Raw genomic sequence first — 68805 nt, 5'->3', positions numbered from 1 at the left:
AGCTGCACCTCATCTACTCTTTCTTCCCATCCATCCACTGCCTGTGGGGCAGAGAAGGAGAGCAGTGGATGGAGTAAGCAGTGGGAAAATCCTGCTGGGTTCTCATCAGCTTCCAGAAGGATTTTTTTTCCAGTGGAAATCTTTTGTCTGGGAAATGCCTGCCCATTGTAATGGAAAAGGTCCAGGGGAAGGGGTTTGTTTGGACAAATTTGCTGTTAAGTGTTTCTGGGGGAGGAAAAACTGATTGGAAAAGTTCCAGCCCTTCCCACTCCAGCAACTGCAAAATAACAGCATTTGAACCTGCCTCCAGAGAGAACTGAGAGAGCTTAAAGAGAAGAATAACAAATTCATTAATAAATGAATGAAGGCACAGAGAATGCAACAAGAAAAGGCTCATGTGGGAGAAGGCAGCTGTTAGTTTCCAGCAAGAGCAAGTTCTGAGATAAACTCCTCCTCCTCAGGTGCAGGGAGACATTTAAAGCTCTTCTGCCTTGTTGAAGAGCCCCGAGTTCCCTTCTTCACCTGCCTGTGTGTGTCAGGGATCTGGTGGCACCACTGACCCCTAGCTCTGCCCCCTGCCTGAGCCTGCTGCTTGGAGCTTCTCCCCAAGTCCTGCATCACCTCAGGGATTTTGCTGTGTGATTCCAAATCAAACTAAAGCAGTTTCAGAAGCGTGGGGGCAATGCAAAGGGATGAGGCAGGGGGGAAGGCTGGTGGTTCTGACTGAAGCTGGAGGGGTGCATCTGCAGCAGCAGCAGTGCTGTTATCATCAGCAGTGGCCTCAAGCTGCACCGGGGAGGGTTAGGGTGAGCGTTAGGAAAGAAAAAGAAGTCACTGAGAGGGTTGTCAGGCACTGGAACAGGCTGCCCAGGGAGGTGGTGGAGGCACCATCCCTGGAGGGGTTTACAGGCTGTGGTGCTTTGGGATATGGCTTAGTGGGGGACTTAGCAGAGGAGCAGTGATGACACTGAAGGTCCTTTGCCTTAGGACAAAGGGCAATGAATATAAACTCCAGCACAGGAGGTTCCACCTCAACAGGAGGAGGAACTTCACTGTGAGGGCTCACAGAGCACTGGAGCAGGCTGCCCTGAGAGGTTGTGGAGTCTCCTCCTCTGGAGACTTTCAAGCCCCATCTGGATGTGTTCCTGTGTGACCTGTGCTGGATTCTGTGGCTCTACTCTGGCAGGGGGGTTGGGCTCAATGATCTTTGGATGTCCCTTCCAAGCCCTAACATTCTGTGAGCCTGTGATCGTTTCCAGCCTAAAGGATTCACTGATTCTGTGATCTGTTGGTGCTGGCCTTGCTGGGGTCTGGCACTAGCTGCTGAGCACACAGGCATTGAGAGCAGTCCCTGCCTCGTGGTGTTAAGCAGATGGCAGAGGACAAACTGATGCTCTCAGGAGCAAAGCACAGAGGGTGACCTCTCCTCTGCTTGAAGCTGCAGCAGCTGGCTCCACCTGGGAGGTGGATCTCTGACTACACTGGGCAGGGGCTGGGTCTTGGCATGATGCAGCCGAGCCCGAGAAGGAGCCTGATGACTTCTGTGCCATTCCTGTCCTGTGCAAACCACATCAACTGATTTCAAGAGGGAAAAGTGCATCCTGGGCAGGTGCTGAGGAGAGCCACACTATGGCCAAAGGCCCTCAAAGCCCTTTGCTACCAGGCACAGCTCAGCCCTCTGCTGAAACCACCAGTATGGCCTCTAATGCAGAGAGGAATTTTCCAGCCTGTGTGTTCTCACTTCTCAGAACCACACAGCCACTGTCTGAGCTGCTCTCTGTCTTCCCTGCCTTTTAAAGACCCCTTTATTACCAGTGTGGTGGCTGCAACACCCAGGCAGCCTCTCTGGTTTAATGCTGGAGCTCTGGCTTGGAGAGACACATTTTAGGGGCTCGTCTGTTGGAAGCAGCAGTCTGAAATCCTTTGTGTCTCAGCTCCCAGCTACTGCAGCTCTCAGCAGCACAAGAGGTGCCTGATGGTGCAGGAAAAGACAACCTGTCCCCCTTGAGAGCAGCAAAGGGGTTCCTCCATCCCACACCCTGCCACTCAGGTGGGGAAGGGGAGCTAAAGCAGGGTTCTCACCAAGGAGCAGACTTCTTCCCACAGGGATGAGGTGTGCTCTGCACGAGTCTTGCACATGGGCTTTGTATTTATGGCAGGAGCAGGGAGGTCATTCTGCCCCTGTGCTCAGCACTGCTCAGGCCACACCTTGAGTCCTGTGTCCAGTTCTGGGCTTCTCAATTTTAGAAGGACATTGAGACTCTTGAAGGTGTCCAGAGAAGGGCAACGAGGCTGGGGAGGGGTTTGGAGCACAGCCCTGTGAGGAGAGGCTGAGGGAGCTGGGGTTGCTTAGCCTGGAGAAGAGGAGGCTCAGGGGAGACCTTATTGCTCTCCACAACTACCTGAAGGGAGGTTGTAGCCAGGTGGGGGTTGGTCTCTTCTCCCAGGCAAGCAGCACCAGAACAAGAGGACACAGTCTCAAGCTGCACCAGGAGGAAGTTTAGGCTGGAGGTGAGGAGAAAGTTCTTCACAGAGAGAGTGATTGCCCGTTGGAATGTGCTGCCCAGGGAGGTGGTGGAGTCCCCATCCCTTCAGGTGTTCAAAAAAGGCTTGGAGGTGGCACTTGGTGCCATGGTTTAGTTGTCAGGAGGTGTTAGGTAAAAGGTTGGACTTGATGACTCTGAGGTCTTTTCCAACCTGGTGGATTCTGTGGTTCTATGAAATGAAAATCAGCCAAGGGAAAAAAAAGTTCTCCCTGAGGAAAATAACGTCCTGCACACTGAAATGCCCTGCCTGGAGGCTTGGCAAAAGGCACCTGCTGCAGGACAATTCCTCAGCAGCAGAAACACACCTTGGGTGAACCAGGAAACAACACCTTGGGTGAACCAGGAAACAACACCTTGGGTGAACCAGGAAACAAGTCCTTTTATGCCAGCACTGTCAAACAAACCCTTCCAGCCTGGCAGGGCCACCTTTTCCCCAGCTACCTGCCTCCTGCCACCCCTGAATTTAAAGGCTGAGCTTTCCCATGGCAGCAGCCACACATTCAACCCTCTGGCTGGCTCCCTTTGGTGCTCCCCAGGAAGCCAGGCTCCCCAGATCCCCCTGCCCAGCACGTTCTCCCCTCCCCAGCATGCATGCAGGACCTCTCACCTCGGAGCAGCATGCAGCAGAGAAGCCAGAGGAGGGGATGGAGGGCTGGAGCCAGCATCTCTTCGGTGGTTTGTGGCTCTGCAGCCTCACTAAGGCTCTGTCCATCCCGGGAGGGTGAGGAGCGATTTGCCTGCCTGGGCTGACTCTCCCAGAGCTTCCTGTTAAAGAATAGAAGGAAACGGGCTGAATCCACAGGGGAACTGTGTTTTGTAGCCCATTATGGTCGGGGAGGATGTGAGACATCGCTTGCCGACGGCAAAGGAAACTTCGCCATCAGCCTGTGGGGGGACTCGGCTCTCGCAGCCAGGGAGAGCGGCGCCAGGGCCTGCCCTGCTCTGGGCCTCAGAACCTTCTCTTGTGGTGCTGGGGGTGTGTGTGGGAAGGTGCTTGGTTTGTGGGGAGGATGTCTCCCCCAGGTCCACCCTGCTCCTTGTCAGCCAGGAGGGCTGCAGGATGCACTGTGCCTTCCTGGGCGAGTCACCGTCACTGGAAGTGTTTAGGAAGAGTCTGGATGGGGAGCTTGGTGCCACGGCTTAGTTGGTTAGGTGGTGCTGGGTGCTGGGTTGGACTCATGATCTCGAAGGTCTTTTCCAACCTGGTTAATTCTCTTCTGCCTCCCACCTGAGAGGGGAGTTCTGAGCATCTATGGAGGGAACTGGAAATAGAATGAACCAGGTTGGAAGAGACCTTCAAGATCATCGTGTCCAACCTATCATCCAACACCACCTAATCAACTAACCCATGGCACCAAGCATCCTGTCAAGCCTCATCCTGAACACCCCCAGTGACAGCGACCCCACCACCTCCCCGGGCAGCCCATTCCAATGGGCAATCACTCTCTCTGTGTAGAACTTCCTCCTAACCACCAGCCTGAACCTTCCCTGGTGCAGCCTGAGACTGTGTCCTCTTGTTCTGGTACTGGTTACCTGGGAGAAGAGACCAACCCCTGCCTGACTACAACCTCCCTTCAGGTAGTTGTAGAGAGCAATAAGGTCACCCCTGAGTCTCCTCCTCTCCAGGCTAAGCAACCCCAGCTCCCTCAGCCTCTCCTCATAGGGCTGTGTTCCAAACCCCTCACCAACTTTGTTGCTCTTCTCTGGACTCGTTCCAGCAAGTCAACCTCCTTCCTAAACTGAGGAGCCCAGAACTGGACACAGGACTCGAGGTGCAGCCTAACCAGTGCAGTGTACAGGGGCAGAATGACCTCCCTGCTCCTGCTGGCCACACTGTTCCTGATGCAGGTCAGGATGCCATTGGCCCTCCTGGCTGCCTGGGCACACTGCAGGCTCATGTTCAGCCTACCATCAACCAGCACCCCCAGGTCCCTCTCTGTTTGGCAGCTCTCCAGCCACTCTGACCCCAGCCTGTAGCTCTGCTCCCAGGGCCAGGGTATCTCAGCAACCAGTGCTTCCCTGTGCCCTGGGCCTTCCTGTGCAGCTCCTGCAGGCCTGGGCACCAGGACATGCTGGTTTGGGGGTGCTGGTTTAGGGATGCAGGCTTTCAGGTAGCAGCAGCTTCCTTCCCCGCAGGACGTGCAGCATATGGCAGGCTTGGACTTAGCCTAACCCCAGCTCCTTGGCAAGGGGAAGAGCTGGAAAACAAATGGGCCAGTTCTGCTCCCCACCCAGCCCAAGGGGTTCAGCACATGTGGTTTGTTGGCTGTGACCTTGTCTGTGTGTGTGTGTTCTGTCTGTCTGTCACAGAGACAGACAGACACAGTTTGAACTTCAGAGGTAAGAAGCTGCCCCATGCTGATTGTGAACAGGTAGGTTTCAGGGGAGAAGGGTCTTTGTGTCCCCACATGGGAAAGACTCCTCTGCCCACCCATTTCAGAGGGTCCATGCAGGTGTTCAGGATGCAAATCCCCAGGCTTGGGTCTCCTGGCTTGGGGAACTGCATCCAACCCCCTCCCACACCCCCTAGAAAGCCGCAGAGCCTTGGCTGAGGGCAGTGGAGCTGCTCCTTCACTGCACCGAGCACATCGAGGGGGTACTGCTGCTGCCAGCAAGGGCCTTGCTTCCCTGGCTGGGAGATGTTGGCAGGAACAGAGGGAGTGGGCTCCCATGCACTGTGCAGCTCCTTGGTTTTCAGTGAAACTCTTCAAAGCTGTACAAAGCCCTGAGCAGACCATCAGGCTGGGCATCCACCAGGCATCCTTTGCTTTATCAGGCCCCCTGCAGCAGCCTTTGCTTTATCAAAGCCTCTGCCAGCAGCCTCCCCCGTCGGTTGTCTCTGCCTTGCACAGATGTGGTGCTCAGAGATTATGCTATAGATTAAGGTTTTACTGAATCCTGAGATGAGTGCAAATTCCCAGAAGCTCCAACATGCGGCCAAATCTCTTCTGGATGCTCGGCTGGATGGGGGAAGAGGCAGTTCCCACCCTGTCTGCCCCACGTGTAGGGAAGAAGGAGCCCAAACATTCAACCCAGGTTGTCTGCTGAGAGCCTCCAGGTAAGAGCAGCGCTGTTTGGGGATGGAAAGATAGGGGGATGTGTTTTGTCATGGCTGAAACCCCAGAGGATCCATCTTTCCTGCTCTGAGGTGTGCTCAGGGTCTCAGAATTGTGGCATTATTCAGGCTGGAATAGATCTCTGGTACCATCCAAGTCCGGCCTGGGTGGCAGCGGATCCGACCACACAGCATCCCTGGGCCAGGGGATGGTAGCTGCCTGCGTGTGAGGGTGAAGGTTGCTGGCCCCAAGGGCAGCATCTGCTGCATGAGGGGCGATATGTGAGAGCACTGACCTGGCACTGGCCCCTGCCTGTGACCCCAAGCGGGTGCCAAGGCCCAGAGCTTCACCACGGACTCACACTGCTGCTGCCCATAGCGGAATGGTCCTCCCACAGAGCTCCCCAGCAGAGAAGATCAACCTTGGGGCTGCATGCTCTCTTGGGGTGAGGATCCTTCCAGCCTGGAGCGTTTTGTGGGCACTTTGCTGGGCTGTGCAAAGCCCTCCTGTGCAGCAGGGCAGCTTCTTGCACCCAGCTCTGAACCACATCCCGTTTGAAGGCCGGGCTGTTTGGAAGGGGGGAGGAGGGTTCCTGCAGCTGGGAGGCCAGGGGTGGTTCGTGTGCAGCCAAGGGGAGGTAGATGCCTTCTGCCCGAACAAAAGGCTGCTTGTGCTTGGGCCAGAGGAGGCTTTGGGTTTTTCTTCCCCCAGCGAGGGTGTGTGAGAGCGAGGGAGGGGGCGGCGGCGATGATGTGGCAGCGACTAGGTAAGGAGCACCTCTGCCGTTCCTGGGCTGGGCAGCCGCTTCCTCCTCTGCCCCGGAGAGTCCCGGGGGGAGCTGTGACGTGGCAGCCGCCGAGGTGACTCCGGCTGCACCTACCCTGCAGAGCCATCCCGGAGGCTTTGTCTGCTGGTCCTGCTCTCGGCTCCCCAGCCTCCCCTCTGGAGATGATGGTTCCCACACAACAGGGACATAGAGGTAACCCCCGAGGGGCTCTCCCTGCCTTCTCCCCCCCGTGCTGGCTTCCACGGGGCTTTGTGGCTGTCACAAGGGTTGCCTCGTGGTGTGGTTTTGGGTGGTGTTGGGTCTCGCAGGGAGGTTCCCGTGGGGGCTGGAGTAGCACTGTGGGACCGGGGGTGAGGAGGGAAGGGTGGAAGGCTCCCCATTCCAATTGCTGGCTGCAGCAGGGAGGGAGACCCCCACACTGAAGGCAGTCAGGACAAGGGGGCACAGGGCATCACGGCCAGGGCACCAGCCCTACAGCTCCAGCTACTCCTGCCGAAATGCATCCTGTCTCACGAGCCTGAGGGGGGAAGAACTTACAGGATAGTCCTGCTCTTCATGCAGGCAGGAACTGCTGGCACGAGGGCAGGAGATGAACGACATCAGAGGGCCTGTGCTCGCCGGTCACCCCTTTCCACTCCACGTTTCTCTGTCCCAGGTCAGCCTGCTCAGCCATGAACACCTCCCTGCCCAGCAGCCAGCCCAGACAGCCCGAGCCCCAGGAGGCAGCTGCCCTCACTCCCATCTCCATTGTCAGGAGCGTGACCAAGAAACCCGATGGCCTGCCCATGATCTCCGCCATCGTGGTCATCTTCGTCCTCTTGGCCATCTTCATCATCATCGTGGTGCACTACGGCCCCCAGCTGCGCACCATCCAGATCACCCTCTACCAGGAGCCCATGCCGCAGGACCTGGACCACGGGGTGCTGCTGACGGACTGGAGGCGGCTGGGCTCCCAGAGGAGGCTGCCTGCCCAGCCCTACCAGCTGGAGCCGGGCAGCAGGGATGTGGCTGGTGTGACCTGCCAGTGCTCCTGCAAGCATCACCTGCCCTGCAGGAGCGCTGAGCCCAACGTCATCGAGGTCACCTACCTGTGACCAGGCTGCGGGCCGCCCGGGCCGGACTCTAGGTACCCCTGGCAAGACAGTGACCCCTGGCGAGACAGTGACCCCTGGCGAGACAGTGACCCCTGGCGAGACAGTGACTGGGATGTTAGCTTAGCCTGAGACTCACCGCTTCCCGCAGGTGGAGCTTTTGGCTCCCTGGATTGTGTCTTCTCCCCAAGAGGCTCACACAGAAGGGTTGTGTCGCTGCAGTGACCCAACAGCAGCAGCCCCCAGAAGTCCATCCCAGGAGCACCACTGCCTCCAAGCGAGACCTGGGTCTCCAGCCCAGGCTCTGGGGCTGGGTCAGCCTACGCAGGACAGCGTTTGCATCTCTTCTGGTTTTTCTTGCCCTGGTTTTACCTGTCCCACGCCATCTGGGAGTGCCCAGGAGAGCTGTCTTGGTCCTTGCTGGGGAACTCTGGGTGTATGCTTGGCCCCTTGGCAGGAGCTGGGAGTTACATCACCTGGAGCTGCTTCCCAGATTGAAGATGTTTCCACACACAGGGTGCCCTCATTATGCTCTTTATATGGCTGAAACCCTGTCCTGCCTCCTGCCAGCCCCAGCAGTGGGCTCAGCCCGTCGGGGCAAGCAGCCAGAGCAGAAGGAGGCAGCAGCTGAACCGGTGCTAGTGTTTCAGTGATGGAGCCAGCAGCAGATGACAACGTGCTTAGTCACCCAGTTAAGGTGGGAGAGAGAAGAGAGGTGGCATGGAGAGGTGAGAAGAGTGTGTCCACCACCATCCCCCCCTTGCAGCTGCTTGAACATCTCAAGGTATTGGCACTAGTGAAGAAATGTGCAGCTCTGGCCAGAACCTGCCAGAGCTCCATGCACAATGGCAGGGGTGGAGAGACCTGAAGTCATCTTCATTGTGGTCATCTTTGTTGTCTCCATTGCTGCCTGCTTCCCTGTGCCAAGGGAAGCTCTGCTGGGAGACATTTCAGTGTTGGAAGCAGCAGGGCATGTCCCCACCTGAGGAGGGAGTGATGGTGGAGTTGGCTATGGATGTGTGACTTGGTCACACCTGCCAGAAGCTTGTCGAGGGAGCAGCCAGGAGGGTGAAAAAGTCATCCTGAGCTCTCTGAGGCTTCTGGTGGTGGCAGACCATGGTGACCTCTCAGGCCTGGGAGTCTCTCTTCTGCCAGAGGAGCTGGGCATCTCTTTGGAGAAGAAGCTGGTCCCAGATGGAAGTCTGTCTTCAGCCTGTGGGCTTGGAGAGCAGTCCCTGGGGAAGGAGCACAGCCTCTGGGATCACCCTCAAGGATATACCCTGCTGAATAGGAGACAAAATAAGGTTCCTGACTCTCTGCTTCTCATCCCAGAAGACAGAAGCCAGCTCTGTGTCCATCCCAAGCTGTGTTCCTGGCACAAATCCCTGTGGGCATGAGATGGGATCTTTCACCTGTTCCTCCACGTGCTGGAGGGGTTTCTGGCATGGCAGATGCTCCAGTGTTCTTCCTCTCACTGATTTCCAGCTTCTTTAAAGTGAAGTCTTGGTTGGACTTGCTGGAGCAGTTTAATCTTTGCAATAAACATAATTTATATCACTTTTTTGGGGGTGTGGGGGGTTTTGTTTTCTGGTTTGATTTTTCCCTTCCTTGTTTTCAGGAGGGGCTGGTGCATGATCAGCTTATGTTAGAGGAGGTAAGGGCTGTCACTGCAACTCAGAGTCACCCAGAGTCCCACCACCCTTGGGCAGGTCAGGCCCAGGGCTGGTGTTTGGATGTACACATCCCTGGTCAGAGGTCCAGAATGAGGCCAGTGCTGTTTAATGATGCAGAGAGTGGGACTGAGGCACCCTCACCCTGTGTGAAGTTCAACAAGGCCAAGTGCAAGGCCCTGCACCTGGGGCAGGGCAATCCTCAGTGTCAGTTCAGGCTGGGGGTGAAGGGTTGACGAGCAGCCCTGTGGAGAAGGACTTTTGGGTGCTGGGAGTGCAAAGCTGGACAGGAGCTGGCACTGAGCACTGCCAGCCCAGAGCCAGCCTGTCCTGGGCTGATCCCCAGCAGCGTGGGCAGCAGCTGGAGGGAGGGACATTTAGAGGTCATGTAGTCCAAGTCCTCTGCAGTCAGCAGGGACATCTGCAACTAGAGCAGGTTGATCAGGTCCAACTTGACCTGGAATGGTTCCAGGCATGGGGCTTCTACCACCTCTCTGGGCAACCTGGGACAGTATCTCACCACCCTCAACATAAAACACTTACTCTGTTTATCTAGTCAAGGCTGAGTGTTGAAGTTCTGTCCTCCAGGATTTCCCCACTTGTTTAATTTGCAAACAGATATGAGGCAGAACCTCCTGAAACAGTGTTGGGAAAGAAACAATAACTCACTCTGAGGCTCCTAGCAGCATACAAGCAAGCAAGCACCAAGCCTTTGCCAGCTTTCTCCTCCAGAAGGACACCAAGGCTTATATCCCAGTTCTGCTGCTCATTGTTTCCTCCTACACAGTCAAACATCATTTCTTAACAGGTCCTTCTCTTTTGTGTTGGGCCAGCTCTGCTGCTCTCTGCTCTTTGTAGCAGAAGCCTTTAGGAGGCACATTCAGGTCCTGGAGCAGCAGAGGCTCTGCAGGCACAGCACCATCACTGTCATTGCTACTCTCGGCTCACTCCCATTTAGTCACTTAGTACTTTCTCCCCCTCCACAACAACAATCTGCTTATGAATGCAGAGCAACAATGCTTCCCCCTTATCAGAGCCCCTGCACAGGTTTGCTCCTGGAGCTGGCAGAGCCTTCCCTGCTCTTCTGGAGGCCACAGTGCTGCCTTAGAAGTTTAGAAGCTGCTGCATCACCTGTTCTCACCAGCCTGATTATAGCCTCTTTAGTGACTCTGTCCTTTCATCTGTCTCCTAATTAGGATGTTCACCTGCTGCAGGAGGAAGCACCTATACAAGCTCCCAGAACCTCCTATGTGCTCCTGGGAGCATTTTCACAGGGCTTTTTCAGCTGGAGCTGCAGGAAGGTCTGCTCAGGATGCTGCTGTGCTGCCTAAAATGGGGCAAAACTGAGGGGGGAGCATCAGTAGCAGGGTGAGGATGGAGGGACCTGCAGTATCTCTCACTCCAAGAAAGACATCGAGGTACTGCAGCCTGTCCAGAGAGGGGCAACAAAGCTGGTGAAGGGTCTGGAGAACAGGGCTGGGGAGGAGCAGCTGAGGGAACTGGCAGCGTTCAGCCTGGAGAGGAGAACTTCTGGCTCTCTACAACTCCCTGAAATAAGGCTGGAGCTAGGTGGGGGTTTGCCTCTTCTCCCAAGGAACGAGTGACAGGATAAGAGGAAATGGCCTCAAGTTGCTGCAGGGGAGGTTTAGGTTCGACATTAGAAGAAACTTACTGACTGAAAGGGTTATCAAAGCCTGGCACAGGCTGCCCAGGCAGGTGGTTGAATCCCCATCCCTGGAGGCGTTTCAGAAGTGCAGAGATGTGATGCTGAGGGATGTGGTTTAGCACCAGAGTCAGGTAAGGGCTGGACTTGGTGATCGTAAAGGTCTTTTCCACTCCAAATGACTCTGTGATCTCCTAGTGCCTCCCAGCAGGGCTGGAGCCAGCTCAGCCTGAGCAGGACCACTGCCTTGGGGTGAGGGTGGTCAGCCAGCCAGCCTGGCGCTGGAAGCGTGGTGGTTGCTGGCAGTTCGGCTGGCGCCATGCGGAGGGCGCTGCGGGAGGCTGCGCGGAGCCCAGCGCGGAGCAGCAGTGAGCTCTGGTGGCGCCGACAGCCAACTGCAGGGCTGCGGGGGGACCCTCCTCCTCCTGAGCTCTCCAGCAGCGCACCGCGGGTAAGCCGGGCTTTAGAGGGGCGAGCCTGGTTTGGGGGTCCCCGGAGCACCGAAGGCTTTGCTGGAGAAGGGTCCAAAATGATGCAGAGAAGTCTGTGTGCAGCGTCCTGAGCCGGGCTCAGGGCACTCCCCAGCATCAGTCCAGGCTGGGGGTTCAGGGCTGGAGAGCAGTCCTGTGGAGAAGGACTTGGGGGTGCTGGGGGGTGCAAAGCTGGACAGCAGCTGGCACTGAGCACTGCCAGCCCAGCCCCAGCCTGTCCTGGGCTGATCCCTGTGGTGGGTTGAGAGAGAAGGCACAGCCTCGAACTGTCACAATCCCCAGCAGTGTGGGCAGCAGGGGCAGGGAGGGGATTCTGCCCCTCTGCTGTGCTCTGCTGAGGCTCCACCTGCAGTGCTGGGGCAGCTCTGGAGCCCTCAGCACAGACAGGGACCTGCTGGAGCAGGGCCAGAGGAGGCCACAGCAATGCTGGCAGGGCTGGAAGCCCTCTGCTGTGAGGCCAGGCTGAGAGTTGGGGCTGTGCAGCCTGGGGAAGAGAAGGCTCCAGAGAGATCTTGTGGTGGTCTTTCAGAGCTTCAAGGACTGATCAGAAAGCTGGGGACAGGTTTTTGAGCAGGGACCGTTGTGACAGGACAAGGGGTGATGGTTTGAACTGAATGAGGGAGATTCAGAGTGACGGGAGAAATGTTTGACCCTGAGGGCGGTGAGCCCCTGTCCCAGGTTGTCCAGAGAGGTGGGAGATGCCCCATGGCTGGAACCATTCCAGGTGAGGCTCTTTGTGGCTCTGAGCAACCTGCTCTAGTTGTAGATGTCCCTGCTGACTGCAGGGGGGGGGTTGGACTGGATGACCTCTGAAGGTCCCTTCCCACCCAAACCATTCTGGGATTCTATGACTCTGTCTTTGCTTTGAAGGATCAGGTACAGAGCAACCAAGCCCAAGAAGGACTTGAGGGGGGGGTGGCAGGCTGGACCAGCTGGTGGTGGAGGTCACTTTCAGTTCTTGTCACCTTCTGATTTTACTGTTGAGATCAGCACAGGGAGAGCCAGAGCCTCCTGAGAGAAGATCCATGCACCTCTTGCTGATCTTTGTGCTTGCTGTCTGGTGTGAGAGGTGAATAATTTCCTGCCTCCTGGAGCCCTGCAGGCAGTGGAGGACAGGGCAGGTCCTGGGCCACCTTGCACAGCTGCACCTGGCTCCTAAATCATCTAATGCAATGAGAGGGATTAAGGAACCATTTATTCTGCTGAAAAGGGCAGGAGACTTCTGGAGGAGCAAAGCCTGTCTTTGAAGGGCTGAAAATTGGGACAGCTGAGGGGGGAAAGGATGATCCCTGGTGTAAGGCACCAGCTGGTGAGAAGCATCCAGGCTTTCACTTGCTCCATCAGGATTTGCAGCCACCCTCCTGTTGAGGACAACGCTCTGAGGCATGGAGCTGAGCCTGAAAGAGGGGAGTTCCACCTCAAGGTGTGACCTGTTGTCTATGGCTTCTGTGTCCTGACCCTCAGCAACCATTTTTCACCCCATGGAGTAGTTGTAAGGCAGAGATGAGACCAAGTCTTGCATCCCTGAGTGGTCTACACAATATAGTAAGCCCTGAGCACCTTAATTAGGCCAAATCTTGGTGCACCTTAGTCATGCTCATTCTGATCTCTTCTCCTTTTGAGGTTGTTCTTCCTAATTAGATTTGAAACACATTTATCTTCCTTTTTTGTTGTTGTTACCTGGTGATGTGCAGCACAGCTCGTGGTGGTCCACCAGCCAACACCAAGCCAACCACAAACTGACAGTGGAAATGTGAAGCCCTCCAGCAGTGCAGTGGAGCTCAAAATCAGGTGGTTGGGCTGCTCTCTGCTGTGTGATGGATGGGGGGGGGGGGGAGTGTGCAATGCCTGCAGCACAGCTCTGCACCCCTGGGAGGTTGTGGTGTCCCTGTGCCCGTGCTTGGAGCCTGGAGAGCAGCTGAGCTTCACAGCAGCCAGATTTTTCCCACCAGTAAACAGCATTCAGTCTCCTTTGGGCACTGAGAGAGTCACACAGAAGCTGGAGAACGCTGCTGCAATAACTGAATGGAGCTGATGCTCTTTCTGAGCTTAAATGAAGGTTTGTAGCTGCAGACAGCCTCCTCAGGTGGTCATTTTATGTTCTGTGGAGGCTTCAAAGCACCTGCAGGCTGGAAACCTGCCTCTGTGTGCCCAGGAATTGGGAGGAGATGGCTTCTGTTCTCATCACCAGACCTTGTTTTACTGTCTGTGCTTCAGGCAGGTCTCAGCCCAGCCCCAATTTTCATTCCTCTTTTCTTTGCCCACCTTCCACTGAGACTGGGACCTGAGTGGTTTGCAGCTCAGTGGAGCTTTTGCACCATCCTGCAGCTGTCCTTTCCCCAAACTGGTGGCTCAAGGTCACCAGTCCAGTCTCTAGGGATTGATTCCTGAAGCATCACAATTAATGCATCAGCACCTCCAGATCCTGCTGTCCTGGGCAGATCTGTTACCAGTGTCCAGCTGGTTGTGGAGGTGTGGGGACTGTGCTCAGGAAGGGGTCACAGCCCTCATCTTGGTGACTGACTTCTCCCAGGGCTGGGACTGTCACCTGAGCCTTTCCCTGGGGGGGCTGAGACAACTGCTGCTCGAAATCTCCCCTGCCTCCTGCCTTTGGGGAGAAAATGGAGTGGTTTGGGGCACCAGCAGCCTAAAGGGGCATCCTCCCTCCATCCTCCCACCCAAGAGGGCTCCAGCACACACGGGTGCTGCTGCCAGGGGGAATCTATCTCCTGCCCCATGAGTGCTGAGTTAAGTGTGGGGTTCTGCAGATGGGCTGGGAGGTGATGAGGAGGAGGCTCTGTCCCACAAGGCTCTTGGGGGTCTCCCCTCCCTGGTCTCAGGACAATATTTATCTCCTTTGCTTGGTGATATTTCAGTGAGGTGGTTCTGTTCCTCTCCATCCCTGAAAAGGAAAGGCGTAAGAGATGGGAGGGGGAAGGATGAGACTTCCCCTTCCAGAAGGAAGCAGCCTTCCCACCCTCCCCACCCAGACACAGGGCATGGGCTGGGGGCCATCCACTTCCCCATCCATGGACAGCCAGCGAGCTGGAGAGCATCCGCCTGGGACAGCCCTGGCATGGCCTTGCTCAGCTGAGGGGGAAGTGAGAGCACAAAGCAGGGAAGTGACTTGGCAAAGGTCACCTGGAGGCAGGTCTGGGTCTCCTGCCACCCCCCCCCATGGCCGAGCTGCACTGCTCCTTCCTCCCAGTGTGCTGAGAGGTGGCACTAACCCAGCTGAGGACAAGCAGCTGGTTGGCACTGGGGTGGTTTTTCTTCTGCTGGTCATTGTGGTGTTAGAATGGACCACAAGAGAGAAAAGTGATGAGAGCCAGGAACTGGGAGGGGAGGCAGGTCATGGGGTCCATCAGCTGGGAAAGTCAGAGCTGTGAGGGGAGCAGAGAGGGAAGGGAATAGGAGGGTGCCTGGCAAGGTGGGCACAGAACATGAGTGGCAGCTGGAGGCTGCCTGGTAGGTGTGAGGACCAGGATAAGGATGATCATAAAATTACAGAATGGTTTAGGTTGGAAGGGGTCTTAAAGATCAGCCAGTTCCACCCTCCTGCCATGGGCAGGGGCATCTCCTGCTAGGCCACCTTGCTCAAGCCTCCACCAGCCTGCCTTTGATCACTTCCAGGCTTAGCACCTCCACAACTTCTCTGGGCAACCTGTTCCAGTGTCTCAACACCCCCATGGGGAAGAAAGTCTTCCTGAGGTCTGATCTAAATTGATCTTCTTCCAGTCTGAAGCCATCTCCCCTCTTCACAAAGGCATGGAGTGACAGGGTAAGTCCCTCCCTTGGTCTCCTTGCAGCCTCCTCTTCTCCAGGCTGAACAAGCTCAACCCCATGCTGTGGCTGGTGGAACTCAGCCCACAACATGAGGGGTCTCTGTTCTCCATAACAGCCAAGGAAACTCCTGCAGTGAGCTTCCCTGTGCTGAGTGCCTTCACCTGGAGACCCACAGTACAGCCCAGCCTGGGGTAATAGGGCTCTGCTGGCACCCAAGCTGCCAGGAGGAACACAAGACACAGCTTCAGGCTGTGCTACCTGGGCATGCCCATGTGGCCACCAGCCATGCAGGCTGCCCAGAGGTGGGGGTTTGGGGTGCACAGTCAGTGCTGGGTGAGGAGTGACACTGGGAAATCATAGCAGAGCCAAGCCAGAGAATAGAGCATGTGCCAAGAGGAGGGGAGCTAGCCAGGACAGATGGACACAGGGGTGGGGAGAGGCCTGACAGGACACAGCTTGCTGCGTCAGCCAGAGTCTCCTTTCTTCCTGTGTGCTCTTCTGCCCCTGTCTGATGTGGCAGCTCGCCCAGGGACTCATCAGCTCCTTTTGGTGTGCCCAGCTGCAAGCAAAGCAGCAATGTAACCAACAGCCACATGTTGGGAAAGGTGACCTGGGTGCATCGCCTTCAAGCCTGACAGGAAAAGGCAGAGCAAGCAGCAGGGATTAAAGCAGCACTTGGGCACACCTGGGTCCTTGATCTTCATCCAAGTCAGTCAGGAATCCAGCAGTGTGGAGAAGTCTTTGGGTTAGGACAACAGAAGTCCATCGTTGCTGGCCCTTGCAGATGGCATCTGTGGTGCTGAGGGACAGGACTGAGTGGTGACCTGGCTTAATGGTTGGGCTCCATCCGAAAGGTCTCTTCCAAACAAAACAATTCTGTGAAGATCTTCCTGCAGCACCCCTGAGGCTTTGCGGACGGCTCGGGGGCTGTCTGCAGGACTCACGCCTTTGAGGAGACAAGAGGCAGTGGCGATGGCCCCCGGGTTGTGTGCCCCGGGCATCACCACACCCTCCTACCAGCTGAGAAGCCACCCCACCAGCCTCTACCCCTCCCAGGCATTGTGGCAGCCCGGGCCTCCCTTTTCCTGTAGGTGTGGTTTCCATAGGAAGCACGGCCGGTCCAGCTGCCGGCCCCGCACCGCCCGGACGCCGCTCACACGGCGGTGGTGGTGGCGGTGGTGGCAGTTGTGGTCCCGTCTGCGCCGGGCTGAGCTTGTCAGCCTGGGGAGCAGCTACTTCTCCTGGCTGTCCCCCAGTGATGGCAGGCTGGGGGACACCGGCTGGGCTCGCTCAGCGTTTCTCCTCCTTTCCAACCGGTGGCCTTTGGGGCAGGGAGATGGCAGAGGATGCTGCTGACCGGTGCTCGCCGTGAGGACCGCGTGGGCATGGGGCGGCAGCAGGGCAGGCCGGCGGCGCTGGGCTTCACCTGCAGCATGCTGCTGCTCGGCCGCTCCGCTCTCCAGCTGCCGGCTTTCTGGTGGTACCTCTTCCTCTCCGCCGATGGGCAGGAGGTGGCCACCTTCACGGTGCAGTACCGGGTGTTCGAGGAAGTGCCGCCGGGAACGCTGATCGGGACGCTGGCCGAGCACTTCGAGGGGGGCGAGAGCGGCGACGCGGCTGACGCCTTCCAGCTGATGGAGACCCCCGGCAGGTTCCCGCTGCGAGTGGGGAGCGGGGACGGGACGCTCAGCACGGCCGGCAGGGTGGACAGGGAGCAGCTGTGCCGGCACAGCGAAGCCTGCTGGGTCTCCTTCGACGTGCTGGCCGCCCGAAACCTGGCCCTGATTCACGTGGAGGTTCAGGTGCTGGACATCAACGACAACGCGCCGCGGTTCCCCACCCCCGAGCTGGAGCTGGAGATCTCGGAGAGCGCATCCCTGCGGACGCGCATCCCGCTGGACAGAGCCCTGGACGCCGACGCCGGCCCCAACGCCCGCTGCTCCTATGCCCTCTCCCGCAGCCACCACTTCGCTCTGGAGCTCGTCCCCGGCTCCGACGGGACGCGGCACGCCGAGCTCGTCGTAGTGAAGGAAGTGGACCGGGAGCTGCACTCCTCTTTCGACCTGGTGCTGACGGCCACCGATCAGGGGGAGCCCCCCCGGTCAGGTACCGCTTTAATTAAAGTCATTGTCCTCGACTCCAACGACAACAGCCCCGTCTTCGCGGAGAGCTCTCTGACGGTCAAGGTGCGGGAGGATGCTCTGCCTGGGGCCCTCCTCGTGAGGGTCACGGCCACCGACCCCGACCAGGGCCCCAACGGGGAGATTGAGTACAGCCTGAGCAGGCATGCGCCCCCGGAGGTGCTGGGCACCTTCGGCATCGACGCCCGCACGGGCAGCGTGGTCCTGACGGGCCCGCTGGACTATGAGCAGACCCAGGCATACGAGCTGGACCTGCAAGCCCGGGACCTGGGTGCCAACCCCATCCCAGCGCACTGCAAGGTCCTGGTCCAGGTCCTGGACGTCAACGACAATCCTCCTGACGTCCGTGTCACCTGGGCTGCCCGGGCGCCGGTGCTCTCCGAAGCCCTCCCCAAAGACAGCTTCGTGGCTCTGGTGACGGCCAGCGACCCCGACTCGGGCAGCAACGGGCAGGTGCACTGCTCCCTCGGCCAGGGGGCCGAGCACTTCAGGCTGAAGCGGACCACCAGCCACAGCTACGTGCTGATGACCAGCGCCGTGCTGGACAGGGAGCTGTGCGCCGAGTACAACCTGACGCTGGTGGCGCGGGACCAGGGGGAGCTCCCCTTGGCTGTGCTGAAGCACCTCACCATCGGCATCAGCGATGTCAACGACAACGCCCCCTCCTTCGAGAGGGCCTCCTACGAGGCTGCGGTGGCCGAGAACAGCGAGGCTCCCGCCTTCCTGCTCACTGTCCGTGCCACCGACCCTGACCTGGGTTTTAACGGTGAAGTCACCTATAGCATCCTGGACCCCTCTGCTTCGGGTCTGGTCTCGATCGACCCCACCACTGGGGACGTTTTTGCCCTGCAAGTTTTTGACTACGAGCAGGTGAGGAGCCTGGAGTTCCTGGTGACTGCAGAGGATGGTGGTCAGCCCAAGCTGGCATCCAACGTCTCCCTCAGGCTGGCCGTGCTGGACCGGAACGACAACGCGCCCGTCGTCACCGCGCCGGCGCTGGTGGGAGGGGTGGCCACGCTCGCTGTCCTGGTCCACGCAGAGACTGGGTGCTTCTGGGTGGCCCCCGGGAACGGCAGCACCCAAGGGGCCGCAGCAGTGCCCAACGCCACGCTGGTGTCGTGTGCTGGCACTCCTCTCCTCTTCACCATCGCGGCCAGGGACCTGGACTCTGGCCTCAACGGGGCTCTCCGGTATGAGGTGGTGGGGGGGGATGATGTTGGCCTCTTCATCGTGGACCCTCTCCTGGGGCAGGTCTTCCTCAATGCCAGCAACGGCAGCAGCCTGGCGGGCAGCGAGCGGGAGCTGGTGGTGCGGGTGAGCGACGCTGGGGACGTGCCCCTGCACACCCTGGCCCGGCTCCGCTTGGTCTTCCGGCGCCATGGGTCCTTCTCCAAGATCTTGGCCCAGGATCCCAGCCAGCTGAGCTCCTCTCTGCTGGTCATTATCTGCCTGGTGGCTCTCCTGGGAGGGTGTCTTCTCCTTTTGGCTTTCACCCTGTCTTTGAGGAAGAAGGAGAAGAAGGATGGCATGGCCTACAACTGCAGGGAGGCTGAGGATGCCCGCAGGCAGCAGCAGCTCAAGAAGCCACACAGGCAGATCCAGAAGGCAGACATCCACCTCGTCCCGCTGCTCCGGGGCCGGCCCCGGGAGGAGGAGCCTCCCCGCTCCTGCCAGGAGGATCTGCCCAGCACGCCTGCCCCAGCACCGGGAAGCCCCCCTCAAGCTCCCCTCCACCTCACCCCCACTCTCTACAGGACCCTGAGAAATCAGAGGACCCAAAAAGACTCGGAGGAGGAGCAGGAGACCTTCAGCCTGCCCATCCTGCAGCGCCGGCCCTGCCAGCCCCACAGACCTAAACATTCAGCCAAAGAAGCTGTGAGCTCCCCGGATGCACCGCTGCACTCCAAGAGCTTGGTGAAGCCACCACAAGGGCCCATGGGAGAGCCCCTACTGCCACCCAGCCAGCCTGTGGGTGCTGGGGAACCTGGGCACCCCCAGCCCCACCAGCAGATCCTCAGGAGCCTGGTCCGGCTGTCGCTGGTGGCACTGGCAGAGCAGAGCCCCAGTGGGGAGTTTGCCATGGAGTCACCACCAGTGCAGGTAGGAGCTGCCCAGCATGTTACTGGAGGTGCAGACCCCCCTCAAATCCTTCCTTGCCCGGCTCTTGCATAATGTGGGGTGGTGGCAATGTGCAGCCTCAATGATCTCTGGCTGATTCTCCTAGCCTTGGGTAGAAGTGCCCTGGCAGTAGGGGCTGGGTGGGCTGAACGGCTACCCCACCGCGGACAGGGTCTCCCCACCGCGGACAGGGTCTCCCCACCGCGGACAGGGTCTCCCCACACCCACCAGACCACCCTGGGAGCTGGGGTGGAGGATGGCTGCCACGGGGAGAAGGGGACAACCCCAGGGGAGTGTGTGGGTGGGGACTGGCGGGCAGGGGAAGCAGTGTGGGGCCAGGTGGGCTGCCCAGCCACTTGTTTTCCCTCCTTCATGGGGATGCTGAACCATCTGCAGGAGGAAGCTCTATAAAAAGGCCGGGGAGGGGGTGTCCACAGGGGACATCCTGGCAGGAAGCAGCTTGAGTGGCCACTGCTGGGGCTCAACAGGCTTTTCCTGCCTTACAGCAAATCTCGCAGCTGCTCTCCCTGCTGCACCAGGGCCAGTTCCAGCCCAGGACAAACCACAGGGGGAACAAGTACACGGCCAAGAATGGCAGCAGGTAAGGCCCTTCCCTTCTCCATGTCACGGTCCCTGTGTCTCTGAGGCCTCTGCTTCAGCCCCACTGGCTCCAAGAGGGTCCCCAAGGGCAGAAGACACTCAGGGCAAAACCTCACCGCTGGTTTTGCTGACCTGAGGCTGGGGAGGAAGGTCCTCCCTGTGCTCCTCAGGCCCTGGCCTCATGTTGGTATCCAGCACCCTCCTAGAGCTGCTCTTTGGCTCCTTCCTGGTGCACCTTTGGCAGCTCCTTCTGTACTCAGCTGAGCTCCTCCATGGCCACAAACCATCTCTCCATCCTGGGTAGGACACCGAAGTGTTCAAGTGTGATGGAAAGGTGCACTCGTGGGCACAGAGGGTGCCAGCTTGGGAGGCAGCAGCACAAGGGTGAGTTTTCTCCTGGCTCTGGGTGCTTTCTCAGAGATGCTCAGCTGACACCAGTTTGGGGAGCCTGTCCCTGGGGGGACAAGGGAGATGTCACCAGCAAGGATGGTAAGGGTTGAAATCATGGGATCACTTGGGATGGAAAAGACCTTTATGGTCATCAAGCCCAATCATCCAACTCTGCCAAGTCTGAGATCCCAGCTGTGTGCCTAAGACATTCCCAGAGACAACCTATGCAGCTTTCCCAGTGAATGATGCTCCTGACAGCTCTGGGTGAACACTCCTAAGGCTGCCAGAGCTTCACTGCCTTGCCATGTCCCATCTGTCCCCAGCTGCCCAGGCCATGGTCAGGCACAGCTTTCTCTTCCTCACTCATCATCTGCTCTGTCTTCTAAGGATGGAGAGGAAGGGACATCTGGGACAAGGCTGGGCTGTGATGCTCCTTGTCTGCTCCTAGAGGGTCTGCTTCTGATCCCACTGCTTTCGTTCATTAATTAGTGGGGACTGAAATGATGATGCCATTGGGTCTGTGAGGAATGCACTGAGAGGACAAATACCCTGGGGTGTGTGAAGAAGAGTGTGGCCAGCAGGATGAGGGAGGTTCTCCTCTCCCTCTACTCTGTGCTAGGGAGATCAAATCTGGATACTGGGTCCAGTTCTGGGCTCCCCAGTTCAAGAGAGACAGTGAACTACTGGAGAGAGTCCAAGAGAGGCTACAGAGATTCTGAGGGGCCTGGAGGAGGAAAAGCTGAGAGCCCTGGGGCTGTTTGGTCTGGAAAAGAGCAGCCCCAGAGGGAATCTGAGCAATGCTCAGTAAGAGAAAAAGGGTGGGGGCCAAGAGGCTGGGGCCAGACTCTTGTCAGGGGTGCCTAAGGACAGGACAGGGGCAATGGGAACAAACTGGAAGTCAGGAGGTTCCATCTGAAGAGAAGGAGAAACTTGTTTGCTGTGAGGGTGCTGGAAAGAGGTTGAGCAGGCTGCCCAGAGAGGTTGTGGAGTCTCCTTGTCTGGAGAGATTCCAACCTCCCTTGGCCATTGTGCTCCTGGGCAAGCTGCTGTGGGTGCTCTGCTCTAGCAGGGGGCTTGGAATGGGTGATCTCCAGAGGTCGCTTCCAACCCCACCATGCTGGGACTCTGAGAGGATGGCCACATCCCATCTCTGGGTCATTTTGGGGGGGTAACAAGCACCACACTCAGAGGAATGGATGGGGCAGGGTTGTGCTGAGGGTGGGAGTGACTGCAGTGCCTTACCCCCTGGCAGGGCTGCGGGGCTGGATGCTGACTGCATGAGCACCAAGGACAGCGGGCACGGCGAGAGCGAGGCGGAGGATCGCGACTCCGAGAGCGGCTTTGAGCTCTCTGTGCAGCAGCTGGTGGGAGAGGAGCTGGAGACCCTCTTGGAGCCACAGGCAGGTGAGGTGGCCTCACTGTCGGGAGCATGCTGGGGCTGATGGAGGGCTCCAGCAGTGGAATCTCCTCGAATAACACACTAAGCTCAGTCAGGAGCTAAATCTGGTTGGCCTGCAGCAAGCCAGGGGATGCTTAATCTCCTAGGGTGGCTGAGAGTAGCAGATGCATGGGAGAGCATCTGTGGACCATCTCCTGTGCTTTGGGACTTGCTGAGCTTCATGGTGGTGTTCTCCCCGTGTGTTTGATCACCCTTGGCAGGTCTGTACTCCCATGGATGTGTCTGCTCCTGCTTAACTGATTTGGCAGGCTGACTTCTGCCAGCCTCATGGCTGTTTTCATGGTCCATGCAGAGTGAGGAAGGTGAAGAGCTGTCCTTGCCAAGCCCTTCAGGATGTCACATACTTCCCACCAGGCTGAACTAGTCTGGTCTCATCTCCTGTGATTGACCCATTACTAAAGTCAGCATGTCTTGGTGATGTGGTGACCAGAACTGTGAGCAGTGTTTAAGATACACCTACAGCGCTGCTCTAAGGAGGTCTTCTGCTTTGTTCTTCATCCACCTCTTTCCAGAGGCACCAACAGAGTTTTCCACACACAGCTGCCTACCTTGCAGGTGCCAGGTCAGTCCTTGCCTCAATGGCTGGCTGCTGAGTCTCACCTGCACTGGTTTCTATGAACCCCTGACGGCCTCAGAGGCTCTTGTCACCATTCCCAACTTGCCAACTCCCGGCAGCAGGTTCATTTGGAGCAGTAGTTAACAAACAGTAGCTAATAAACCAAGCAATTTCATATCTGAGTTCCTGGGGCGCTGCAGGGTGAATGCCATCTGGGCCTGACATTTTCTACATGCTCCTTTTATTGATTTGTTCTACAAAATCTCTTCTCCTGGCATTTCAATTTGAAAGGCTTGGGCTGACTCATGTCCTGCCACAGACGGTTCGCCGTGGAGCCTCTCTGCTCTGCCACAGCAAGGGGAGCTGGCTGAGGTGTGCTGCTGTGGTGGGTTGATTTCCAGAGCTGGGTGTTTTCTCTGCCCTTGCTTAGAGGGAGAACCAAGGCTGCCTCTCCGTGTTGCCTTCCTGACCTGTTACTCCTGAAAGGCTGGGAGAAAAGAGAGCTGCAGAGGAAGGAAAGGCTGGGAGAAAGGAAAGCTGCAGTTGAAGGGCTAGGAGAAAGCAGAGCTGCAGAGGAAGCAGAGGCTGGGAGAAAAGAAAGCCACAAATGAAGGGAAGGCTGGAAGAAAGAGCTGTAGTTGAAGGGCTGGGAGAAAGGAGAGCTGCAGAGGAAGGAAAGGCTGGGAGAAAGGAGAGCCACAAGTGAAGGGAAGACTGGGAGAAAGCTGTAGCTGAAGGGCTGGGAGAAAGGAGAGCTGCAGAGCAAGGAAAGGCTGGGAGAAAGGAGAGCCACAAGTGAAGGGAAGACTGGGAGAAAGCTGTAGTTGAAGGGCTGGGAGAAAGGAGAGCTGCAGAGCAAGGAAAGGCTGGGAGAAAGGAGAGCCACAAGTGAAGGGAAGACTGGGAGAAAGCTGTAGTTGAAGGGCTGGGAGAAAGGAGAGCTGCAGAGGAAGGAAAGGCTGGGAGAAAGGAGAGCCACAAGTGAAGGGAAGACTGGGAGAAAGCTGTAGTTGAAGGGCTGGGAGAAAGGAGAGCTGCAGGTGAAGGGAAGACTGGGAGAAAGCTGTAGTTGAAGGGCTGGGAGAAAGGAGAGCTGCAGAGGAAGGAAAGGCTGGGAGAAAGGAGAGCCACAAGTGAAGGGAAGACTGGGAGAAAGAGCTGTAGTTGAAGGGCTGGGAGAAAGGAGAGCTGCAGGTGAAGCAGGGGCTGGGAGAAACAAGGCACAAGCTTCCTCAGGTTTACAGATCCTGCAGGCAAGAGCAGGGAGTGAACAGCTTGTCCAGCTCTAACCCAATGGTGTACTGACATAGGTAGACCTGCCCACACAGGTTCCACAAACCAGTCTCTGCTGTGGAGGAGAACCATGGAGTGTCATCTGTGCTGCTTGGATTTGGTTTCCTAAGCCCCTTCCCAAACCTCTTCCTTTTTCCTAACCCCTTTTACCATGTGACTGGAATTTCAGTGTCCCCTGGTTCACTGGATGCTGAGGCTGTCCCAGTGTGGTTTTCTGCCTGTGCAGTAGAGCTACAAGCAGGGAACTGCTGGAGAGTCCAGTGGAGGCTCCAAAGATGCTGAGGGGCCTGGAGCATCTCTGTGAAGAGCAAAGGCTGAGATCCCTGGGGGTGTTGAGACTGGAGAAAGAGTGGCCCCAGAGGGGATCTGAGCAATGCTCAGTGTGGCAGTTTCAAACCACCACACTCAGCAAGAGAGAAAGGGTGGGGGGCAAGAGGCTGGGGCCAGACTCTTGTCAGTGGTGCCCAGGGACAGGACAAGGGGCAATGGACACAAACTGGAAGCCAGGAGGTTCCATCTAAACGGGAGGAGAAAGTTGTTTGGTGTGAGGGTGCTGGAGGCCTGGAGCAGGCTGCCCAGAGAGGTTGTGGAGTCTCCTCTAAAGAGCTTCCAACGCTCCCTGGGCATTGTGCTCCTGGGCAGGCTGCTGTGGGTGCCCTGCTTTAGCAGGGGTTTGGGCTGGATGATCTTCAGAGGTCCTTTCCAACCCCACCATGCTGGGATTCTGTGACTAAAGAGGCTGCCCTGCTTCACAGGAGCAAAGCAACCTTCACCACGAGCCCAGACGGCACCGCCGGGCCTCCTTCCTCCTCCCAAACACAAACAGAGACATGGACTTGCATCCTGAGTGAAGGAGGAAGGAAGCATGGCTTGTGCTCAGGAATATCCCCACAGCTGGCCCAGGCTTTGTGCTGTTCACAGTGGGGGAGGCACTGCCCCAGTCCTCTGTCCCTGCCAGAGCTGGGGGTTCATGCTGGCAGCAGCCAGCAGGGGTGCTCAGCTCAGCGCTGTCTGCTAACACCTTTCCCCATCAGCAAAACAGGGCCTGCAGCAGCAGCTAAAACAACTTTATTGATTCCAAACCAAACCACCCCTCCCCAAGCACCATCACAGTGAGGCAGTGAAGAGTTATCCAGCAAATGAAATGATCAAACTGAAGGACCAGGACCAGCAGCCTTGGCTCTCTGCACAGCAACCAGGCTACTGTGGTGTCCTCCTGAAAAGCCAAAGCATCCAAACCTCCAGGCAATGGCAGTGGCTTCTTGCAGGCTGAGGAGAATGATGGATGCTGTAGAGCCAAAAAGATGGGGGAGCCCTGGGAGGTCCCTGAAGGAGCAGGCACTGAGGCTGAAAGACTGTGATTGTAGGAATACGTTGTGGAAGTCAAGCAGCACAAAAAGGTTTGGAGACTTCAGCTGGAAGAAAATTGTCATTGTGGAGTTGGCTCAGGGCAGCAGACTGCGTGGAGCTGCTGAAGGGTGTGGGATGGGTGCTCTTCTCCTGCTGGCTTTGCTCTTGCAGTCGTGCACCTGTGTGGTCCAGGCTTGCTCTTGGCAGCAGTGCAGTCAGGGGTTACACTGGCAGGACGCTGGGCTAAGGATGTAGGTGGTACAGGCAGGGAGAGCTGTTGCAGCAGCTGCCTCACCAGGACCAGGGTGGTTGTGTGTCTGGTGCTTCCTGTCTGCTCTTGGGGACATGGTTTAATGGTGTTGGGTTGATGGTTGGGCTCAGTGATCTTAGAGCCCTTTTCCAACCAAACCAATTCTCTGATCTCAGTGATGGATCTGCTCTCCTCTCCTTACCAGGTTTGAATCCCAGCCCTCACCCCTACCCCACCCCCACACAGAGCTGCTTTCCCAGGACAGGGAACGAGGACCAGTTATGTGGTTGGCCCAGGAAGGGGACTTGATTCAGTGACTGTGGGGCACATGCCCCAGAGTTTGGCAGGGTATTGGCTTCAGGACATGGTTTAATGACCACAGTGCTCTTAGGTTAAACTCAATGATCTTAAAGGTCTCTTCCAATCAAACCAATTCCATGATTCTATAGCTGTCTTCAGGAAGTAGCAGGACACATGCCTGGGATGGGGACCCTCCTTTCAGAGGTCATTTTCACAGAATCTAGAAATGGGGAGATTCAGATTGGATGTTAGGAGGAAGTTCTTCCCCATGAGGGTGGTGAGAGACTGGCACAGGTTGCCCAGGGAGGTGGTGGAAGCCTCATGGCTGGAGGTTTTGAAGGCCAGGCTGGATGTGGCTGTGAGCAACCTGCTGTAGTGTGAGGTGTCCCTGCCCATGGCAGGGGGCTTGGAACTGGCTGAGCCTTGAGGTCCCTTCCAACCCTGACAGTTCTATGAGTCTATGAATTGCAGAATGGTTTGGGTTGCAAGGGACCTCCAAAGCTCATCCAGTCCAAGCCCCCTGCAGTCAGCAGGGACATCCTCCACTAGATCAGATTGCTCAGAGCCTTCTTGAGCCTCACCTTAAGTATCTCCAGGGATGGGGCAACCTATCTCTCTGGGCAACCTGTTGCAGTGTTCCCCTACACTCATGGTGCAGAACTAGTTCCTAACATCAATCTAAGTCTGCTCTAACTTCAAACCATTGCCCTTTGTCCTATCACTGCAGGCCTTTGCAAGCAGTCCCTCTGCAGCCTTCTTGTAGCCCTCTTCAGGTACTGGAAGGCTGCTGTAAGGTCTCCCTGGAGACTCCTCTTCTCCAGGCTGGACAACCCCAGCTCCCTCAGCCTGTCCTCGTAGCAGAGTTGCTCAAGTTAGGGCCACATAATTATGATGACAGCAGCTCCTGTCCTCTGCCTGGGACTTACATTGTGGCTTTGCTGCTCTCAGTCAGTGTCTCCCAAACCCAGGGGTCACCTTGACCCTCAAGGGGCTGTGGGCAGGGGGCTGGAGAGAGTGGCTGTGCACCACATCACGCAGCCTTGTTTACCAACTGCATATTGTGTCTGCAAGCTCTTGTTTGGGAAGCTCTACCTTGACAAACAAGAGCCTTGTTTCCTTCCCTGCTGTCTGAGGGGGAAGCTATTCCAGGCTCAGCCTGCTGTGGGGTCCTTCCTTTCATTTCCAGTAGCTGTTTATTCCTGGACAGTTGTAATCACCTCTTCTTTTGCCAGCACTATTTTAAGCAGCAACACTTCCTTTGTCAGGGCTTATCTCACACAAATAATTGCAGGTTGTGGTCAGCTCCCCAGTGAGGATTTGCTTCCTTAGGCTCAGCAACCTTCAGGGTCCCCTCACGTAAGCCTGGACTTGCTCCTGCTTTTATCTCAAGAGTTTTCTTTCTTCTTCTGTCCTTACAAAGGGCTACAGAGATGATCAAGGGCCTGGAACACCTCTATGATGAGGAAAGATTGAGAGAATGAGGTCTTTCTAGGCTGGAAAAGAGCAGCCTGAGGGGCATCTCATCAATGCTGATTCAAGGGTGGGTGGCAGGAGGATGGGACCAGGCTTCTTTCAGTGTTGCCCAGTGACAAGACAAGGGGTAATGGGCACAAGCTGGAACATAAGAAGTTCCATCTGAACAAGGGGAGGAACTTAAGGGTGGTGGAGGCCTCAGGCTGCCCAGAGAAGTGCTGGAGTCTCCACCTCTGGAGACATTCAAAATCTGTGTAACCTGCCCTAGGTGATCCTGCTTCAGCTGGGAGGTTGGACTTGGTGATCTCCAGAGGTCCCTTCCATTCTGTGATTCAGATCCCCTTTTCCTACTGATGGACAATCAGATTTGTGTGCAATAGTGCTAATCACATCTCACCAGCCCTTGCAACAATCCCATGGATGCTTTCATGCCAACAGGGAACAGCCTGACCACCAAACTGTATGATTTCATTTGCTCATTTCGGGGCAGAATCACATTAGTGGCACAGTGATGAGCCTGCAGCCCACACCCACAGCAGGCTCCTCATCTGTTCCTGATTGATCAACAACTACTTTATAGCTCAAATTTTCCTCACTGGTCTTCAGCCACCCAGCTGTGCATTTTATCATCCAGGATTTCATTCTACTGCTGCTGTTATTGTATTCACAAGAACCCTTTTCTCTGCAGTTTCAATATGCCTTCTCAGCAGCAAATTCCCTCCCTAGAGTGGAAGTCTACCAGTGACCTTCTTTCTGCCCACTACTTCCCTCCCCCTCCCCCCTCCCCCAACCTTGAAAGCTTTCCATTGTTGCCTCCCTTTCAGCCAGTCCTAACCCCCTCACTTTCACTGCCTGTGCTAACACTTCAGTGAAGTGCCACTTGAGACTGCACCAAATGAGAAAGCAGAGTGACCCACGGGGTGGTTACATTAAAAACTAAACCCACAAGGTAAAACCCCCAGGAGTTTGAAGCTGCTTCTAGTTTGGGGTTTCAAGCTGCTGGTCTGGCTGGTGCTGCTGGTAGCTTGTCTCTGGACCTGTTTACAATCTCACAGTTGGGGGGGGGGGAAGTCTCTTTCTTTCTCAGTATTTCTTTTCCTTGCTGGTTTCTTCCTCATCTCTTCACGTCCACGCTGTGTGGTCTTCTCCACTCCATGTCTCACCAACAGCTCTTCATTGGTTTTTTGCTTTGCTTTTTTTTCCCCCCCTACTCCCTCCAGAGCTGGCCCTCAAGAGGCTGACAGCTGCTGACCCAGCATGGGTGGCTCGGCTCTCCTTGCCCCTCACCGGCAGCTACAAGGACAACGTCTTCTGCCCCGACTCTCCGCACTCACCTCAGGACGAGGAAGCTGCGAGGCAGGAGAAACCGAGGACCTTTGAGACCTTTGGCAAAGGTGCTGGGGCCGACTCCAACGCTGCTGGGACAAGACTAGCCAGCACTTTCCTCTCAGAAATGAGCACCCTCTTTGAGATGATCTTGTCCCAGAAGGTCCAAGTGCACAGCGAAACAGGCTCAGGGCTTCTGCGGCAGCTGTCGGCGCACGGGAAGAGCCTGGCGCCGGAGGACAGCGCTCCTGTTGTATAGGCAGCTTGGTGGCTGTGCAAAGGAGAGAAGAATCGAGAGTTTCATTCTACAGTTGGGGTGCACATGTGTGCTTTAACAGGGTCAGTGCATCCTCCCTCTCTGAGGCACATTCCCTCCTTTGCCTCACCCTGCAACTCTCCCCACGGTTGATCTCCCCTTGTTTAATGCCTTTTCACCCACCCTCTTCTTGCCCTCCTTGCTTTCCTCCTCTTCCACCTTCCCACCACACTCCAGGAGGGCCTTCTCCTCCCAGGCCAGGCTGATAGAGGGGCTGGGGGTGGGTATCAGATTAACCAGAGTCAGCTCTACCCTTGTGATCACAGCCTGTGCGCCACGGACGATCAAACGCCGCAGTCACTTGTTTTGCGACGTGCTGCAGGGTTGGGCTCCAGGATCTCAGCTCTTATTTAAATAAAATTGGTTGGTTGTTTTTCTTTTTTCCTCCTACCACCACCATCTCTGGACCAAGCTGCTGTAATGGTAGAGCTGCAGACAGCCTGAAATGGCAGCTCAGAAAGGGGAGATCTGCCTCTTGTCCCCACCTGATCCTTTCAGCTTCTGTGGCTCTACCACAGTCAGCTTGGCACGGAGCGCAACACCCCAAAATCAGCACTGGCACCTCTCCTACAGCTGCACTGCACGCCCACAATTTCTTTCTCCAAGCTCTCTTTTGAGGCCATCGGATTTTGGAAGCTAGTCCTTGCCCAGAAGCAGACAACAGATGGCTGGAGTCTGCCAAAGGTAACCTGGGAAAAGGGAAGCGTGAAAACGCCGCTTGGAAATGCTCAGTGGTAAGCTTCAAGCGCGTGAAGGGTCTTTTGCTTTGATCTGTGTGTACGTGAGCCACGAGGCAGAGCCTGGCTAGGAAACCAGGGGCCAGGCATCAGTGACAAAGGAAGCACACACAGGTGCTGCAAGCCCTGGGGGTTGGCAGAGCGTGGCAGGAGAAGGGTGGCAGAAGCATCTGGAGTGCAGCTGCAGGCTCACGCGGTGCTGCGCGGATGGCAGGCAGGTGCTCGCGAGCGGCGCACAAACAGGACTCCTCTGCACCACACTTTGGGCCTTCCAAGCATGATACAACCCCCCCCAGAGCAAATCTGGGGTGTGCTGGTAAAGTGGCTGTATAGGCAAGAGGTGGCTCAAGCCCTGGGCATGAGGGTAAGCTGTCTCCTCTGCTGCTAGGAGGAGCCTGCCAGCCTCCCCTCGTGACAGCTCAGGGCCACCCCTGCTGGCTCTGCTTCACCACATTTGTGTTTAAAATACTGCCCTGATTGCATCAGCTTGGAAGGGACCCTCAAAGGTCATCTTCTCCAACCCAGCAGGGACACCTCCAACTTGGAGCAGGCTGCCCAGGGCCACATCAAGTCTGATCTTGAATGTCCCTAGGGATGGGGCCTCAACCACATTCCTGGGCAACCCGTTCCAGTATTTTAGCACAACTTCCTCCTGATGTCCAACCTAAACCTCCCCTGCTCCAGTTTGAAACCACTGTCTGTGATTTCTCCAGACACCACAGGCCACAACATGCCTTCCTCCAAGGACAAGCCTCGAGCAACCTGATCTAGTGGGAGGTCTCCCTGCCCATGGCAAGTGGGGCTTAGAACTAGATGATCTTTAATGTCCCTTCCAACCCAACCCCTTCTGTGATTCTAGGAATCTGCGCCTTTGCTCAGGGTAGGGCTGTTGCATCAGGTGTCTCTGGGTGAGATTTTTGGCTGCCACTTTACTGTTAAGTTGCTCAACCCAGCAGACATGATCCTGGAGCACCTCAGCAGTGTCCTACCTGTGTTCTTTCTCCACACCCCCCGAGGTGCCAGTGCCCTGCTTTTAGTGTGCACACACACACAAGCCATAGCGGCAAGCTGCTCACACAGCTCATTTAAAACAGAGTACATGAGAGTTATCCTTCTTCTGTTGCTCCTGGGAGCAAATGACAAAAGCAACAGAGTGAGATTTCCCCAGGTAAGACTCTTTAATATCCAAACCTTCCACTGTTGCACCTGGAGTCTCCAAAGTGCTTTACAGATGACTCCATCTCTGGTAATAAAGCAGGCCTGATGGGTTTGCCCCAGCCGTGCTGCTACAGAAATATCTTGCTGGGTTTTTTCTTGTTGTTCTTTCACAAACAAAAGAGCCTCCTGCACCACAACAATGTCAACAGCCAAACTCTGGCTGGGATGCAGCTGTGCAAAGCAGGCAGGAGGCAGAGCTGTGGCTGGGAGGAGATGCAGCCCTCGGCATCCCGGGAGCACGCAGGGAAGACGAACGCACTGCACCATCTCACCTCTTCCTCTGCCAAGTTACTTTGATCTGCCTGTCAATGGGCAAGCTTTACACAAAAATACATCCTAAGCAGCAGGTTAAAAAAGGAGCCAAATTCCTCTCTCTCTTGGTTCAGTTTCCTGACTCTTCAAACTGCTTCCCTACCCTCCCCCTCCCCCGGCCACCCCCAGCCCCGTCCTGTGCTGACGGCTGGGTAAGCACCTCGTGGATTATCGCAGCATAGGAAATCCACCCGAGGAATTTCCTGCTAATTGTATCCTGCTTGATAAAGGAAATGGACTAAGAAAGCTTGGTCTGGGCAGAAAGAGAGACCAGACTAGACCAGAAGAACAATCAGATGCGTTGAGCTCCTCCCTTGCTGAATGGAGACCACAGCAAGTTCAGGATGGGGCCACTGCCTTTGTTTTCCAGAGGCTGAGTCTACACAAAGCAGCGAGAGCAGTGTGGCTACAGGAAGCCAGAGAGTTTGTACAGATGCCCTTGAACCAGTTTAAACTGGTGTGGACAAATGGCTTTTTCCGGATCCAGCTGCTCCAGGGGAAGAAATTATCCTACCAGCTGCTTGCTGCCTGCCTGTCACAGGTTACTGCCCACTGGGAGCATCCCTTGCCCACAGCAGTGAAAAGGAGCTGGCCTGCTACACAACACATTCTGCAGCCAGCCCTGCTCGTTGTGACTCAAAGGGGTGTACCCATGGGAGCAGCTTGCTGCCAGAGCTGAAGGAATCCTACAGAATCATAGACTTGTTTTGGTTGGAAAAGACCTCTAAGATCATCCAGTCCAACCAGCAACCCAACCCAACCCCACCATGGCCACCAAACCATGGCCCCAAGTGTCACAGCCACAGGGCTCTTGAACACCTCCAGGGATGGGGACTCCACCACCTCCCTGGGCAGCCTGTTCCAAACCCTGACCACTCTGGCAGGAAAGAAACTGGGGACCAAAGGACATTGCCAAGAGTGCAGCAAGTCCAAGGACCCACAGTGCTCTTAGGTTAAACTCAATGATCTTCAAGGTCTCTTCCAACCAAATCACTTCCATAATTCTGTGATTGTCTTCTGGAAGTAGCAGGACTCATGCACAGGATGGGGACCCTCCTTTCAGAGGTCACCTTCACAGAATTGCAGAATGGTTTGGGTTGGAAGGGACCTCCAAAGCTCATCCAGTCCAAGCCCCCTGCAGTCAGCAGGGACATCCTCCACTAGATCAGGTTGCTCAGAGCTTTGTCAAGCCTGACTTTAAGCATCTCCAGGGATGGGGCAACCTATCTCTCTGGGCAACCTGTTGCAGTGTTCCCCTACCCTCATGGTGCAGAACTAGTTCCTAACATCCAATCCAAATCTGCTCTAACTTCAAACCATTGCCCCTTGTCCTATCATTGCAGGCCTTTGCAAGCAGTCCCTCTGCAGCCTTCTTGTAGCCCTCTTCAGGTACTAGGAAAGCTGTTCTAAGGTCTCCCTGGAGCCTTCTCTTCTCCAGGCTGGACAACCCCAGCTCCCTCAGCCTGTCCTGGTAGCAGAGGTGCTTCAGTGCCCTAAAGTTAAGTTAGGGCCACATAATTATTAATCCAGCAGCTCCTGCCCTCTGACTGGGACTTGTGCTGCAGAACTTGTTCCTCACATCCAACCTCAATCTGCTCTTCTCTAGTTTGAAGCCATTGCCCCTCATCCTGCCACTACAAGCCACAGGAGATATCACAAGGCTCATTCTCAACCCTCCAGTACTTAAAAATGGCTCCTGTTGCATTAAGAGAAAACCTGCTCCTTCCACTCACTGCTAGCCTGCTTCCAGCTCCACAGAGGAAGAGCTGCCTGCCCTGCCTGCCTGTGTCCCTTACCTGTTGCTCTAGAAGCAGCAGTGGTGGGGCTCCAAGCGCTGCAGCTCCAGCGGTGCTGTGCTGCTTCCCAGGGCACGGCTCCATCCTGTGGCACCAAGCATCATGTGGAGTCCATCTGCACTCCAGGAGTGAGGCAGGGTGAGGGCAGGTTGTGCTGGCTGGGTGGTGTGCAGACCTGCAGGCACAGGCTCACTAGCCCAGAAAGAGGGGCTAGAGGAAGAGGCTCTTATTCCAGAAGGGAAGGTGTGCTTTGGTGGTGTGTCTGAAAGGAGAGGAAAGCAAGGTACTGATCAGAGTCACAGAATGGCTGGGGTTGGAAAGGATCTTACAGATCATCTTGTTCCAATCCCCCACAAACAGGGACATCTCCTACTAGGCCACCTTGCTCAACCTGCCATTGAACCCTTCCAGGTTTGGAGCCTTCACAACTTCTCTGGGCAACCTGTCCTAGTGCTTCATCACCCTCACAGAGAGGCATTTCTTCCTAATGTCTCATCTAAATGGAGCTTCTTCCAGTTTGAAGTCATCATCATCTCTTTCACTCCACAGACCTTGTCAAAAGTCCCTCCCCAGCTCTCCTGTAGCCCCCTTCAGGTACTGGAAGGCTGCTCTAAGGTCTCCCTGGAGCCTTCTCTTCTCCAGGCTGAACACCCCCAGCTCTCTCAGCCTGTCCCCATAGGGGAGGTTCCCCAGCCCTCTGATCACCTTCATGGCCTCCTCCGGACCTGCCTTAACAGTTCTATGTCCTTATAGTGTTGAGGGACTCCAGAGCTGAACACAGCACTGCAGGTGGGGTCTCACCAGAGTAGAGTGGGAGAATCCCTTCCCTTCACCTCCTGCTTCTTAATGACACAGCATAGCATGGGACCAGTTCTTCCACTTCAGCCTGACTGGTGAGCAGCAGAAAGAACCGAGAAAGGAAAGCGCTCCCTTCAGTAAAGGGGACTTCTTCTTGCCATGGCCTTATGCTGCTTTTCCTCAGACAATCTAAGCCCCCCTTTTATGGGGTCCACAGCCCCACAGAGCCCCACACCCCCTCTTTCCTTCCCCACCCCTGGTACCTTCCAGCTCCTCTGCCAGCAGGCGCAGCCTCTGCCGCGCGCTGGGGTTCCCCGCCGCGGCTGACTGCCGGTAGTGCCTCATCGCCTCTGCCAGGTTCTGCTGCACGCCGAGGCCCTGCTCATAGCAAACGCCCACGTGGTACCTGCTCTGGGCATCCTAGCCACGGGAGAAAGCAGAGCCATCAGCCTCACACCAGGGAGACGTGATGACAGCACATGAAAGGCGAGCAGCCAGCCTGCAGCACCACCTTTGAAGCTGGTTGATCTATCCTCGGTCAGCTCCGTGCAAGTTTACTCCTCCGTCCCTCAGACCACGTCTGCAGGAATTTCACCTCTTCTCTGAGCATATACTGAAGCAGAATTGCTGACCAGCTGCCTCCAACTCAGACTCTCAGAATACCAGCATGGTAGGGGTTGGAAGTAGCCTCTGGAGCTCATCCAGTCCAACCCCCCTGCTCCAGCAGGGCACCTACAGCAGCTTGCCCAGGAGCACAATGCCCAGGGGGGAGCTGGAAGCTCTCCACACAAGGAGACTCCACAGCCTCTCTGGGCAGCCTGCTCCAGGCCTCCAGCACCCTCACACCAAACAACTTTCTCCTCCTGTTCAGATGAAACCTTCTGGGTTGCAGTTTGTGCCCACTGCCCATGGTGCTGTCACTGGGCACCATAGAGAAAGAGTCTGTCCCCATGCCCTTGCCCCCCACCCTTTATCTCTTGCTGAGCATTGAGAAGATCCCCACTGGGGCTGCTCTTCTGCAGAGTAAGTGGTCCAAGGACCCTGCTCCTTCATAGAATTCATAGAATGGTTTGGGTTGGAAGAGATCTTAATGATCATCCAGTTCCAACCCCCTGCCATGGGCAGAGACACCTCCCACCAGCCCAGGTTGCTGAAGGCCTCATCCAGCCTGGCCTTGAGCACCTCCAGGGAGAAGGCATCCACAATCTCCCTGGGCAACCTGTGCCAGTGTCTCCCCACACTCACTCTAAAGAATTTCTTCCTAATCTTCAGCTTACATCTCCTCTCTTCCAGCTTCAATCAAATCCCTTCCTAGTTAAATTCACTGATTGCCTTCAACATTCAGAGCATTGTCACAGGAACAAAGGAACTGCTGCCTCTGCAGAGTATCCTGATGGATTGTCTCAGGGCTAAGGGGACTTGGGCAGCCTTGACTGCACCCACATACTGCTCACACCCAAACTGAGCACACCCTGTGGACTGCCCTACTTCAGGTCATGCAGAAGTCTCATGGCAACATAACAAATGCCACAGAGATACTTGCTGCCAAGTGTTGGAAGAGTCACCTCAGCAGCATCATGATGGTCATCAGGCCTTTGACACCACTGTCTGGCTCAGCCACACCTAATTATGCTCCAGAAGGAATCTCAGGCAGTGGAAACCAAGCTGTGCAAATCACAGGATGGTTTGGGTGGGAAGGGACTTTCAAAGGTCATCCAGTCCAACACTCCTGCAGTCAGCAGGGACATCTGCAACTACAGCAGGTGGCTCAGAGCCATGAACAACCTGACCTGGAATGGTTCCAGGGATGGGGCATCTCCTACCTCTTTGGGCAACCTGGGACAGGATCTCAGCACCCTCAGTGTCAAACATTTCTTCCTTCTCTCCACTCTGAATCTCCCTGAGTTCAAACCATTAGCCCTTGTCCTGTCACAGGAGGCCCTGCTCAAAAGCCTGTCCCCAGCTTTCTGATCAGCTCTTCAAGCATTGAAAGGTCACCAGAAGGTCTCCCTGGAGCCTTCTCTTCTCCTGGCTGAACAAGCCCAACCCTCTCAGCCTGGCCTCACAGCAGAGGGCTTCCAGCCCTGCCAGCATTGCTGTGGCCTCTTCTGGCCCTGCTCCAAGAGGTCCCTGTCTGTGCTGAGGAATCCAGAGCTGCCCCAGCACTGCAGGTGGAGTCTCAGCAGAGCACAAGAGAGGGGCAGAATCCCCTCCCTGCCCCTGCTGCCGGGGATGCCAACCCAAACTCCTGATATGTTTATGTGTTGGCTGTGCACTTTATCTGAGATCCCATAGGAGCAAAAGGCTCTCCCAGAGAGCAAGGAGAAAAAGGGTCTCCCAGAGAGCAAGGAAGCAAGATGATGGTTCTGAACACACTGTAAAGCCCTCCTGGGCTAGTGGTCACACAGACCTTTTCTGGCAAACAAGCCAGCAACGTGCCTCAGTGCGTGCCTGCCTGAAGCACGATCTAAACAAGGCTTGGCAAAGCACCAGAAAAGAAGAAAGGAAGTAAAGTAGCAAGTTTTAATGAAGCCATGAGGAAAGAACATATTGCAAGTGTTGCTGCCTGGGGATGTAGCTGGTAGAGGGAAGCGAGGAACTTCACTGAGTGGGTGCTCTGCAAAATGTTGCAAGCCTCCGTTTCTGACAGCAACAAACTTCTTCAGAGAGGAGATAAACATGTTGAAGGATTGGCACTTCAGATGTGACAAGAGACAGGGTTAAGTGAGTATGAAGCACTCCAGTAGCCATCTCGTGGCTGCTGAACACCTCTGAGACAAGAACAGGAGGAGAGCAGATCCCCAAATTAGCACGGCAGGAGCGCCGGCGACGCGCTTGGGAACGGAGAAGGTCGGGCCTGGTTCCCCCACAACACTTCTCCGTGGCTTCTAGATTCCATGGCTGCATGGATAAAACGAGGGAGGAGGATAAAAAGTAGTAACCAAAGTAAAAAGCAGTTCTCTGAAGCTTCCTTGTATTTGGAAGAACACTTGTCAGAGTTCCTCCCTCAGCTCCAGCAGAGAGGAAGAGCCCGAGACGGAAGCACTGAACCCATGACTTTTTGTGCCTGCTCTGCCTCTTTGGAGCTGGAGATGAGGAGTGCTGCCTTCACCTCACCCAGCTCCAGGAGTCTTATGAGGGACTAGACAGGGTAATGGGAAAGGAACACAGAATGGGTTTGCTTGGAAGAGACCTTAAAAGACCATCTAGTCCAACTAGCTCTCTGAGCCTGGGGAGGGGAGATTGAGACTGGAGATGAGGAAGAAATTCTTTCCAGTGAGGGTGGTGAGAGACTGGCACAGGTTGCCCAGGGAGGTGGTGAAAGCTTCATCCCTACAGGCTTTTAAGGCCAGGCTGGATGTGGCTGTGAGCAAGCTGCTGTAGTGTGAGGTGTCCCTGTCCATTGCAGGGGGGTTGGAATTGGCTGATTCTTGAGGTTCCTTCCAGCCCTAACTATTCTATGAGAGGGGCAAGGACTTGGTGTGAAGAGGAGCAGGCACTGAGAGGGAACTGCAAGGGGCTGAGCAGCCTCCAATGTCCCTCTGTAAATGATGAATCTGGTTTTGGACCTCCAGAAATCCATGTGCTCACCCTGCCCAGGGTCTGCTGATCACCAGCTCAGACCTGAGTTCATCTGGGCTGTGTTGTCCACTGAAACACAGATAAGGGTATCTCCCAGGGTGGAAGCTTCCAGGAGAAGCAGCAGAAGATCCTCCCCTGGAGTCACATTGGCATTTCAGCCTCCCTGTGTGCCTGGGATGAGCTTCTGACCTGAGTCACGACAAACCAAGGCTTTGAGATTCCTTTTCTCTTGCAAAGCACAGCAGTGGGTCAGCCAGTCTGAGATCTTCAGGAAGCTATCACACACACCCTCTCCAAGTAGGTTTAGCTTTGAACACCAAATAATTCCTCTTGGCATCTGGTATAGGTGATCCTGCTCTGGCAGGGGGGTTGGACTAGATGATCTCTTGAGGTCCCCTTCCAACCCCTAACATTCTGTGATTCTGTGGTCCCATAGTCCCAAAGTAAAGCCAACTGAACAATTATAGAATGGTTTGGGTTGGAAGGGACCTTGAAGATCACCTACTCATGGAGCCCTTCCCCTAGCAGAACATCAGGAGTCACAGAATCAACCAGGTTGGAAAAGACTTTGGAGATCATCAAGTCCAAATTGTTACCTAATACCTCCTGACAACTAAACCATGGCTCCAAGTGCCACATCCAAGCCTTTTTTGAACACCACCAGGGATGGGGACTCCACCACCTCCCTGGGCAGCACATTCCAATGGCCAAATACTCTTTCTGGGAAGAACTTTCTCCTCACCTCCAGCCTAAACTTCCCCTGGCACAGCTTGAGACTGTGTCCTCTTGTTCTGTTGCTGGTTGCCTGGGAGAAGAGATCAACCCCCACCTGGTTACAACCTCCCTTCAGGTAGTTGTAGAGAGCATTAAAGTCTCCCCTGAGCCTCCTCTTCTCCAGGCTAAACAACCCCAGCTCCCTCATCCCAGAGAGCCTATGCAGGAGCCTGCCACCAGAGCCCAGGCTGTGGTAGCTCTGCTGCCAGCATCCAATGGGAAGCAGAGGTGAGAGAGATGACTTGGTTCTGGGAATTGGCATGGTTGTGATCAAAACATGGAGGGTAGAGGGCTTGCAGAAGGACCTGGACAGGCTAGATCAATGGGTTGTTGCACTCAGGTCACAGCAACCCCATGCAACACTAAAGGCTTGGGGCAGTGGCTGGAAAGTTCCTGGTGGAAAAAGACCTGGGGGGGAGTTGGCTGACAGCTGGTTGAAGGTGAGCCAGGGTATGCCCAGGTGGCCAAGAAAGCCACCAGCATTCTGACCTGTACCAGCAATAGTGTGGCCAGCAGGACCATGGCAGGGATTGTCTCCTTGTACTCAGCACTGATGAGCCTACATCTTAAATCCTGGATTCAGTTTTGGGCCTCTCACTCTGAGAAGGACATTGAGGTGCTGATGCTTGTCCAGAGTAGGGCAACAAAGCTGGTGAAGGGTCTGGAGAACAGGGCTGGGGAGGAGCAGCTGAGGGAACTGGGGTTGTTCAGCCTAGAGACAAACAGGCTGAGGGGAGACCTCCCTGCTCTCTACAACTCCCTGAAAGGAGGCTGGAGTGAGGTGGGGGTTGGGCTCTTCTCCCAAGTAACAAGTGACAGGATCAGATGAAATGGCCTCAAAGTTACACCAGGAGAGGTTTAGGTTGGACATTAAGAAAAATTTCTTCCCCAAGAGTGCTGTCAAGCCCTAGAACAGGCTGCCCTGGGCAGTAGTGGAATCACCATAGCTGAAGGGGTTTCAAAACCACAGCAAAGTGACACTGAGGGACATTGGTAGTATGGTGTTAAGGGTTGGTACTGATGATCTGAAAGGTCTTTTCCAGCCTAAACTCTATGATTCCAAGTTCTCAAAATGACTGAGCAGTGAAAGAGGTTATCTGAAGAGGGTGTGGATGCTCCACAAAGGGAAACCTGCCAAATTATGCTTGATGAATACAAGCACTGGTGGTGCAAGAACCACCCCAAGCCAACAGGGCTGTTCCTCTCTTCGTGTTCTGTGGGCTCAGCACTCCAAAGCTTCCTTCCTCTCCAGGATGCACCAAGGTTCCACTCTGCCCTATCAGATTTTGCTCTCCAGTCCTGGCACTAGCTCCCATTTCCAAGAAGCCCTGAAACCTGGCACCTGTAACCTGCAGTGATCCCAAGCTGAGAACAATCAGAAGTTGCCAAGGGCTTACTTACGCCGCTTTGGGCCGCCAGCAGCAGGTACTTCAGACCTCTCTCTTCCTTAGGTTGCAGGCCCCTCAGGTAGAAGACTCCAAGATAAGCCTGTGCCTGCAATAAAACCACACAACACACATCAGCCAGCATCTTCCCTCTTCAGAACTTCAGGTTTTCAGCAAGTTGTTTGAATGCCACAGTCACTGTGGCAAGATGTGTGCCCAGCACACTGCTTGCTGCAGAGCCTCTCGAGGGAAGGTGGAATTCACAGCTTGCATTGGGTGGGAAGGGACCCTGAAAGGTCATCTTGCCCAACCCCCTGCAGTCAGCAGGGACACCTCCAACTACATCAAGCTGCACAGGGCCACATTAAGTCTGACCTTGCACACAGTCTCAAGCTGCACCAGGGAAAGTTTAGGCTGGAGGTGAGGAGAAAGTTCTTCACTGAGAGAGTTGTTAACCGTTGGAATGTGCTGCCCAGGGAGGTGGTGGAGTCACCATCCCTGGAGGTGTTCAAGAGAGGACTGGATGTGGCACTTGGAGCTATGGTTTAGTAGTCATGAAGTCTTGGGTGACAGGTTGGACTTGATGATCTTGGAGGTCTTTTCCAACCTTATTGATTCTATGATCCCTGGGCAACCTGTTCCAGTGTCTCACCACCCTCACTGTGCAGAACTTCCTCCTGATGACCCAACCTAAATCTGCCCTGCTCCAGTTTCAAACCATTGCCCCTCATCCCATCATCACAAGCTCTTCTCAGCAGTCCCTCCCCAGCCTTCCTGTAGGCCCAAGTAAAAATCCTCCTGAGCTGGCAAACAAACACAAAAAAGATGACATTTGATCTGCAGAACTCCGCTGTGTGCGGTGAACATCGCCACGCTCGCAGCCCAAGGCCCAGAATATCCTTTCAAACTGTACTGTGGAAAGCCAGAGCAAGGCTCCTACTCGTGAGCTGTCCATAAGACAGAGCAGATGTACTTCCTGGAACAGTGTGCTCCAAGAGGGACTGCCAGAACGACAAGATGGCACATGCCTCAGTGCGTCTCCTGGAGAGTGGGAAAGGAGGGCAAGGTACACAGATCCTCGTGGATGAATCATCTTGAGAACTCCCAGACACAATATGAGGATCTGTTCTGAATTCAAGCATCTCAAGGAAGTTCTTCCCCCAAAAGCAACCTGTACTCATGCAATCAAGAGGAGATGACACACAGAATCAGAGAATCCTTTTTGGTTGGGAAAGGCCTTTAAGATTATCAACTCCAGCCATTCTCTAGCTCTACCAAGGCTGGTGACTCTACCAAGGCGGTAGACTGAACATGAGCCTGCAGTGTGCCCAGGCAGCCAAGAGGGCCAATGGCATCCTGGCCTGCAACAGGAACAGTGTGGCCAGCAGGAGCAGGGAGGTCATTCTGCCCCTGTACACTGCACTGGTTAGGCTGCACCTCGAGTACTGTGTCCAGTTCTGGGCCCCTCAGTTTAGGAAGGAGGTTGACTTGCTGGAACGAGGCCAGAGAAGGGCAACAAAGTTGGTGAGGGGTTTGGAACATAAGCCCTACGAGGAGAGGCTGAGGGAGCTGGGGTTGCTTAGCCTGGAGAAGAGGAGACTCAGGGGTGACCTTATTGCTCTCTACAACTACCTGAAGGGAGGTTGTAGACAGACGGATGTTGGTCTCTTCTCCCAGGCGGCCAGCACCAGAACAAGAGGACACAGTCTCAGGCTGCGCCAGGGGAGGTTCAGGCTGGATGTTAGGAAAAAGTTCCTCACAGAGAGAGTGATTGCACATTGGAATGGGCTGCCTGGGGAGGTGGTGGAGTCACCATCACTGGAGGTTTTCAGGAGGAGACTTGATGGGGTGCTTGGTGCCGTGGGTTAGATGTTTGGGTGGTGTTGGATTGGTTGATGGGTTGGACACGATGATCTTGAAGGTCTCTTCCAACCTGGTTTACTCTATGTATTCTATGGTGCTAAGCCATGTTCCTCAGCACCACATCTCTGTCTCTTTTATACCCCATTAGGGATGGGGATTCAACCACTTCCAACAGTAGCAGCCTGTTCCAGGGCTTGACAACCCTTTTGGGGAAGAAATCCTCATGTCCAACCTAAACCTTCCCTGGGACAACTTGAGGCCATTTCCTGTGGTCCTGTCACTTGTTATCTGGGAGAAGATGCAAACACTCATATAGCTTCAACCTCCTCTCAGGCAGTGGTAGAGAGCCTCCTTTCCTCCAGAATAAACAACCCCAGTTCCCTCAGCTGCTCCTCACCAGCCCTGTTCACTAGACCCTTCACCAGCTTCATTGCCTTTCTCTGGACAGGCTCCAGCAGCTCAATGTCTTTCTTGCAGTGAAGGCCCCAAAATTGAACCCAGTACTCAAGGTGTGGCCTCACCAGTGTACAGTGGGACAATCACTTCCCTGCTCCTGCTGGCAGAGGCCAGGATGCTGTTGGTCTTCTTGGCCAGAAGTGTAGGTCAGCTTTCCTAAACCAATGGTCTAATCTATGCATCTAATCCAAGAGCCATATAAAAAAGCCCAGCACAGACCCAACAGAGACCCAAAGCTGCTGACCCAGCAGGTACCTAGCTGCCTCCCACGTGCAGCCAGGGCTGTCTCCTACACGCTGCCAGGAACAAAGGAAGCATTTTGCCTCCAGTCCCACAGACGCTGCTTTTGAAGAGGTCTTCAAATCCTTTAGCCTCTGCTGGGTCTCTTTCCTATGAGCTCCCACGCTGTGGTCACTAACCTCTGTGATGCCAGCCACTGCTGCTTGCTCCAGGAAGGTCACTGCCTGCTGGTGCCTGTGCCAGTTGTTTCCAGGAGTGTGGCACAGGAGGTACCTGGCGTAGCGGTACTGTGCCATGGGGTGCCGGCTGCTGGCTGCGTGCCAGTAATAAAAAGCTGCCTGCAGAAAGAGAAACAGCCCTGTGTGACCTGGCTACCATGTGTCCTCAGATGGCACCTGACTCCCCTCTGCCCAGGACAAGCTTAGCCTCTCTGTCTAATCTGTCAAAAGCCGCACAAGCTTACCCTGGCAGCTGTCCCACACTTCCCTGTAGACTGGTTTGGGTGGGGAGGGACCTTTAAAGGTCACGTCTAGTCCAACCCCCCTGCAGTCAGCAGAGACACCTGCAACTAGAGCAGGTTGCTCAGAGGACCAAATAACCTGACCTGGAGTGCTTGCAGGGATGGGGTATCTCCCACCTCTCAGGGCAAACTGGGACTGTGTTTCACCACCCTCAGTGTCAAACATTTCTTCCTTCTCTCCACTCTGAGTCTCCCTCTTTTAGTTCAATCACCCCTGGTCCCATCGCAGCAGGCCCTGCTTAGAAGTCTGTCCCCAGCTTTCTGATCAGCTCCTTGAAGCACTGCAAGGCCACCAGAAGGTCTCCCTGGAGCTCTCTCTTCTCCAGGCTGAACACCCCAAATTCTCTCAGCCTGGCCTCCCAGCAGAGGGCTTCCAGCCCTGCCAGCATTGCTGTGGCCTCCTCTCGCCCTGCTCTAACAGGTCTATTCTGTGCTGAGGACTCCAGAGCTGCCCCAGCACTGCAGGGGAGGTCTCAGCAGAGCACAGCAGAGGGGCAGAATCCCCTCCCTGCCCCTGCTGCCCACACTGCTGGGGATCAGCCTGGGGCTGGGCTGGCAGTGCTGGGTGCTGCTAATGTGAGACTGTTGAGGTGACACAATGGACTGCGACTACCCTAGAGCCCTCCAACCCCTCTGCCTTCTCGACTCCAAGCTGCCCATGATGAAGGGGGTGGCACTGGGCCAACAATAGCAAAGCTGACTCTGTGCCAGCAGGGATCTGCACAACTGCTGGAAACAAGCTGCCTTTGCAGATCTTTCCAGCTCCAGAAGATGCTGGCTACGGCCAGCCTGCACTAGGTGGCAGCTTTAGTTAAGGTACCCGCAGTGGAGGGCTGGAGATGTAAAGCAGCCCTGGGATGTGCAGGGGTGTTTTAAATACAGCAACATGACAGTTTTCTCCTCACACTCTCCTGGGTGCTAGCAGCACAGCCTGTGGACCTATGGGAAGACCTGAGAAGCTATGAGAAAGGGGATTTCAGGAGCACATCTCTGAAGGGATCTGTGACACTGAAGCCAGCACTGCACAGCTCCACTTTGCATTATTTCCAGCACTTTCTAATGAGCCTTCACAGAGTGCCACACCCATGCAAAGGGAGAAAAAACACCTGGGCCCCCCACAAAGACCACTCTGCTGCTCTGTGCCCCACATAACCAACCCTACATGCCATGGATACCTTTTCCAAGTCTTTTTCTGTGCCTCTGCCATGCTCGTAACACAGACCCACATTGAACTGGGCTTTGCTGTAGCCTCGATCTGCTGCCAGCTTGAAGCAGGTGTAGGCTATCCCATGGTGGCCTGCTCTCATGCTTTCAATCCCTGGGAAGAAACCAACGTAACCACAGGGGAAAAAGAAAACAGAATGCAGCCTACAATGCAGCAACAGCCTCCAACAGCTACTGAGCTTTGCTCTTCTTTCTTTCTAGCCTATGCCAAGTGCTCTGGTTCCACCTCCAGCTGGCTCACCAGCCCTCAAAACCACAGGCCCAAAGTTTCCACAGGAGCAGTGGCCCCACTGAGCCTGCAAAGGAAGCTGATGGCCTAGCACAGCGTATGGCTTGCACAGAAGTGCCATGCTTTTTCAGTGCTGCAACTAGTGGTGTATATAGGGCAAGGACTCTTTTTTTTTTTTTTCTCTCTTAGATCATCACATCTTCCCTCAGCTCTTCTTAGAGCTGCAACTCTGCAATTCCTTTTTCAGCTTGCCAGGAAGAGTGAGAGCTCAGATAATGAGAAAGGATACGAGGATACGACAGCTCGTGGTGCAAAAAAACACGACAGAGATGGCTTCACTTCCAACTGCTAGGTGTCAGGACGAGAGTGCAGGCTCCAACCAAGCCTGGGCTTAAATATGCTGATATAAATCAGGTGGCAGAATGGGACAGAGGGCAATAAATCTTTCAAAGCACAACTGAGATGGCTGGAAGGAGGCTTCAGCTTGAGTGTGTGACACCTCTGCCTTCACGCAAGACCTGCAACACTTTGGAGGCCCTCAAAAAAACACCCCAAACCACCCCACAAGCCAACACAAAAAACCAGCCAAAACAACAATGAGAAATATGTGGTTTAAAGACAAAACAAATCCAAGTCCATATTACCAAGGATGTTGAGTGCAATGGAAATGTCAATCCGGAAAATCTGCTGCAATTGGAAAGCAGCTTCCTCCAGACGCCCTCGCTGAGCTGGGTCACCCTGAGGAGTTAAAGAAGAAAGCTGTTAAGACAGCAGGAGAAAAAAAACCACACATACAAGAGTCTTTCTTGGAAACTGAGCAGCCAGACAGATTGCTACTGTACTATAGTTATCTAGAGGGTGATGTCATCTGGTGTCATGTGTCCTATCTTAAGAGAGTCAGCTCGTTAGGGAGGCTGCACGACACTGCTCACCTCCCCTGCAGCCAGGCAGCTTGGTGGAGCCCCTCAGACATCAGCAGGCCCTTCCTGACACCAAATACCTGACACCACTCATGACTCCCCCCTTCCAAAGTGCCATCAGCCTTTGTTCCCCCTCCTGCATGACGCCAGCAGCACAAACAGCCTCTGCCAAAGCGGCTCTGACATTTGTGCGGCACTCTGCGGCACTCCAGCTGAGCCCACCCTGCCAGCTTACTGCACACTGCTCAGAGCCTGCACACCACAGACAAGCTCTTTTCTTTCTCAGTAATGAACAGGATTTTTGACTTCACCACAGCTCCAGGAGGTGGGTGGAAGAGGATTAGCCTGGCCTGCAGCTTTAGTTTCCCGGCCTGGCTTCCACACGCAGTGCCATCGAGTGGCAGCCGCACACACTGCACAGGGGCTGAGGCGCCTCTGCAACTCGGGGGCCTCACCCGGCAAAAACGCTCCTTGCCACCCAACGGCTTTACTGCTCAGGCAGCACTCAGAGCTGCTCACAAGAGGACAAGACGTGGACCAGCTCCCCTCCTCTGCCCAGAGCCCCCTGGCACTATGAACGAGCTACAGCCCTGCACAGGAATGGGGAGCTCAGCGCTCACCCCCCCCAGCAGATCAAGCTTTCTGGTGGGGGAGCAGAGGACACTGCCATTGCACCCTGCTAAGCACCGAATTTACCTCTGCTCTCTTCACAGTGTCCTTGAGCAATTGCTCAGCTGACTGATGTTTAAAATAGGGAATTGTCTGCACCCAAGACTGATTTGCAAGGAATTAGCAGGTTTAATCACAAGAGGAACAATAATATCATTTACACCCTTGTGACTCTCAAGCTGATGCACCCTCTTCAAGCCCCAAGCCTCTTCCTCTCTCTAACAGACAAGAGGCAGTCCTGATTTGCAGCTTTAGGAGTGACACCACCTTCTCCAGTCATGGGCTGTCTGGTGAAAACCAAAATAGCAACAGCACGTAATCACCTAGTGAGAAATTGCATCAAAATGCAAACACACAAGAACAGAGTGGTGCTGCTGGAAAAGGTTGAGGGGTTTTGTTTGATTTGGTTCCCCCCCCTTTTCTTTCAATATTTCTCTACCAGCACTCCTGTTACACAGACACCTTGAATGGTGGAGGTGCCAGTCTGCAGTTCCTGGACCTTTGGTGTGTTAAAAGCAGAAGGCATCACATCACAGCTTTCTTTCTCATAGAATCCCGTTGTAGTGTGGGTTGGAGGGACCTTTGGGGATCAGCCAGTCCAAGCCCCCTGCTCCAGCAGGGCACCCACAGCAGCTTGCCCAGGAGGACAATGCCCAGAGGGGATTGGAAGCTCTCCACACAAGGAGACTCCACAACCTCTCTGGGCAGCCTGCTCCAGGCCTCCAGCACCCTCACACCAAACAACTTTCTCCTCCTCTTCCAGATGGAACCTCCTGGGTTCCAGTTTGGCCCACTGCCCCTTGTCCTGTGCCCTGCGCACCACTGATAAGGGTCTGGCCCCAGCCTCTTGCCCCCCACCCTTTATCTCTTGCTAGGCATTGCTCAGCTCCCCTCTGGGGCTGCTCTTCTCCAGGCTCACCAGCCCCAGGGCTCTCAGCCTTTGCTCCTCAGAGAGGTGCTCCAGGCCCCTCAGCACCTTTGTAGCCTCCACTGGACTCTCTCCACTAGGGCAGAGCAGAAGGAGAGAAGAACCTCCCTTTATCTCCAGGTTTTAGACCTGGAGGTTCTCCTGGCTTCCAGCTGCACGGGACAAGACTCCAGCCTCACATACAAATGGATTGCTCAGGCTGTGCTTGGGGTCACCCTGAGATACCTTCTTGTAGGGAAGGGGTCCTAGGTGCAGAGGGAGGACGTGGCAATGAAAGCATACCTTGGCACTGTGGTGAACTGGGCCCAGGCTGGAGCTCTCAGGTACTTGGAACTCCCCTACAATACAAAACAAAGAACAAGAGGAGTAGGGTAAAGCAATGCTGTACCTTTGCCTCTTCCTCCTCTTCCTATCCCCTTTGTTCCACAGTTTTTTCCTAGAGGATTGATCGCCCACTCAGTCAGGGACTTGAAGAACAGAAGGAACACCAAGCAATCTGCCCTTTCTATCAAAAGCAACCAAATGCCTGTGAATACAGTCCTGTAATCCACAGCTGGCTAGCACACCTCCTCCAGACAGGCCCCCAGACTTGATTTGAAGACACCAAAAGGTAGAGAATCTCCTGCTCCCTCTGAAAAGCTTGTTCCAGCAGCTTGTAATCGCTGCTTTAAACCTCTGGGCTTCATTTCAAATTAAAATACATCTGGTTTCTGCTCCCAGGCTCTGGCTCTTCTAGGCTTTTCTTCTTCTTCTTCACTAAAAAACCTATTCTCCTTTTCAAGGTCCTGAGAGGACTAATCAACCTCTCTTGATTCTTACCGGTGATTCTAAACAGACTGTACTGTTCTTGGCTTTCAGCTCAAGTACTTTTCTGCCCCAGCTGATTAATTTTATGTCTTTTTTTTGCCACTCTTCTTCAATTTTCAACATTGTCATTGAAGTGGTGACCCCTCTCACCAGTGTCACAGGGAAGGTGAAATTGCCTCCTTGTTCAAATTCCTAACAGCTTAAGTTTGCACGTGTCAGAACTATGCTCCAATCCCCACCGGCCAGGGCACCACGCCGAGATCTCACACTTAGGTGCGTGCTCCTCTAGCTCCTTTTCTAGGTGATTTCTTTCTCTCTGCCTCTTCCCAGGGATGATCAGACAGGCTACTCTGGCTGCATCCTCTGCAGGCTGAGGTTATCACCCCAATGTGGCCTGCTTGCTCCTGGCTGCCCTCTTAGATACGATAGCACAACCATCTGCTCAGCCACTATCCCACCACTTTCAATCAGAATTATCTAACAAAAACATCTACTGCAGAAGCTAAGCCACCCTGCTCTTAACAGCACTGTGCTAGAGGTGATTACACAGGCATTTACACCAGCTAGTCTAAGAGGATGGTGACCTCCAGCAAAGAGGACAAGCAGGCCAGGGCTGACTGAGGCCAATTATTTTTAACCTCTATCACCATCAGCAGCTGGATCCCTCTGAGCACCTAACACCAGGTGCTGACGTCTGGATCACTTCAAGGCAGTGCTGCTAACAGCAGAAGTAGCTGTGCCCTCCCTGTGTCTCTCCATCCTCCTTCTCAAGCTGTAAAGCAGGGAGCTAAAACAAATTAAATATCACAGAACCACAGATTGGCAGGGGCTGGAAGGGACCTCTGGAGAGCATCAAGTCCAACCCCCCTGCCAAAGCAGGGTCACCGAGGGCAGGTGGGGACACCAGAGCCAACCGCAGTATTCCAGGTGGGGTCTCACAAGAGCAAAGGGAAAGAATCTCCTCTCTTTACCTGCCAGCCACACTCCTCTTGATGCAGCCCATCAGGAGTCTTTTATCTGCAAAGCCCCACTCACCCAAGGAGCAGGATCACTGTGGCAAACATGATTCCTATTCATCATTCCACCCAAGGTAATGTAAGCTGGGAGTTCAGTAGCTCTGCTTCACGTTTGTTTGTGGAGCAGGCACAGAATGATCTGATCTTCCTCACTGGGAGACTCTATCTCTTAGTCCAAACCCTTCTGGTTATGGTGAGCCTTGACAAGCTGCTGTGGGTGCCCTGCTTTAGCAGGGGGTTGGACTGGGTGATCTCCAGAGGTCCCACCTTGCTGGGATTGCATGAAATTCATAGGCACTGGGCTTTGAACAAGCTGATCACTACACTGCACACACACAGACCCACATCAACATTATTCTTTAGGTGGTACATTCAAGGCACACAAAAGCTGGGAATGCCATGGCTGGAATTTTTGTGTCTAACTTCATTTCTCCTTCTCCAAACACCATGCAACAGGACTATCCAGCCTTTCTTCTTCCATGCAACCCTGCAGCTCTCAGTGCACCAGATGCCCAACGCTCACATATTCAGCAGCTAATAAATGCTTCGTACTTCCCCACTGCTCATCCTGTGCTAATCACATCTTGCTCAGAGCTACCTCCAAAGGAGGAATTAATAACCTTCCCGTGGACAGCCGAGATCTGCCCATCCCAAAACATCCAAACGCTTCCCAAGAACGAATTCACCACAAGAGCTGGACAAAATCCAGGCTTTCTGCCTCATGGAAAATGTTAGTGTTTCCAATTGGTTTCATTGTGCTTTGAAATGAAAACACACTTTGGAAATGTCTGTAATCTCCAAATTGAAATAACGAATTTTACACTTCTGCCAGGGGTAAAATACAACTCCCCAGGGCAGCATTCAGCTGCTGTAACACTGAGGCTGGCTGTAATCACTTCCTCCTCCTTCACTACGTGCTTTTACCTTCCAGAGGCAGAAAAAAAGCCAACCCAACAGCCAAACCTTTGAGTGAGGCCTGAATTGCACGAAGGGAAGGAAGAAAGATGTGATCATACAGCGGAGGACTTGATGATAATAATATCCACGGCTCTATTTAAGGTGACTTTTAAATGAATTTCTTCAAGTTTTCTCTTTAAACACCCCAAAAGTAATAGATTCTATCACAGTGTGTGATGCTGGAACTGGAAAGGCTCATCTGCAGGATTGGGATGTTTGGATCCATCACAAAGATCTTTGCCACTCGAGGTAATGAAGTAGCTGACAGCGGTAGCAGATTGTCACTGTACGTGCAGATCAGCACAAGCAAGGCTGGGAGTCAGCTGAAACACTGAAATAAAGGGTGAGGACGTGGAATTCTCTCCAGAAGGGCTTTTGCCATCACTGGCAACAGAAGACTGGAGAACTGAAGGTACATTTTGCTTCACTCTGAGCCCTGGAGGTCTGTTCTCTAATGGCAAAGCTTTGCAACCAGATTCCCCTGCATCCTCTGCCAGACGTTTGTCCTTCCCTTCCTTCTGCTCGCCCCAGCTTCTTGCTGCAGTTGGATTTAACCAGCCTCATTCTTTTTCAGCAGCTAAACAGCAGGAAAAAAAAAAAATCCCTCAACCTTAGGCAGCTTTGTCTATAGAAAGCAAAACAGAGTCTGAGAGAAAAGCACCAGCCAAGGTTCACTTTCAAACTTCCCATGAAAAGCTTTCCAGGCGTTCTCACATTACAGGACTAAGCATTTCTTTTAAGACTCTTGAGGGGAAATGACTGAATCTCTTCACCCTGCCTTTCCTCAGCAAATTCCCCCCAAATGGATGCACAGCCTGATGTGAGAATGCAACCTGAGGACTTATGTACTGAGCACAATCCAATTATTCCTGACATATATTGCCTCTGACAACTGACAGTTGTGGATGTTTGGGCAGAAAGGGTAAGGAAGAGGGATTATAGAGTCAGGCTTTTCCTGGCACAACTTGCCAGCAATCAGCTGTTCTGTGATATTCTGAGCAGGAGGTTTTGGCTGGACCAATTAAGACCAATCTGAATGTGCAATTTTACCTAATCACTTCTTGGAATCCATTTCTACTTCTGGCCTGTAGCAATGAGTTCCACAATTTACCTCTGCCCTGGCTGAACAGCTACTGTCTCCTGCCTTTTTGCTACCTGATCGTTTCTGTGCTGCCTCTTAACATGTCTATTCTGACAAATACTCATGGGTTTAGAGAATGGTTTGGGTTGGAAGGGACCTTCACAGTCTTCCAATTCCAACCCCCATGCCACGGTCAGGGACACCTCCCACCTCCCCAGGTTGCTCAAGGCCTCATCCAACCTGTCCTTGAACACCTCTAGGGAGGGGACATCCACATCCTCCCTGGGCAACCTGTTCCAGTGTCTCCCCACCATCACTGCCAAGAATTTATTTTCCATCTCCAGTCTCAATCTCCCCTCTTCCAGCTCAAAGCCATTGTCCCTCACCCTGTCATTCCCAGCCCTTGTCACAAGTCCCTCCCCAGCTCTCTTGTAGCCCCCTCAGGTACTGGAAAGCTGCTCTAAGCTCTCCCTGGAGCCTTCCCCACAGGGGAGGCTCTCATCTTTGTGGCCTCCTCTGGCCCTGCTCCAACAGTTCTATGTCCCCCCTTATGCTGCCCCCCTCCAAATGGACTGCAGGTGGTGCTGCAGGTGGGGTCTCATGAAAGCAGAATAGAAGAGCAGAATCACAAATTCTGCTGGTCACACTGCTTTGGACCAATGCAGCCCAGGACACAGTTTCACAAAGCACCAGCACACCCTCTGCCACTTCTTTATGAACCTGAAGAGGCAGTCTCTGTGTAATTGTCTCCTTGTCATCCTTTTCTGGTTGCTGTTTTTTAAGTCAGTGTCTTTTCCTCAAGTGTTCGAGACGTGGCCTCACCAGACTTCCACCAACCTGTGACACTGCCTTGTCCTCAGTTCCTTCCTTTCCAATAATTAACATTTAATTGGCCTCACTGCTGCTGAGCACTGACTTAACCTTATCAAAACTATATCCACAGTGACTTTAAATGCTCCCTCTGCAGTATAATTAATGTGACACTCCTCATTCTGTGTATTTACAGCTGCACTCCCCTGCCTATGCTCATTTAACCTACCTTGGGATTACCACCCTGGTTTTAGCTCCTGTGCAATCTTTTGCTGTGACTTTCAGATTTGACTGTCCTGAATAATTCTCTACCATTTGCTGCTTCTGTCACTTCACTTGTCACCTTTTTTTCCCATATCACTGCTGACTGTGCCTAACAGAACATGTTTCAACAAAGGACTTGCAGAATTCACCAGTAACAGCTTTCCATGTGAGAATTACTTACTGTACTTGAAGGAGTTACTAGCCCAAGAGCAGCCCCTCTTTTCCCTCACCTCAGTTTTGTTTCTCCAGGTCTTTCAGGCTCTAGCTGACAGATTTTCAGAAAGCAAAGTGCTGGCTAATCTTGCTCCACATTCCTGTTGTCTTCTCCAAAGGACTCTTATTAAATCTACAGGTCTCTTAAATCTCTGCAATGGAGCAAGCTGGCCTAAATCCTTAGAAGCCCTTTGATGTTTTGACACAGCAGAGTCACCCACGTATCATATATACCATAGAATGGTAAGGGTTGGAAGGGACCTCTGGAGATCATTGAGTCCAAACCACCTAGGGCAGGTCACACAGGAAAGCATCCATATGGGTCTTGAAAGTCTCCAGAGAAAGAGACTCTACAGCCTCTCTGGGCAGCCTGCTCCAGTGCTCCATCACCCTCACCATAAAGAAGTTTCTCTCCACTTTGAGGTGGAACCTCCTGGGTTCCAGCTTATACCTGATGAACCTTGTCCTATCACTGGGCACCACCAAAAGGAGACTGGCACCTTCATCCTGACCATCCTGAATCCAACACCTCTATTCTTTAACACAGTTTCTAGCACTGCAGAAGTACCTTTTTAGCAGTTCTGTGCCTCAAACAACCCTCCTGCCTTTTTAAAAGCCAGGGTCCAACCTGTCATCCTTCAGGTCACAGAACAGATTGAAGCACTGGATTACAGATCCTCATTAGAGGCTCAGTGGTTTCATTGCTTCTGAAGAACATCTGAACAACAAAGAGCATTTGGCCTTGGTGACTTGTCACTGTTCAATTTATCAGTTTGCCTAAAAGCTCTTCCTGTTGGCTCTCAGTAGGAAACTGTTTGTCAGACACAGACACGCGGTCACCCCTGAACTTCAGCTGTGCCAACTGAAGGCATCACTGTCTCCACTTACTCCCCACCACTTCTCCCAGAAGTCCATGTCCAGTAACCTACCAGGGAAGCTTTGTGTCTGAGTGCTTCTTAATATGCTCCAGGCAAAACCAGATGGGTCTAATTGGCTGTTTAGGTAAATTAACCTGGCTGTTTTCCTGGAGCTAATTAGGAGACATGGAAACAAAATGCTCCATTTGCCAAGTGATGGGACTGATAACCTCTGGCAGGAGGTGGCTTTGATATGCAGTGATGGGCAGTAGCTTAAGTCAGCACTGAAGAAAGCCAAAAATCTGGAAGCAAGCAAAGAATGTGGAACTCCTCTGACCTTTTCTGCAACACCTTACATTATCTAGCCACCATCTACCGACTGGCTTTTGTATGTGCCCGTGTCTCACCACCCTCATGGTGAAGAACTTCTTCCTAACATCCAGTCTGAACCTACCCATTTCTAGTTTTGTTCCATCCCCCCCAGTCCTATCACTCCCTGACACCCTAAAAAGCCCCTCCCTAGCTTTCTTGTTGCCCCCTTCAGAGACTGGAAGGCCATAAGAAGGTCTCCTCAGAGACTTCTCTTCTCCAGCATGAGCAACCCCACCTCTCTCAGTCTGTCTCCACAGCAGAGCAGCTCCAGCCCTCTGATCATCTTTGTGGCCCTTCTTTGGTCATGTTCCAGCACCTCCAGATTCTTCTTCTAAAAGGGGCTCCAGAACTGGATACACTGGCACAGGTTGCCCAGGGAGGTGGTGGCAGCCTCATCCCTGGAGGTTTCTAAGGCCAGGCTGGGTGTGTCTGTGAGCAACCTGATGTAGTGTGAGGTGTCTCTGCCCATGGCAGAGGGGTTGGAACTGAATGATCCTTGAGGCCCCTTCCAACTCTGACAATTCTGTGATCCTATGCTGTCTCTTCTTCTACCTGCTCCAGCAGGTTTCCTGCTTCTAACAACTTTCCTGAAGCCATTATTAGTGCTTATATACCTTCTAAGTAGTTCTGTTGTAGGCCTTACCTGATCTTCCTTGATAGGACTTTATCATTGAGGACATGCTTTCTTGGATAAGACTTCCTCTTTTTTTTTTTCCCTGCAGTGTATCTTCCTATTTTTAGAAAACTCATTTTAATAAGAATGTCTTTGATACCTCCTGCCACTGTCTTTATCTACAGCATCAGCACTCGTCAGTACATCCTCAGCTTCCAGCAAGAAAAGAAGTCCTTTAGTTTCACACCATGTACACAAACTGCACTTATTTGCCTGAAGCCTTCTGACTGTAAATATCTGTCCACAATGAAAGAACAGAAACTGGATGCTGTAATCAGGTTGCTAAAGCAGACCAATATTGCCAGAGCCAATGTCACCTGCAGTTACAGCACAGGCTCCTGCCTGCCTGCAGGAGCTTTTTTCCTCCTGTCTCTGGACTCCTGATTCACCTCTCTGAAGTTCCTGTCTTCTCACTCTAACCTCCCACCTCAAGTGTCAATAAATGGCTACACATTTCTTGGCTCCTAGCTTTGCCTTGGGGAAATGTAGACTCAGAAGTCCTCCTGGCACAAGTATTGCACGTTGCACATACCTGCCTCTGCCCAGGGCTGTCTGTCTCCTTGCCCTGAGGGGATGCCTGAGGATGAATTCTCTGGTAGGACCTCTGGGCTTGCTTTCTGCTGGAGGTGGGACCCCAACTGTGCACTGGGACAGCTGGTTGAGGCCTCAGTCACCACTGGAACAGAGAGTGAAAACCAGTTCTCATTAGCTGTGCAGTGTCTGCTTTAGAAGACAACACTGGGCTGTGTAGCTACCCAGCCACAAAGCTAAGCAGGAAGAAAGTTCAGGGAGTCCAGGAGAGAAAACGAAGCTAAGGGCATGCAGGATGCCAAGTGGGATTGCACCAAATCCCTAAGAAACAAATGAGCTTCCCCTGACAGTTACCAGCCCTCGACCTCCCCAGACAGCTTGGAAACTGGTTGTCAGCTTCTCGTTAACGTACCAGGAGGCTGCAACTCTGACCAACAGCCTGTCCCTCCCACAATCCTTTCTCACAAGCCAGAGCTGCTAACCTGTCTGCTGAGAGGGCAGTGAAGAAAGCCAGAGAGCCCTGTGCTCTCTCCTGGTGTCGGGTAGCGATCTCAACCAGGAGATCTGTCTGACCAGCTGCAGCAGCAGTGCACCGAGTGCTCCCTGAAGAAAAGAAAGCACAAATTAAGGAAAAGAGCCCTGCTCTCTCCTTGTGTCCCGTTTCCATGTAGCAGCTTGTCCACAGATCCATTTCAGGGAGCTTTCTCTCCCAACAGCTCCGACTGCTCCCGTTCCCCTTCCCACCCCCAAGTCCACATCCCTCCCAGCCGGGACCACGCGGCCCTGCTTGCTGCTCCTCACCCAGGTGACTGCCTCCAGCACGGTGCAGCGGGGCACCAGGCCGGGCAGGGCCTGCTGCCTTCTTCCTCTCCCCGAGCCATCCCGGGACCGTCCATCCTGGCTACCGGGAACTCTAAAACGACCAGAAAACACCGTGAGGCCAGAACCTGGCCTTTGGACACCCTCCCACCACCACCTCGCCGCGTTCTGTGGGCCGGCACCCACCCGGCTCTCGCTGCAGGCCAGCTCACGGCCTCCCACCCGCCAGGCCGGGCCGTACTCACCGCTCGGGGCTGGGGCCGCGGTCGGCGGCAGGGCCGGCGGCGCAGGCGGGGCGGGCGGGGGGCGGCCAGCAGCGGCCCAGGCCGCGGCCCAGCAGCAGCCGCCACATCCCACCCGCGGCGCCACAGAGCGGGCGCGTTGCCGAGCGACGGCGGCCTAGGCCATAGAGAGGAGGCGGCGGTCGAGGGGATCCGCCGGTCGCGGCCGGCCTCCCGCGGGGCAGGGGCTGCGGTCCGCAGCCCGGGCGATGGGGAGAGCGGAGCCCGCCCTGGCAAAGCGCCGAGGAACAGCTTCGGGCGGCCTTTGCCCAGCGGGCGGTTAAAACCAGAGAGGCTCCGTACCATAGAGAGGGGCTAGAGCGGCAGCCGGCCCGCCCCCGGCGCAGCGCGGGAACGGCGCAGCGGGCGCTGCGTCCCGGGACAGGCTGCGCTATGAGCGGCAGGGGCTGGGATGGGTGGGGGCGCTCTGTAGGCTCTGGTGGTGCTGGGTGAGAGGGAGGGGCGTTCCCTGAAGGCCTGAGCCTCCTCGTGTGGGTGTCCTTAGGAAGGGCTCTGTGCATCCCCCCGTGGCTCCGGGAGATAAATCTCCCTTTGGGAAGCATGAGCAGGCTGTTCAAGTCTGAGGTTTCCGTGCGGGGTCCCTGAGCCCAGAGGTGAGCCCTGGACTGAGGACTTGCAACCGCGTATCAGACGGGTTTGGGTTAGAAGGGACCTTTCAGCTTCACCTGGTCCAACCCCACTGCAGGCAGCAGCAACATCTGCAACTGGAGCAGGTTGCTTGGAGCACTGAACAATCTCGCCAGGAATGGTTCCAGGGATGAGGCAGCTACCACCTCTCTGGGCAGTTTGGAGCTGTGTTTCACCACCTTCACAATAAAGAGTTTCTTCATTCCCTCCAGTCTAAATCTCCTTCTTTTAGTTTAAACCCTTCTCTCCATGTCCCATTACAACAGGTCCTGCTCAAATGCCTGTCCTCAGCTTTCTTCTCAACCCTTTTAAGCATTGGGAGGCCACCAGAAGGTCTTCCTGAAGCCTTCTATTCTCCAGGTTGAACAACCCCAACTCTGAGGGCTTCCAGCATTGCTGTGGCCTCCTGTGGCGCTGCTCCAGCAGGTCCCTGTGTGTGCTGTGCTGAGGACCCCAGACCTGCCCCAGCACTGCGGGGGAGGTCTCAGCAGAGCACAGCAGAGGGGCAGAATCCCCTCCCTGCCCCTGCTGCCCATACTGCTGGGGATCAGCCCAGGACATGGCTGGCTCTGGGCTGGCTGTGCTCATTGCCAGCTCCTGTCCAGCTTTTTACTCCCCAGCATCCTCAAGTCCTTCTCCACAGGGCTGCTCTCCAGTCCTTCATCCCCCAGCCCGGACTGATGCTGGGATTGCCCTGACCCATGTGCAGGACCTTGCACTTGGCCTTGTTGATCCTCATGAGGGTCACATGGACCCATTTCCCCAGCTTGTCCAGGTCCCACGGGATGGATCCTGTCCCTCAGATGTGCCAGCTGCACCACTCAGCTTGATGTTGATGTCATCTGCTGACTTGCTGAGGATGCACTTGATCCTGCTGTCTGTGTTGCTGATGAAGATATTAAATGTAGGGACCAAATTAATAGCGGGGAGTGCTTGCCTAATAAACCTCATGAATAGTGCCTTTTCCTGACCCAGAACAGCCTGCAACAGCAGGGCAGGAAGACATTTGGGTGCGAGTCAGACAAAGAGAAATTGCATGCTGCAAGTTGCTTTTCTGATAGCAAGAAAGCCATTTCAGGTGTGATCAGAAACGCAGTTGGTTAATCTTCCTATAATCAGTGATATGATTAATTGTGTTTGGGAGGCAGGTATGAACAGGAAACATCTGTGAATGGAAATGTGTAAAAAGCTGCGTCAAGATGTGGTGCTGAAACATTTGGGTTGTGTACGAACCTGTGTCCACCTCTTGTCTCGTGATGGATGGTGCTGGCAGAGGCCTTCCTGGGCTCCTGTCTGCTGCGTGTCTGGTGTGTGTGTTTCAACGGTGTTAGGACAGGAGATGGCAGAGTTCCCAACCGAGAGCCTGGCATGCTGGTGTGAGGAGAAGATAGGCTTTATATTCTGCTTACTCTGGTGCTTTCCTTCAGCAGCGTGAACATTGCCACTTCCTCTGCCCATTCCAGCTCAACAATGTACTTTCTGGTTTATTTCTTCCTTCCACGGGCACAGCCACTCTTGGGTCGTGCCGGCAGTTTGTCTCCCTTTCCAGAATACGGTGTTCTCTTTGCTGGTAATTCCTGCTGTGGACACCTTGTTCTTGGGCAGCACTGCCCATATTTGATGCTTGGCTGACTGCAAGTTCAGCTCCAAGCGTGGCTTTCCAGGAGATACTTAATCGCTCTCTTTCATCAGCCAAAATGCTTGCTTTAAACTGCTAAACTCCTTCTGGTTTTCCATCGCTTCTCTCTCTCTCTTTTCTTTTTTTTTTTCCCCTGGTGTGTCATATGGGACACAAATCTTTTATCCTTTTCACCCCAGATTTGGCTTAATACTGTAATTACGAAGTCATTTAGTTGCTTGTTCTAGTAAATGTGTTTGTAATTGTCTCGTGCTAGTAGCTGGGTATTCCTAAGCTACTAGAGTTTGTTTGGGGATGAAAATTAGATGCAAAAGAGAAATATCAGCGACTCCACTCTGTAATCTTGCCTTCATTTTCTTGCTCATCAAGTTGATATCAGTAATTAATGCTCAGAAGGCTTAAATTTGTTGGTGTTTGTTCATCCACGTTCTTCTTGGCTAATCACTGTGTTTTTAACACTCTTAGTCCTCGTTCCCTTCCGAGTCCCCAGCATTTGGGTGTGTGGTGCTCTCCATCTTTTCTATGACTGCAGAGCTGGTCTGTTTTGATTCATCTTGTGAGGATGCCACTGGAGTGGAATGATGTCTGTTGTGCAGTCACTCTGCCTTTATGTCTTTTATTCTGGAGAAGGAAAACAGCTGAACCTGGAGCCTCTGGTACAAGAAAGCCAGGAAGCCACTTTTGACAAGGGCTTGTGGTGATAGGATGAGGGGCAATGGCTTTGAGTTGGAAGAGGGGAGATTTAGACTGGAAATAAGGAAGAAATTCTTTCCAGTGAGGGTGGGGAGACACTGGAACAGTTTGTCCAGGGAGGTTGTGGATGCCCCCTCCCTGGAAGTGTTCAAGGCCAGGCTGGATGAGGCCTTGAGCAACCTGATCTGATGGGAGGTGTCACTGTCCATGGCAGAAGGGTTGGAACTGGATGATCTTTAAGGTCTCTTTCAAACCAAACCGTTCTATGAATCTATGAATGAAGATGAGATCAGAGAGGGATTCTGAGAGATGACGAAGGGGATTGTCCAGATCAAGACAAAGTTAAGATAGCAAAGTGCAGAGGTGTAGGGTGGTGTGGAGTAATGCAGCTGAAGAAGTAAACAGAGAGAGAAATTACTTGAACTATGGAGGCAGGAGGACTGCACAAGGGTCGCTTCTTGTGTCTTTCTAGCTCAGCTAGTTTGTGTCCTTGCAGCCTGTGGTCATAGAGTGGAAAGGACATTGAGAAGGAAGAGGTGACAAGCCATGAGGAATTGCTGCAGGTGCAGAGTGTCTTACTACAGATTTTCTGACTGGTGGTGGTGGTAGTTCAGTTCTGTGCACCCAAGGGTGCTGGGGGAAGCGACCAATGTCGTTGCAAGGCCACTTTGGAAGGTCACAGGATTCAGGAGAGGATTCTGATGACTGTGGTGCTGAGGGACATGGTTTAGTGGTGGCCTTGGCAGTGCTGCCTTAACAGTTGGATTCGGCGATCTTAAAGATCTTTGCCAACCAACAATTCTAAGGGCAAATATCACACACTCTATCAAGAAGGGTAAGGAGAAGAAATAGACAACTCTAAACCACTTTATGAAACCTGGATCTCTGGAGGTGATGACAGACCCTCTTCTGGAAGCTTTGTTTTGAGCATGTGAAGGACAAGAAAGTGGTTTGGAATACCCAGCGTGGATTTGACAAGAGCAATCATGCCTTACTTCCCTGCAGTGAGACTGGCTCAGAGAACAAGGGGAGACCAGTAGGGGTTGTTTACCTGGACTTCAATGAGACCTTTGCCAAGGTTTCCCATGGTATCAACTTACCAAATTGGTGAGCTCTGAATTGGGGTAAATGGACTATAAATGGGATGGAAAATTGCCAGGACTGTTGGACTCAGGTGGTGGTGGTCAGTGGGCCAGCACACTGAGTGTAAGAGGAGAGGCTGAGAAAACTGCACTTGCTATCACACAATAATTTTAGGACAAGAAGCACTTTGCTCCCTAAGAAATACTGTGCTTCTTAAGAAATGTATTTATTTTGGTGGAAAGAGGAAACCAGGCTGGTTGGAGAGGGCAAGTTAAAAATAAACACTGAAGTTCTAGGAGGTTAGCCACGTTCAGAGGTCTTTTTAAAGCCTTGTAATTGAAAGCACTCTTTTATTCACTGTTCAGCTTTAGGCCTATTATCACAAGGGGGGCACTGAGGTGCTGGAGTGGGTCCAAAGAAGGGCAGAAAACCTGCTGAAGGGTCTGGAGAACAGGGCTAGTGAGGAGCAGCGGAGCGACCTGGGGTTGTTTAGCCTGGAGAAAAGGAGGCTGAGGGGAGACCTCATTGCCCTCTACAGCTCCCTGAAAGGAGGTTGGAGTGAGGTGGGGGTTGGTCTCTTCTCTCAAAGAGCAAGAGAAAGGACAAGAGGAAATGGCCTCATATTGCACCAGGGGAGGTTTAGGTTGAACATGAAGAAGAATTTCTTCAATGAAGGAATGGTTAAGCCCTGGAATAGGCTGCCCAGGGCAGTGGTTGAATCACAGTCCCTGGAGGGATTTAAAAGCTGTGTAGATGCAGTGCTGAGGGACATAGTTTAGTAGTGACAGTGTTGGCAGTGTTGGGCTAACAGTTGGACTCAGTGATCTTGGAGGTCTTTCCCAGCCTTAATGATTCTATGAGTCACTGGTTTAAAGACTTGCTAGTGCCAGTTCCCCCTTAAAGTCCAAGCAAGACCAACACCCCCACCAAGTTCTTAGTTATGTCTTTGAGGCACATTTGCCACTTGAACTTTATTCCTTGGATTCTGGAGCTGCTTCCTCTTGCCTTTTACTGATCTTCTGGTTTTCATCTCCATTTCCCCCCCATCTTCTTTTCCTGCATCCTGAGCACAGTAACTTAATGAAACACCAAAGCTTTTGAGACACAAGAAGCCAGGAATTTATGGCTCACAACGCCCCCCCTCTGCTCTCCGACTCTGACCAAGTCTACTTTGAAACGTTGTAATTACAGATGATTTAAGTTTCACAGCTCACAGACAAAAGAAAATGTGTTTGTTTTCCTTTATTAGATTTCTTGTGGCACGCTCATGCAAAGCCAAACGTGCCTCGACACACTCTGTCAATACTGCCAACTGCAATTTATTAAGCTTTACAAATTTTTTCCACTCAGGTCACCGTGTCGTTAAACAGCCATCAGATACAGGATCAATGGGGAAGAAGGCAAGGCTAAATTTCCAAGGAAACCGTCTCATCTTGCTCTTCACAAGTTGAGAAGGGGTGTTTTGGAGGAAGGCATCATCCATTCCAACCCACTCCCCCCCGACTAAAGCAGGGTCACCCTCAGTAGGTTGCCCAGGATTCGTCGAGTCATAGATTCATAGAATGGTTTAGGTTGGAAAGGGCTTTAAAGATCGTCTGGTTCCACTCTTCCTGCCATCGACATCTTTCACCAGCCCAGGTTGCTCAAGGCCTCATCCAGCCTGGCCTTGAACACCACCAGGAAGGGGGCATCCACAAGCTCCCTGGGCAACCTGTTCCAGTGTCTCCCCACCCTCACTGGCAAGAGTTTCTTCCTTATCTCCAGTTTAATTCTCCCCTCTTCCAGCTTAAAGCCATTGCCTCTTGTCCTGTCACTACAAGCCCTTGTGAAATGTCCCTCTCTAGCTCTCCTGTAGCCTCCTTCAGGGACTGGCAAGCTGCTCTAAGGTCTCTGTGAAACCTTCTCCAGGGTGAAGAGCCCCAGCTCTCAGCCTCTCCTCATAGCAGAGCTGCTCCAGCTCTCTGATCATCTTCGTGGCCTCCTTCAGACCTGCTCCAGCAGATCCATGTCCCTCTTATGCTGGGGGCACCAGAACTGGGTGCAATAATACAGGTGGAATCTCATGAGAGCAGAGGAGTGGGGCAGAATCTCCTCCCTTGTCCTGCTGGTCACCAATGTCCAGGTGGGTTTGGAATCTCTCCAGAGAAGGAGACCTCTCTGGGCAGCCTCTCTGGGCAGCCTGCTGCAGGGCTCCAGTACCCTTACACCCAAGAAGTTCATCCTCACAGGCCTAAACCCTGTCATGACATGGTTGCATTTTTGTCAGAAGAAGGAGAAGGAGAAGGAGAAGGAGAAAAGGAGAAGGAGAAGGAGAAAAGGAGAAGGAGAAAGAAGGAGGGAGAAGGAGAAGGAGAAGGAGAAGGAGAAGGAGAAGGAGAAGGAGAAGGAGAAGGAGAAGGAGAAGGAGAAGGAGAAGGAGAAGGAGAAGGAGAAGGAGAAGGAGAAGGAGGAAAAGGAGGTGTTTGTCAGAAGCTGGAGCTGGAGCCACTGTTTCAGTCTTCCCCAAGTGCTCCAAAGCCCCTCAGTCACTCATAGTAATCCAGAGCTGGAAGTGGGAGAGCATTTTGGGGATGTATCTTGTGGCTTTGCGATGAACTCGGAGGCCCTGGGAGAATCCTGTGGTGTTGACAGCCCCTGACAGTAAATGTCACATGCATTTGGAGGGAGCTCAGAGCATTCTGGTGACTGCTATGAGAAGAGACACGGTGACAGCAAACCTGATTGATGAGCCATGCCACAAGTAGCCAAGTGCTGTGCGGTGATTGCCTCTAATTGAACGGTCCAGGGAAGTTATTTTGGGGGGTCCCTGTGAGGCTGCCACACACTGCAGGCTGGTTTTCACAGGGGAGCCCTGCTGCTTTGAACTGTGGTGCTCAGCAGCTCCCTGTTAAGGCAGCATTAAGAGGCTCTCAAACTTAACAGGCTGTTTTAGCCTCACGCCTGGCATAATAATGAAACAAATGGCGCCGGGAAGGTGGTCAGTCATGCAATTACCTCTTGGAAGGTTTCGTTGTCAGCTTTGGCCTCCTCTTTTGAGTGCTTTCTCCTCATGGCTCGGCTCTTGTGATCTGACAAGCTGGAGATGTTGATTATCAAGGTTCTTCCGAGCCTGACAGCGTGCTCCTCTGACACGGGCTTGTCGCAGCCATGTTAAGCACAGCAGTGATGCTTCTGGCATTAAAGTGGAATGTGAGACGTTGGAGCCCGCTCCCCCAGCAAAGCATCTGCTCCCACTGACCAATTAAATTGGCTCCTCTCTCATTAAACCCCTTGTGCAGGCTCTGGTATGTCACAGACCTTTAAAATCTCCATTACGAATTCCACTTTCTTCTGGGTATTTTTAGCTCATACTTGAAGAAATTATTATTGTCTCTTGCACTTAAACATATCAATTTCAGCTCCATGGACATCTCCTTTGGGCCATATTCGAAGACCTGAGCTGACTTGAACTGCTGAATCCTTAGGAAGGGTTTCAACACAGCCCTGAGTGCTTGGACATTGGAGGAAGAGGGAGAGAAATTGAAGTCCTCCCCCCTTCCCTTTGGTGAGTCAGGAGCACATCCCTTACAGATTTACTTGGTTGTGCCAATTTAATGTGATTTCTTCTGGGGGCCAGGAACCACTCAAGGAAGGCTGACAGGTTTTATCAACAGAATGGAAACTGAAGTGATAAGGTGAGAGTTATTGACCTGATAACTAACAAACAGAAAACTTCACTGTCCCTCCAGCTAAATATTGCACACAGCAGGTAAGTAAAAGATGGCAACAGCTGTGGTCTTGTCACTGAGCGAGAGTGTGTTTTAGTGTGGAGGAGCAGGAGGTGAACTGTGAAAACAAACACATTCAGTTTGCTACAGACTATTTCCCTCTATTACTTTTAATGAGAGCTAAACTCCAAAATGCTCATCGGGACAATAATATTTCAGAGCTAGAAGGAGCTCTCCCTGCAGCTCCTAAATCCTAGGCACCCGGCTTGCAATTAAAATGATTGCTTGTGTATTATTAATAGCTTGCCCATAGGTTAAGGCTGTTATCAGGTGTGGGACTAGTTGGTACTAGCCCACTGCAGGATAGAATGAAAAGTAGTGCTGTCCTTGAAGGAGCTGAGCTAACAACCCAAACCCACAGAGCTCAAAGGAGTGTGAAAATGAGCCAAATGGAGCACGGGGAGGGGAGCTGTGTTCAAGCTACAGAGGCTGGCAAGCAGCGTGGCTGGATTGCCACAGTCAGGTGTGAGCAAATGCTGCCTAAGTGGGGCTTTATTTATTTTAATTCTGAAATTGTAGCTTGGGGAAGGCAGCTGGGAAAGGAAGTGGAGACCTCTAATGAATTATGATTTGCAAGTAATGAAAACAAAAAGCACTGCAAGTGCAGCAGTCTTCTGTTCCTCCTTTCCCCCCCCCCAACCATGTGTTTTTTTTTTTCCTGACAGCATGCTGGGGTTGTGTATGAAAACTAACTGTCACAATTCTCACACATCCCTTGAAATTCTTTCCTGACAGAACACAAAGGCTTCAGCAGCTGAACAAAAAGCACACAGCAGAGCTCTTGTACCGCGTCCATCTCCCCCTCCTGGCACCTGGCCTGCCTGGTACGATTGGGCAAGACAAATGGCAACCGATCGCTTCCTATCCAACTTCTGCATGCTAAGTTTGTTTTTCACCTGGAAGCAGTTTGGGACTGACCATGTTTGTCATTCTGCTGTGTTTCTTTTCTCCCTCTTGTCACAGTGCCTTCTTCTTCGAGGTGAGAGCAGCACAGATGCACTTGCTATTCGAGAAGCGGCCGCAGCATGCATTTCATACGGCGGCAAAGTCATTCCTCTCTCCTAAGACTTCTAAACTTGGGGTTTTCTTTGGCTTGACTGCTATTGAGCAGGGAGGTGATGCATTCATAGAGCAGGCTGTTGGAACGTCAAGATTCATTTCCCAAATTGTGCAAACTAGTTCAGAGCCCATCACTCTGGGTGTAAACTTGGCGCTGCTTTCCCTGGATAGCCAGATTAGAGCTGTCAGGGGTGGAATTTATCTTCCACTTCATCGTGAGGCTGCTCAGCGCCATGAGATCTTTACGTTTTTGGTAGTAAATGTTGTCCTAACTCATTTACTTTGCATCAGGAATCTTCACTCTTCCACCTGCTTTCCAGCTCACTTCTGACCTGGACACCCTAGACCATAATCTCCACGGGTTAACGGTTGGGCTTTGGTGATTGTGGTCGGACAGTTGGACAGTGATGGATGATCATCTCACACAGGGAAAACTAATCATGGTATCATAGAACCCTTGTGATTGGAATCACACCATCATAAAATGCTGGGGGTTAGAAGAGAGTGTTAGTAGCTTAGCAGTAGTGGTGGGATTGTGAGCTCTAGGGGGAGGGTTGGCCCTGATGATCTCAAAGGTCTCTTCCAACCTCAACAGTTCTATGATGCTATAGTTCTATGGTTCTTTGATTCTATGGTTCTATGATGCTATGATCATCAAGGCCAACTGTTCACCTCATCTTTAGTCTTATCTTCTTTTTCCAGTATTAAACTATTACTGAACTCTGTGAGGTCTTTACCTGTAGTCCCCAGCTGTTTAGTTTATTACGAAGTCTTTGATGAGTCCTTCAATGCCTGAGGTTTCTGGAAGCTTGGAGTGAGTTGGAAATAGAGGGAAAATTTCTCAGCTGGATCATTGTTATTTACATGCTTTTGACTCCTTCAAAGAGTTCCAGCAGCTTTAGGAGGCTCAGGTTCCTTTTACAATAGTCATGCTGCCTTTCCTTCAGGTATTGCTTTTATTCATATATTCACCAAGTCTGTTCTTTACTAGAGCTGCAATATGACCAATCTGCATCAGACTTAGTGATCTGTGGGTTCTTCAACCACCACTGGATTTATTTTTTAAACACACATTTCTTATTAGTTACCTTCCAGTCCTTTGGTAATTGCAGCACTTTACAGCAAAAAATTGTCCTGGTTTGAGCTGGATCAAAACCAGTTCTGCTCAGGGCTGTCACTTCCCAGCTCAGGCTCTGCTCAGTCCTGGCACTTGCTGCAGTTCAGGGCAGGTTGGCACAGCCAGGGGCAGCTTCTAACAGGGAGAAGCTGATGAGAAGAGTTCCTGCCAAGGGCTGGGCTGCAGAATGGCTCTGTTTGAGACTTGCTCCTCTGCAGACCAAGGGCACTGCCACAGCTTGTGCCTCACCTTGGGGAGCAGGAAGTCAGAGGTGGCAGCTGCAGGGAGGAGCAGACAGGACAGGTGACCCTCAACTGCCCAACAAGGGATTGCAGCCTATGGATGGCATCTTCAGGAGCAAGCTGAGGCATCCCAGGGTCAAGCCTCTTCTTCAGTGGCCATTGTCCAGGAGGACTCTGTCTGTTGTGCCTTTGATTTTGATCTGTGTGTTCCTGAATCCAGATCCATAATTCTGCTCCTGGATCTGGTTCCTGTCTGCTGCTGAGTCCATCCTGGGAGTTGCCCAGTGCCTGCCACAGCATCAGTGGTGCCAGTGGTGCCATCATTGCCCTCAGGGTATGGGTTCCATATTGGTTTGTGTCTCTTTCACTGGATTGTTCTCATTTCCATCCCATCTGGGTTAGTCTCTTCCCCACCCCATCAGTGTCTCTCCCTTCTTCCCTTTCCCTTCCTTTTGGGAATGCAGAGGTGTTCACAGAAGGGGTCTGTCACTCACCTAGTGGCTGTCCCAGCACAAACCATTGACCAAAGGGTTACATACTGAGGGCATCAGCCCAGAGGACATTCTGCACAAACCTTGTGTGACTCTCAGCTGCACCCAGCAATGTGCTGTTACCCATTTGGTCTGATTTACCATCTCCTCTTAACCGCCTTCAATTAAGCCAAGCCCTTTTGTGAACGCCTTATAAAGAAGATGCTGAGTTCAGAGATCCTCCAAGATCCTCCAGGTAAACAGAGATGTTACAAATGGAGGCTTTGGGCCCTTTTGTTTCTAGTGATGACACCTTTCCTGAGTGTTCCTTTCATACCTGTTTAGCTCAGTGGTTGGTGCAACTCTCTTGAAGTGCTCAAGATGGATTTATTCGACTTATTTATTTATTTAGCAAACTGCTCCTAAGCTCTTTCTTCAGTCTGTGTTATTGGGCTTTTTACATTTAGTCTGCCAGAATTTATGTTCTTTTCAGTTTTCCTCTTTCAGACACAACTTCAGCTTTTTTTTTTTCTTGCAGGGTACCTTTTAACTTCCAACAGCCTCCCTGATCCTGCCATTTTATGATGCTAGCTTTTTGCCTTTCTGCTCTCAAGTCTTCTCCTTTTTTTTTTGACAGGTTATATGCATTTGCTTTGAGCCTCCAATATAGAAGCCTAAAATAGTCTACCTGCCATCTGAAAAACATTTTCCCTTCCTGACTGCCACTCTGAGCAGGCTTTTTTGTTGTTGTTGTTGGTGGTGGTGTTATTTTTTAACCAAATTTCCTCTTTTTTTGAATTCCCTTTCTCTGGAATCACACACACACACACAGAATCCCAGCATGGTGAGAGTTGGAAGGGACCTCTGGAGATCATTCCCCCTGTACTCAGCACTGTGAGGCCACACCATGGCTGATGTGTTCAGTCTGGGGGCCCCGACTACAGGAAAGGCATTGAGGTGCTGGGGAAGGGTCTGGAGAGGAGGTCTTGTGAGGAGCAGCTGAGGGAATTTGGTTTGTTCAACCTGGAGAAAAGGAGGCTGAGGGAAGACCTCATTGCTCTCTACAGCTCCCTGAAAGGAGGTTGGAGCCAGGTCAGGCTTGGTTTCCTCTTCCAAGTAGCAAGCAGCAGGACAGGAAGAAATGGCCTCAAGTTGCACCAGGGAGGTTTAGGTTGAATATGAGAAAAAAATTTCTTCTCTGAAGGGGTTCTCAAAACCTGGCACAGGCTACCCAGGGAGAGGGTGGAATCCCCATCCCTGGAGGTGTTTCAAAGATTCAGAAATGTGGTGCTGAGGGACTTGGTTTAGCACCAGCCTTAGCAGAGTTAAAGAATGGTTGGACTTCATAATATCAAAGGTCTTTTCCAACCCAAATGGTTCTGTGGTTCTCTGCCTTGGGTTTGTGTGTAACAGCCTCTTGGATAAGAGCTGACCAAAGCAGGGCTGAGACCACAGTTGGTCAAGGCTGTTTTGGTAGCTGTTTCTTTTTGGGTCTCTCCCATTGCACACTGCTCCTTGCAGTGGGTAGCAGCTGCTCCCAAACAGCTCCACAGCTGCCCTAGAAGCGGTGGGGATAAAGCCGTGCACTTCAGCTTGCTGCTAATGCTTGCTGGCCAGTGCAAAACCTTTGCTTTGAGGTTGGAAGGCAGCACCTCCCAGCTACTGCAGTGTGTTCAAAGCCAGGGTGAGCCCTGCCACGCTGCTTACAGTGCAACTGCTGACTAGCATTGACTGCCTAGCAACAGGGAGAGTGATATGGATGCAGATGAACTGACTGTTTTCAGAGCTAGCTGGCTAGGAAGGAAAGTAATTAGCTGCTAGCTGATAAAACTTTGAGCTTTATTTAGGCTCTGTAAGAGCTCAGGTTCAAAACTGAAAATGTCCATCTCCTGCTGCACAAGGGAAAGTGCCAGCACTGGATGCTCTTGTCCAGCAGGCCCAAGCAAGGGATCCATCCAGAGGGACGTGGACAGGCTGGAGAGGTGGGACCAAGCCAATGTCATGAAGTTCAACAAGTGTAAGGTCCTGCACCTGGGTCAGGGCAATTCCAGGCAAAGATCCAGGCTGGGTGAGGAGTGGCTGGAGACCAGCATGGAGGAGAAGAACTTGAGGGTGGCAGGTGGTGACAAACTCCCCAGGAGCCAGCAATGGTCCCTGGCAGCCCAGCAGACAGCTGAGTGCTGAGCTGCATCCAGAGCAGGGAGAGCAGCAGCACAGGGAGGGGATTCTGCCCCTCTGCTCTGCTGAGACACTGCCTGCAGCATTGCCTCCAGTTCTGGTGCCCCAACACAAGAAGGATCTGGAGAGGGTCTGGAAGACGACCAGAGGGCTGGAGAACTTCCCCTGTGGGGATAGGCTGAGAGATTTGGGGTTGTTCAGCCTGGAGGAGAGAAGGCTGCTGGGAGACCTTAGAGCAGCATTCCAATACCTGATGGGGGTTACAGGAGAGCTGGGGAGGGACTTCTTACAAGGATTTGTAGTGACAGGATGAGGGGCAATGGCACTGAGCTGGAAGAGGGTTTAGACTGGAGAGTAGGAAGAAATTCTTTCCAGTGAGGGCGGGGAGACACTGGAACAGGTTGCCCAGGGAGGCTTCTCCCTGGAGGTGCTCAGGGCCAGGCTGGATGAGGCCTTGAGCAACCTGGGCTAGTGGAAGGTGTCCCTGCCCATGGCAGAGGGGTTGTAACTGGATGATCTTCAAAGTCCCTTCCAACATAAACGATTCTATGAATCCAAAATCCCTTGGCAACCATTTCATAGACCTGAGAAATGTGGGGCTGCCACCTTTAGCTTGGCTTCTAACCCGTGATGCATGCTTCATTAGTAATACAATTATAGATATAATAGACCAGGAACTATTCAGTACAAGTAAGAAAGCCAATATGTTACAGAGAAGGTAATCAGAATGGAAGGGAAAACAGCAGCAGCATGAATTCCTGAGAAGAAATGTAAAGAATTAGGGTGATAAATCTGGAATCTTTCGGACTTCCACTCTCTGACATCTCAACTGCATTTGAGAGTGGTGGAAGGGAACACACAGCTAACAAGCTCTGTGGCTTGGGTTATTTCTGGCTTTACACAGTGTTGATTTAA

General features: G+C 53.4%; 3 protein-coding genes across 3 annotated transcripts; 2 read left to right on the top strand and 1 right to left on the bottom strand.

Moving 5' to 3' along the window:
* Nucleotides 1–6745: 6745 nt before the first annotated feature.
* SMIM33 (small integral membrane protein 33) lies at nucleotides 6746–7509 on the top strand. Its single transcript, XM_054168504.1, has one exon. It carries the CDS (start codon nucleotides 7061–7063, stop codon nucleotides 7481–7483), a length of 423 nt encoding a protein of 140 aa, XP_054024479.1. The 5' UTR covers nucleotides 6746–7060; the 3' UTR covers nucleotides 7484–7509.
* An 8773-nt stretch (nucleotides 7510–16282) lies between these two features.
* On the top strand, nucleotides 16283–28605 carry PCDH12 (protocadherin 12). Its single transcript, XM_054168337.1, has 4 exons — nucleotides 16283–19331; nucleotides 19856–19950; nucleotides 21592–21743; nucleotides 28241–28605. The coding sequence occupies exons 1-4, from the start codon at nucleotides 16437–16439 to the stop codon at nucleotides 28603–28605; spliced, it is 3507 nt and encodes a 1168-aa protein (XP_054024312.1). The 5' UTR covers nucleotides 16283–16436.
* DELE1 (DAP3 binding cell death enhancer 1) lies at nucleotides 28509–55271 on the bottom strand. Its single transcript, XM_054168338.1, has 12 exons — nucleotides 54959–55271; nucleotides 54696–54807; nucleotides 54377–54497; nucleotides 53896–54039; nucleotides 46596–46651; nucleotides 44441–44534; nucleotides 43519–43661; nucleotides 42003–42161; nucleotides 39281–39373; nucleotides 33787–33943; nucleotides 32726–32987; nucleotides 28509–28617 (listed from the first exon to the last, which is right to left on the bottom strand). Exons 1-11 carry the CDS (start codon nucleotides 55063–55065, stop codon nucleotides 32734–32736), a joined length of 1440 nt encoding a protein of 479 aa, XP_054024313.1. The 5' UTR covers nucleotides 55066–55271; the 3' UTR covers nucleotides 28509–28617; nucleotides 32726–32733.
* Nucleotides 55272–68805: the final 13534 nt, after the last annotated feature.

This window comes from Dryobates pubescens, chromosome 16 (assembly GCF_014839835.1).
Source record: "Dryobates pubescens isolate bDryPub1 chromosome 16, bDryPub1.pri, whole genome shotgun sequence".
In the NCBI taxonomy this organism is placed as follows: domain Eukaryota; kingdom Metazoa; phylum Chordata; class Aves; order Piciformes; family Picidae; genus Dryobates; species Dryobates pubescens.
The sequence above is the reverse complement of the archived record's forward strand: the minus strand, read 5'-3'. Positions and strand labels throughout refer to the sequence as shown.

Bases quoted from the DNA above. Each gene is read 5' to 3' on its own strand.
- SMIM33 (XM_054168504.1), top strand. From the start codon at position 7,061: ATGAACACCTCCCTGCCCAGCAGCCAGCCCAGACAGCCCGAGCCCCAG.
- PCDH12 (XM_054168337.1), top strand. From the start codon at position 16,437: ATGCTGCTGACCGGTGCTCGCCGTGAGGACCGCGTGGGCATGGGGCGG. The intron at 19,951-21,591 runs GTAAGGCCCTTC...ACCCCCTGGCAG, and splicing joins ACGGCCAAGAATGGCAGCAG to GGCTGCGGGGCTGGATGCTG. The intron at 21,744-28,240 runs GTGAGGTGGCCT...TACTCCCTCCAG, and splicing joins CCTCTTGGAGCCACAGGCAG to AGCTGGCCCTCAAGAGGCTG.
- DELE1 (XM_054168338.1), bottom strand. From the start codon at position 55,065: ATGTGGCGGCTGCTGCTGGGCCGCGGCCTGGGCCGCTGCTGGCCGCCC. The intron at 33,944-39,280 runs GTAAGTAAGCCC...TCCCGTGGCTAG, and splicing joins TGCTGGCGGCCCAAAGCGGC to GATGCCCAGAGCAGGTACCA. The intron at 32,988-33,786 runs GTACCAGGGGTG...CTCTCCTTTCAG, and splicing joins GCTGGCAGAGGAGCTGGAAG to ACACACCACCAAAGCACACC.